The sequence below is a fragment of the Nannobrachium achirus genome (genome assembly GCF_963921795.1).
Source record: "Nannobrachium achirus genome assembly, chromosome: 23".
In the NCBI taxonomy this organism is placed as follows: domain Eukaryota; kingdom Metazoa; phylum Chordata; class Actinopteri; order Myctophiformes; family Myctophidae; genus Nannobrachium; species Nannobrachium achirus.
In genome coordinates this window covers 30,215,661-30,287,749 of record NC_137830.1, presented here as the reverse complement: position 1 = coordinate 30,287,749, position 72,089 = coordinate 30,215,661, and the positions used below count along the sequence as shown (strand labels likewise).

Sequence of the window (72,089 nt, the reverse complement as noted above, 5' to 3'; positions counted from 1 at the left end):
AGCTTCAGGAGAAGCTGCTAGGAACATTGGGGTAAAAATGCGCGATTTTTGTGCAAAAGGTGGAGTCTTTAGATGCAGTGTAAATGTGATTCTATCGCGGAGTTGCCTAAAAATAATCGAAAAATAATCGCTGTCAATTAGTTGTAGGGATGAGAAAGAAAACCTTGCACTGCTTCTCTCAGGGACTGCACACTCCAATGAATATGGACAGATCTTTATGCTTAATTATTATTATTTTTTTCTGCACAACACTGTGTACCCCAGTACCACTTATTGAGATCATGAAAAGCTTGATGGACTTTGTTTATTTGTAGATGCATTGTAGATGTAGATAGAATCGCTTGACCTTAAACCTCTCTGTCCAGTTAAAGTACCGGTAGTTAATGTATTCAGTGTGGTTATTGTGCAGGTTTCAGTCTCTCTGCCAGCTTCTTTGGGGTGGCAAAGTCATCTACATGGATGAAAGAGTCTCCTGGGACATGATCATCATAATTTCATCTTGAAGTGCCCAGAACTACGGGTACTGTCCCCATTTGCATAGGATTGTATAATTTCTCTGTGATGTAGTCTTTGTAAATAGTGTCTACAAAGGACAGGTAGAATTTGCAGCTAAATATTACTGTAGACACTCTTCACCATTCAAATCACTTCACACACAAATCACACACAAAGGCTTTCCCGTAAGCTTCTATCTTGATGTACCTTTTCAGCTCAGTATATTTTGGGTTCCAGTTACTCACAACCCAATCTGGCTAACCATTGTCAAATAAAAGGGAAAGCCCACTCTGTTTTGTTCCTTTTCATTTTCATCTTGATGCTATCAGTGTTTGTTCTCGAGAGATTACTCACAACCCAGCAGACCAGTGTGTCCTTCACTGGCAGTTTGAAATTCTCATCCTCATGTGCTGGAGCTAGGCATCCATAAGGCACTGGGACATTTTAATCTAGGCGATAGGGTTTATCATACCTGCCATGCTGGTTGACTTGGTTTCTTATAATTTTTATTTTTTACTTAATTGCATCCAGCATTATTAGTAGGCTACTTTATGCCCTAAGTGCGTCTTACTGGTTAATTTTGTATTCTTTTGTTGTTATATACAACATGTTTGCACCAGTATGAGTAGCCTAAGTGACAAATAAACTCTTGTTGATTCATGGCTGAGAATGTAATCATGTTTACTCAGCTGACAAAACTTGAACAATGGTAGGGTTAACATACCAGATACCACAGGTTTGAAAAAAGAAAATAGCCTCACAAGCTCACAAAGAGCTTGTAGATCTGCTATTTTCACTAGTTTGGGTCCTGGGCAAATGTTCTCTTTTGGGTCTTGAGCTAAAACAAGTTTGGGAATATAAAAAAAAGGACCAAAAAGGACAGTAAAAGAGGAAGGAACGTTGAAAAGGCCCATTTTTGGATGTTGTTGAATTTAACCCAATAAGTGATTTCTTTCATGAATTCTTCCCCACAGTCACATTTTCAGTTCAGCTCTTTGCAGTAGTAGGTTTTTTAGCAGGAACAGACGAAAGCAGGGTTTTGGAGAAACATACATCCAGCTGTTTAATTGCCATGCCTTGTTGGGTATACTGTAAACTCACAAAGTAGTTAATGTATCGCCAAACAAAACTTCTAATTCAGATGGAACGAGTAAGCAATTTACCCCGAGTGAGAGGACATTATGCTCTGATAATGTCCTGTGTGAGGGGGTGATCGGACGAGGCGAAGCCGAGTCCGATAACACCCTCACACAGGACATTATCAGAGCATAATGTCCGACCCCGAGTGGTAAATAGCTTTTCTACCACTTTTTTCCGTATACATGAAAGAAAACACATAGTTGTAACTTGCAAGGATATTAAGTTACAATCATTATTGCCTATAAAACTTCCGCGACGACAGCAAATAGTTCCACAAACAACATCTTCTACTCACCACCAGATGACGCCAACTCCATGCAGAGAAAGATGTCTAGCATACAGCTAAGCTAACGTCAGTTAGAAGGACCGTTCCGGCCGTAAATAGAGGCTGTTCGCTTCCAGAAAGGCATAGGTTCAGAGAAAAGGGGCTTTAAAGTTGGCGGATTGCATTGGATCCAAATAAATCGGCGACGTCGTACGCACGTTAGTAAACATAGGACCGCTACGACCGTCATATGTTGGTTGGGGGAAAGGTGTTCCGACTACCTCCTGAAGTCCCCGGATGTACACTGAGGCGCATTGATCTCGTCCTCACACAACTGCGGCGGTTGTTCTGCCATAACCTCCGGAATTTAGCCAATCAGAATCCAGTATTTGAACATGTGACTAGAAAAAGTGGTAGAAGTTGTCATGACTGAGTCTGATACTCTCCTTGAGTTGGTGTGGGTATGGCTGATTTATCCTGCGTGCAGTCACACACATCCCGAAGCTCATCATTGCCAGTTTCATTACCATCTCTTGAATAGACCATAACTGAATCTAACTGTAAATGTTTACAGTTATCGGTCAATATTGGTATCTGCAAATAAAGCTGACATTAACCAATGGCCAATTTGTTTCCCTGGACGAAAAGGGGAAATAATAACACCAAAAACCAAATAAACTAATATTGGTATCAGTATTGTTATTTTAAACATCAGTATCGGTATCGGCCAAGAATTTCCATATCAGTGCATCCCTACTGTAAATACAATAAAGGGGGTACGGGGCTACAGGGAGTTTCAGTAGGCAGGACAACAGTCAGACCCTGCCCATAATCTCATTAGTTAGACTAGGTGTGACTGCTTGCAGCCACCACCACTTATTTGTTGTTAGGATTTGAGAATCAAGTTTGAATGTTTACAGTATGTGCTATTCTCGAATAAAGAACATTTTATTCCGGGAGACTGATAATTCTTTGCTGCTGTTTTCAACAACCCAGGTGAAGTGTCTTTTTAATTAAATTTATGATTTCACATTCCTTACTTTGCTGAATTGAAATGTCGTTTCATAGTAAACAAGTGTGTGACTGTTGGATTCGATGTCAGCATTATTCCCTTGCAGCACAATTATCAATTAATTAGTCAGTAACTATAGCAGGTCTTGATAATGATTTGGGACTAATAAAAAGCCTTGTGGTGAATATATATTTTCATGCTGTGGAAAGTAATGAATTTTATTAAAATTATTGAATGGGCAGGCGTTCTGCAAACATGTACATACAGTAAGTCAAAGCTAATCCCTGGATGATATATATATATATTTTATGTTTTAACATTGTTTCAAAAAATCACCATTGCCTCAATAAATGGGTCCCAAATGGGCTGTTCAGATCAGCTTCATTTGATGTTGGAGCCTGGCTCCTTCCTACATATTTTGACTATCAGACATTTTATAAATTGAATGTTTACTATTTAAATCGCTCTTACTCTAGAGCGATTTACAATAAGCAAGGACAGCACAAGATAATACATCAAATGCATTTTAATCTAAAATCGTAGGTAAACCAAGAACCTATCATCTGGGGGAAAAGAAAGAAAACTAGAAGAAGTGCTCTTCCGAGCACAGGTCTCCACCAGCCACGCGTCCTGGTGGTGGTATAATAGGCCAATGTAAAAAGGGTGGCATGTGTTCTTCACCAATCTTAGGCCTTTCATGGCGCCACCATGAGGCTGATTTGAACATTTTGTAGTGTAATTTCTTCCTTGGCCTTTTGCGAATGAGCGTGCACAATTTCATTACAATTGCACGCTGTGTTTGATTTGAGGCATTTTGTTTGAAACGGATCAATCCTGCAAAGTTAGGAGGCCAATCTTAGCCAATCAGGATGGAATATTTAATACAGGACAGATCCGTCTTGATCATATGACTGTAGAGATACTGTGTACTGATTTGTGTTCATTTTGGGTAAAATCTGAAGGAGTAATATCCAAAAATGTGTCTTACATAAGTCGGCCTCCAGGTGGCGCTATAAAAGGCTGATGTGAAAAATGCAAGGAAAGGGTTTTTCCTTGGCCTAATATGGCCTATAGGGAGTGCACTTACCAAGTTTGAAACTGATCGGTGGAGTTATAGGTAACACCACGAATTGGCCTGTTATAGCATTTGAAGTGGCATTTCTTCCTCATCCTAGTGGGAACGTTTGTGCGCGATTTCATGTTAATTGCACTCTGCGTTTGTGATTTGAGGCATTTTGTCCAAAACGGACCAATCTTACAAACTTTGAAAGCCAATCTCAGCCAATCAGGATGGAATATGGACAATCAGACAGAACCGTGTGAATCACATGACTGTAGAGATGCTGTCTACCGATTTGTGCGATTTTTGGACAAAATCTGTAGGAGTAGTGTACAGAAATGTGTTATGCAAACATCGGCCTCATGGTGGCGCTAGAACAGGGCCATTTGAAAAATGTGGGGCAGAGGTTCTGAATTGGCATCCAGGGAGTGTGTGTGCTCTTTTTGGCAGCGTCCGGGCCAACGGCGCCGGAGATTAGCTGGTAACAAACTCGGAGGACGGACGGACGGACGGACGCACGGACAGGGGCGAAAACATACTCTCCCCCTGCCTTCGGCTGGAGACAAAAAAGAAAATCTATAATCTGTCTGTACATTGAAGCTATACACATGCCAACATCAGCAATGACCTGGTATCAGTCTAGCCTCAGTCCACCCCTTCCAGAAATCACATTTGCATTTAACCTTCTGAAATCAAATGCAAATGCCATTTCCGGAAGGGGGGTGGTTTACAACACAGTCTACATAACTAAATTATATCTACGGTAAATTACATTTTTGCCTTTATATTAGCCTGAAAGGTCGTCAAGGCTAGGGCAAGTGCTACGGTAAGGTGGTTTAGACAGCATTGTACTTTTGGATCACTAGATTATACTGCCTGAATCTGACAGCAACTTTGTCATGAGTCAGACGATTGAATGAATCTCTCTCTGTTCTCTCTCAAAGGGTTGCAATTGACCATGATGAGTTCTTCATCCTGCCAGTGCACTCGACAACGCTTTATCATCAGCAGCCTGGTGCTTCTGTGTTCACTAGGATCTTTTCTCATGTACTACAAACCAGACATCAACTCTACCTTGATTAGCATTTACAACAAGGTCTCTCAAAAAGAAGATGCCTATCATAACATTCTGAGTATGGATGGAAATATTTCCCAGGTCCTAAATCCAAACGGGACCTCAGAGAAGCAGATCAGTCCACATTCCAATCACACCACGGCCATCCAACTTAAGGATGGAGATACAGAGGATGATGTACTAATGTTGATCTGGTTCTGGCCATTTGGCTCCAAATTTGACCTCAGTTGCAGTGAATTCAACATCAAAGGATGTCACCTGACAGACGACAGGAGTCTTTACAACAAAGCACATGCTGTCCTGTTCCATCACAGGGACATCAACTGGGAACTGAACAACATGCCGCAACAACCCCGTCCCTGGTTTCAGAAGTGGGTGTGGTTTAACATGGAGTCGCCTGCAAATTCACCTCAGATTTCAAAACTCAATGACTTGTTCAATTTGACAAGCAGTTATCGCCTAGATTCAAATGTCCCAGTGCCTTATGGGTACCTAGCTCCAGTGACACATGAGGATGAGAGTTTCAAACTGCCAGTGAAGGACAAACTGGTCTGCTGGGTTGTGAGTAACTGGAACCCAGAATATATAAGAGTTCAGTTCTACAATGAGCTGAAAAAGTACATAGAAATAGAGGCTTATGGGAAAGCCTTTAGTCGTGATTTGAATGGTGAAGAGCTTTCTACAGTAATATCTAGCTGCAAATTCTACCTGTCTTTTGAAAATACTATTTACAAAGACTACATCACAGAGAAATTATACAATCCTATGCAAATGGGGACAGTACCCATAGTTCTGGGCACTTCAAGAAGAAATTATGAGGATCATGTCCCAGGAGACTCTTTCATCCATGTGGATGACTTTCCCACCCCAAAGGAGCTGGCAGAGAGACTGATTTACCTGCACAATAACCACACTGAATACATGAACTACTTTAATTGGACAGAAAGGTTTAAGGTCAAGCAACTGAAGCCAGGCCAATTTGGCCATGATAATGCTTGCAGATCATGTATTCATCTACAAATGAACAAAGGCTATCAATCTTTTCATGATCTCAATAAATGGTACTGGGATTAGTTTTAAATGCATTTTAAAATGTGCTTGGACCAACATACAAAGTTGGTCACCTTTGATGCTGTTCTTTTATTTTATAAATGTACATATTTTTTCTGCATTATCTGTATCGCTTTGATACTAATATCATTGCTGCAAAAGAGTTGGGGGAAGGAAAGGTTACTATTAGGTACATGTATGTAAGATGTAACAATAAAAACCTTGAACCTAAGAGGTGTACCGTAATTGTCACTGTTTTATTTTGATGATTGTTGATTTAATTAATAATATTTGTCACTAAAGTCTAATTACATCAAAGTTTAGGGGTTGGAGTAGAGACTTGGACTTTTTTCTGTTGCCCTGCTTTGCATACTGTGATACCGTTTGTGTTTTTCTCCTGTGCTATTGCAAGGCAAACACATTTCTCTCCTGCATGGGTTCATAACGTATCTATTCTTTATTGAAGGCTGTCTGTGTCTATCTGATCATTATGTTCAATGTTCCCTCATTGTACATTTAAATTTCCTCTCAGATCTAATGGACAAACTGTTCTATTCCCCAATACATGAGGGCCCAATTCTTCCCCCCAAATAGTGTTGTGTTCTCCCCAGAAAATGGTTAAATAACTTCCTTATTTATTGATTATTGCAATATGTAGTATGTGTGCCATTTCTGTACTTTTTTATATACAGTAGCAGAACTAGTTGTATGTTCTGCAAGTCGAATTTTCTGGGGATAATAAAGGATATCACATTAAAGGGCCTACACCATGCTTTTAAAACTATATTTTTTGTATAAATATATGCTCAAAATTGAGTCTTGACAGGTTTTAACCCTCAACAAACACTCTGACCATTCTTTTTGTTTGTTCTAGCTCTACTATAATGAGGCTCTCCAGCTGCAATACCAAAACGGCCTCTGTTTGCTCAGGGGCGCATCTAGTGGGGTTTTTCCACCCCTCCCCCCTCCCCTCCTCTTCACTCCTCCCCGGACCCCACGTTGACAACAAATAATGTTAATATTGGGCCAATACAAAAATAGGATAATGTTGCAGCTCTGATTATAGCCTACTGTAGGCCTATGTTGTATGTTATAGGCCTACTGTCAAATGACACAGAGCGACCGTTGCTAGACCAGACATTACAGAAAGTTAATCTACATTAGACAATCAACCCCACCTGCATTGTATTTATGTATTAAAAAAAAGTAAAAAAAAAAAAAAATGTTTTGAAAAAAATGTTTGAGAAAAAAAAGTTTTTTGAAAAAAAAAAAGTTTTTTGAAAAAAAAAAAAAGTTTTTGAAAAAAAAACTTTTGAAAAAAAGTTTTTGAAAAAAAGTTTTTTGAAAAAAAAAAGTTTTTGAAAAAAAAGATTTTTGAAAAAAACAAGTTTTTGAAAAAAAAAGTTTTGAAAAAAAAAAGTTTGAAAAAATGTTTTTTTGAAAAAAAAAATTTTAGAAAAAAAAAAAAACGGGAATCCGTGTGACGTCACACGGATCAACTCTCAGAACAGCACTGTTCTGAGAACCCGTGAAAAGCTTTTCATCTCTGTCTTCCCAAAACCAGAGAAAGACACAATGGTCAGAAATAGGACTTTGTGAGGATAGAAGGTGCCAGTGGGACCCCAAAAAAAGGTTTTAAAATAGAAAAAGTGAAAATTCATGGTGTAGGTCTAGGCTATATATAGGCTATATGTTCAACGTCTTGCTGAGATTGAACAGCTTTCTCTCTGACAATCTGTTTGCGCATTTAATTAAACTAGAAGCTGGGCCGCCCTTCGGGCGGCCCAGCGTCTAGTCGGCGACCTGGCCAACTCGGAACAATGTAAATAGGGAATGAATGCCCCGCCCTTTAATGCAAACCCCATTATACCTGTTTTCATAGGACCCGTTTTGACCATTTGTCTGCCTGTGTCCATTTTTGCCCATATATGGAGATATCTGTATCTGTCTGTCGGTGTCCATTTTATGTCCATATATGGAGATCACTGCAGTTATAGTTCTGGGTCCATTTTATGCCCATATATGCCCATATATGGAGATATCTGTCTATCTGCATCCATTTTATGCCCATATATGGAGATCTCTGTATCTGTCTGTCTGTGTCCCTTTTATGCCCGTATATGGAGATCTTTGTGATTCTGCATCCATTGTATGCCCATATATGCCATATATGGAGATATCTGTTTATCTGCGTCCATTTTATGCCCATATATGAGATTTCTGTCGCTTTTTCAAACAATCGTGGGTCGGGTCGGGTTGAGGCCGAGCACTGCACTACCTGCTGCGGTGGGGAACGCACGTGCCGAATTTGAAATAGGGAATGAATGCCCCACCCTTTAATGCAAACCCCATGAATGCCCCACCCTTTAATGCAAACCCCAATATACCTGTTGTCATAGGACCCGTTTTGACCATCTGTTTGTCTTTGTCCACTTATGCCCATATATGAAGATCTCTGCACACACAGTACCGGTTGCGGAAAACTCTGATGTCAGACTTTATGCCCATATCTGGAGAACGCGCGTGCCGGTGGGAAGAAGGGTTCTCGAGATACGCGGATTACATACATACATACACATTCACAGAGATTTTGTGTTGACTCATGTGGCGTACGTGATGTCAGAGCCTTTTATGAAGTGATGTCACAATGACTCAGCGCTTGCGCCGATTTCCTCCGGAACAGCCTGATGTCAACAATCAGCTCCGCATAAGGAGATTCCGAACGTTTCGCGCCGGTTTCGGAAAACCGCGAGTCGGGTCGGGTCGAGGCCTGGCACTGCACTCCGTGCGGCGGCGGGGAACGCGCGTGCCGAATCTGAAGCCGGTGGGACGAACGGTTCTCGAGATACGCGGATTACAAACAAACAAACAAACAGACAGAGATTTGTCGCATTTATAGATAGACTAGAAGCTGGGCCGCCCTTCGGGCGGCCCAGCGTCTAGTCGGCGACCTGGCCAACTCGGAACAACGTAAATAGGGAATGAATGCCCCGCCCTTTAATGCAAACCCCATTATACCTGTTGTCATAGGACCCGTTTTGACCATCTGTTTGCCTGTGTCCATTTATGCCCATATATGGAGATATCTGTTATCTGTCTGTCTGTCAGCGTCCATTTTATGTCCATATATGGAGATCACTGCAGATATAGTTCTGGGTCCATTTTATGCCCATATATGCCCATATATGGAGATATCTGTCTATTTGCGTCCATTTCACGCCCATATATGGAGATCTCTGAATCTGTCTGTCTGTGTCCCTTTATGCCCGTATGATACATAATTATGTTATTGGTGTATGAGAACTGAACGTACAGTATATAAGAGACCACATTTTGGGTCGCATACTGTAGGTTCAGGCAAACTGATTAAAGGTCATAATAACTTTGAATGCCCTGAATATAATCATGTTTTGATACTATGATATAAGTCACGAGTGGTGGAAAATAACCAGCACAAGTCACGAGTGGTGGAAAATAACCAGCACTACGTGGCACTTTCTTCCTCTTATTTCCTTGTTATGATATAGGAACAAATCAATGAGTTCCTACTACTTCCTTGTTTTGATTTAGGAACAAATGAATGAGTTCCACGCTTCTTACTGTCATAAACTGTATGTCTTTATATACTGAATGTAACTTCCATTTTGGGAGAGAGAGAATCCTCTGTCCTGCCGTTAGGGTGGAAAGAGATTATCGAGCATACCACTAGGATGATATGCCCACTGCTTTGTCTCTTTGTCTGTCTCTCCTCAATACAGCAATATAAGATATACGTCCTTTGGTCTCTTTGTCTTATTTTAACTATGGATTTAGAGATCCATATTTATCTTTAATAATTTATCTAATAATAATGGTCCTAATCGAGCGAGGATACTGTTTGTAACATTGGCCGACTGAGGGACGGATAAGTGTTCAGGCTGTTAGCCATTTAAGGTTCACTTTCTCTCCCCCGGTGGAACAATGTTGCAACACGTATCTGGAACCAGCCAGGAAATCCTACATTTCTGTATTATCAGACAAAGGAATTTTATTTGACAACAGTGTTATGAGTTTTCGATTAATGTGGAACCGCGTGGACCCCCAGGAGCAGCGGACCGTGTTGGACCGTCTTCCTTGAGGTTGGATACTCCCCCGGTCCTGGGCTGCATCTGGGATTTCCACGCTCGGCAAATTCCTAGATGATTAAGATAAGTACATATTTACTTAATCCCTGTAACGTGTCGTGTCTTTGAATTTTGAATTAACGATGTTAATGTTATGATAATTGATATGATTTGAGAATGATGTTCTCCCTCCGTCTGGAGGAGTCCGATAGCTCCTAATAACGTTTTGGTTTGACACGCGTCGTAAATTAACCCTTATCTGCTATAGATACTGAATGGTCGTAACTCGTAAATCTCTTTGTTTCTTCTTACAAAGTTTAAGGGTGGTACGTAACTCCCTACTCTATTTTTATCTATTTCTCATGGTTTGGTCTCCCTCTCTCGTCGTGATGAGGAGACAATACTGATTTTCAAACTTTAACTTTTTTCGGTACAGTCGTTTTTGTCCACAAGTTGTTGATCAACTTGTTGTTTTGTCAGTTTGTTTGGACCCTATGAATGGTCATTATTTGTTTGGCTTATAACCTAGGGCAAGTACTTCTAGTCGGCCTGAATTTAACGAGTACTTCTAGTCAGTTGCGGTTATAGCTTTTTACTGTCTGGACCCTATGAAGGGTCAGTATTTGTCAGTTTGTTACTGTTATGTTCACTGTACCGATAATACTGTGTTTATTTAGGTCTCTCACTTTCATGGCTTGGCCCAGCCATTGGAAATTGAGAAACAAATATTTTATCTTTGACTATGTTACTGACCAGTTCTGTTTTCTGTAATATTAAGTACTTTTAAGACGTTTTAAAATGTCTCTGAGAAATTAAAGTTAAGATTTAAGACTAAGAATAACTAACTCAAATTAATGATGTCTAAATTAATATAATATGTTGTAACGTTAAGTTTTAAAAACCTCCAGAGGCTTCTGGCTGTGTATTATACTATAATTTCATTTATGTGATGAATGGATTCTGTGAGAATGAATTTACCGTACTGTATGTGTGTGCGAGCAGAAGATTTGCGTGTGGGTGCTGCTTCAGTAAACCCCCCCCTCTCTGACTCCCATCTCTGTGAGCATGAGTGCGTGTGCGTGCGTGCGTGCACTTGTGTGCCGTCCCAATAATGTATGTGTGAGTGCGGGCAAGCGCCTGTGTGTGCGTAAATGTCGCTCTGACCCATATCTCTTTCACTCCCTGAGTGCGTGCGTGAGCGTGCGTGTGACTGTGATTCATGCCTTTTGAGGTGTGTGCGTATGTGTGCCTGTCTGAGAAACCACCTGGAGCCTTCAAGGTCAGATGGTCTGTGTGTGAGAGAATTGTTTTGGGAACATGTCTTGTTTAGACTTTCCTTTCTCCTATTTTTCGTAAACGTTCTGATTGTTTACTGTCTATGGTATTTTGTTTAATTGTCCTGTTCTCTTACTGTTAAGACTTCATTACCCATAAAGCTCTGTTGGGAACGTCATGTCCCTGGTTACCATAACAACCAAATTAAACCCATTGCTGAGAAGGACACAAGGTCGCTTCTCGCCCTTCAGGCGTATTACTTATCACTAGACACAGTGTCTAGCAACTCTCCCCATTCCTGACTGGTACTGTATAGTGCCCTTTTCATTGATTTAAATAATTTAAATTATTTTATTTAACTTTTACAACTTGTTGTAAAAAAGGGGGGAGTCTATAGTCTAAGGTTTAATATATTTTAATTTTGATTTGATTTTAATTTATTTAATTTGGTTTTTCATTGATTTAAGATTTATTTGAAACTTAATTTGAAATGTTTCTGTTACATGGGCTGACGGTGACGGAGAGAGGACCGCAGTGTGGGGAAGGAGGAATCGGGTCAACTGAAGACAACCACGACTGAGATGGGGCAGACGAACCACAACCTGAGGCCAGGCCAGGCCAGCAGTGCATGCCAAATCAACCGCAGCGGCACGATGTAAAAATCGTGCCTTGTCGGTGAGAATTCTGTTGCACTGTTGTTGATGCCATGTGTAGTACAAACACTATCATGATGAACTAAATTGTTGAAACAGTAAACTGGCCAAGTCCTTCGTCCCCCCTAGGAATCACCTGAGAAGACGACCGAGACCCAGAAGAGCCGGCCCCACATCAACTGCATCCTGCGTCCTCCTCCCTCACGTCTCTACAATGCCCCAACGTCAACGTCAACATCACCACGTCATCATCATCACCCTCATCATCATCATCGTCATCATCGTCATCCGATCAATGGTCATCCGATCAACTCATATTTTCTTTTTTCATTTTTCATTCTTTATTCTTTATTTTTATCTGTTTATTCAAGTTTAATTCTGTCTTCATTCATCTGTAAGAAACGATGAATGATGTGTCACATTTCTTTAAACTTTAAGGATTTATTCCAGTTCCCTTTTAAAAAAAATATATATTACAGTCCTTTTCGTCTTCATAATATTATTATTATTATTACCCTGATAAAATGTTTAATATGGAGGTCATATGAACCTCATACAAATATGAAAAGGATAGATTGATACATAATTATGTTATTGGTGTATGAGTCTCATATGACCATATAAAGGCATAATATGAACTGAACGTACAGTATATAAGAGACCACATTTTGGGTCGCATACTGTAGGTTCAGGCAAACTGATTAAAGGTCATAATAACTTTGAATGCCCTGAATATAATCATGTTTTGATACTATGATATAAGTCACGAGTGGTGGAAAATAACCAGCACTACGTGGCACTTTCTTCCTCTTATTTCCTTGTTATGATATAGGAACAAATCAATGAGTTCCTACTACTTCCTTGTTTTGATTTAGGAACAAATGAATGAGTTCCACGCTTCTTACTGTCATAAACTGTATGTCTTTATATACTGAATGTAACTTCCATTTTGGGAGAGAGAATCCTCTGTCCTGCCGTTATGGTGGGAAGAGATTTATCAGGCTGCCACCAGGATGGCAGCCCACTGCTTTGTCTTCCTTGTCTGTCTCTCTTCAATACAGCAATCTATGGACTGTCCTTTGGCTCGTGTCTCTTATTTTGGTTATGGATTTTATCCATAATCCATATTTATTTAACATTAATAATTTACATTTCACCGTATATGGAGATCTTTGTGATTCTGCGTAAATTGTATGCCCATATATGCCATTTGCGTCCATTTTATGCCCATTTATGGAGATCTCTGTATCCGTCTGTCTGTGTGTCTGTCTGTGTCCCTTTATGCCGTATGAGATCTCTGAATCTGTCTGTCTGTGTCCCTTTATCCATTTTATGCCCATATATGGGGGCATTCATTTTATGCCCATATATGGAGAACGCGCGTGCCCGTGGGACGAACGGTTCTCATATGGGGGCATTCATTTTATGCCCATATATGGAGAACGCGCGTGCCCGTGGGACGAACGGTTCTCGAGATACGCGGATTACCTACATACATACACACTCACAGAGATTTTTTGTTGACTCATGTGGCGTACGTCTGCCCATATATGCCCATATATGGAGATATCTGTCTATTTGCGTCCATTTCACGCCCATATATGGAGATCTCTGAATCTGTCTGTCTGTGTCCCTTTATCCATTTTATGCCCATATATGGGGGCATTCATTTTATGCCCATATATGGAGAACGCGCGTGCCCGTGGGACGGAACGCGCGTGCCCGTGGGACGAACGGTTCTCGGAGATCTCTGAATCTGTCTGTCTGTGTCCCTTTATCCATTTTATGCCCATATATGGGGGCATTCATTTTATGCCCATATATGGAGAACGCGCGTGCCCGTGGGACGGAACGCGCGTGCCCGTGGGACGAACGGTTCTCATATGGGGGCATTCATTTTATGCCCATATGGAGAACGCGCGTGCCCGTGGGACGAACGGTTCTCGAGATACGTGGATTACCTACATACATACACACTCACAGAGATTTTTTGTTGACTCATGTGGCGTACGTGATGTCAGAGCCTTTTATGAAGTGATGTCACAATGAGTCAGAGCTTTCGCCGATTTCCTCAGAAACAGCCTGATGTCAACAATCAACCCCGCATAAGGAGATTCCGAACGTTTCGCGCCGGTTTGGGAAAACCGCGCGTCGGGTCGGGTCGAGACCCGGCACTGCACTCCGTGCCGTGGCCATATATGGGGGCATTCATTTTATGCCCATATATGGAGAACGCGCGTGCCCGTGGGACGGAACGCGCGTGCCCGTGGGACGAACGGTTCTCGGAGATCTCTGAATCTGTCTGTCTGTGTCCCTTTATCCATTTTATGCCCATATATGGGGGCATTCATTTTATGCCCATATATGGAGAACGCGCGTGCCCGTGGGACGGAACGCGCGTGCCCGTGGGACGAACGGTTCTCATATGGGGGCATTCATTTTATGCCCATATGGAGAACGCGCGTGCCCGTGGGACGAACGGTTCTCGAGATACGTGGATTACCTACATACATACACACTCACAGAGATTTTTTGTTGACTCATGTGGCGTACGTGATGTCAGAGCCTTTTATGAAGTGATGTCACAATGAGTCAGAGCTTTCGCCGATTTCCTCAGAAACAGCCTGATGTCAACAATCAACCCCGCATAAGGAGATTCCGAACGTTTCGCGCCGGTTTGGGAAAACCGCGCGTCGGGTCGGGTCGAGACCCGGCACTGCACTCCGTGCCGCGGCGGGGAACGCGCGTGCCGAATCTGAAGCCGGTGGGACGAACGGTTCTCGAGATACGCGGATTACAAACACACACACACACACGCAGAGACTTCTCGCATTTATAGATAGATGACACTGATTTATCTGTAACAAATTCACACAACTTGACTGATGATCCATATTGGTAGCAGTGGCTCAGGGGTAGAGTGGACGATTTTTTATTTTCATTTTCAATGTGTCAGAGTTAATTTGTCGGTCAATAGCTTTCTGTTTTAAGTTTTAAGGATGACAGTATACCCATTTCAACCCAAGACTTTAAGCTTCTCTAATGTCGGAATGACATTAAATGTGATTTTTAGTTTGGTGCTTTCATAGTTTACAGTAAATATGTTGTAAATAAAATAATTTGTTATTTTGAATACTTTGCAATTATAGGCTACAATTTTAATATAAAACCACATTATTTTACAATAAAGTAGAGATTGATTAATCTCTATTGTGTGCGTGTGTGCGTATGTGCTTGCGTTCATTCACATATGAATGTGTAATTTGATTGTTGCACAAGGAATGTTTTGGGGCCACAAACAAAATCTTGTTTAGGGCCACCAAAATCCTGGCCCGGCCCTAGATGTGGTAGGTCTAGATAACATGACGTGATCAGAAGATATGAGACCAGGACAAGAACAGGATGAGTAGGAACAAAACATTCATCTCTTATCATTGTGCACAGGTGTCAGTCTATCTGATAAAGTAGTTGATGCAGGTCATGGTATGAAGGGTATATATATTATGCTTACGATGAGAGTGATTCAACACATGTATGCACTGGGGTCAAGCAGATAAAGGTCATAATTCAGTGACCAGTGGTTCTAAATATTTTATTTAATTTCAAGGACCCCATAACAACCCTCATATAAACCAATTCATCTGATAATAAACATGTCATTCTTTAGTGGGGGGAGTGTAGTTAATCTGATATTTTGGACAGGTTATTATTGACACAAACGTCATATAACATATTTTTTTTATTATGTTTTTAGACAAAGCCCAGGGGTGAGTACACGCATCTTAATATTGAATATATCACAAAGATATAAAAAGGAGAGAAAAAAAGCATGACATGATAATCAGAGCAGACAAAATAAACATTTTATGTTTTGTTGCAGTTTACTTTACTGGTACTGTTACTGTCAGAGCAAAAGTAAGCCACACTATGTTCGTGAGTTGAAGTAGAATGTCATAAACGGACCCCAGCATGTCTTATGGAATTTATTCTAAGAGCCAACAATTGAGAACCACAACATCTCCAAATCTTGTGGATATCTTTGGCCTACAGTTGGAGGAAAGAGCATGGGAATACCAAAACCAGTATAGTCTTATAGGTTCCCCCAGGAATCAGCCATTAATTACTGACATTGCAGAATGTACTAACCTTAAATGCAAGGATAGTAAGATTTAGTTGAGCGGCTACAAGGTGGTGACTGAGAGTGTAAATCCTTCAAAGTCGGCCATCTCACCCATGACCCAAAATTGCATTTATAAAACAAAATGCCAGACACCAGAGGATTTTAATGAAGCTGTCTGTTTAGTCTGTTTGTTTGTGTCACTGTCCACTAGAGGGATCTGCAGCTCAACAATACACAAAAGATGAGAATCAGGTTGATCTAAGACCAGCTTCATTGACAGTTTTTAGATCAGATGATGTGAAGAGGAAACATGTCACTACTCTAAGGCAACAGAGTATAAGACAATAGAGGAATAAAGATAATTCATGCTGGACAATTTATTGTCATTATAGAGGAGTGTTTGGATGCTTATGCACATTTTACTACCAAAGAACATTGTCATCAGTCAAACTGACAGATAAGTCTTTGATGCCATTTTCAACAGCTTTCATGCAAGGTGAGAAGATATTTCAAGTTCATTACACGCTTGCTTAACTACCATTGCTGAATTTTAATGTATTAGTTTTATAGTAGATTTATTTTGTTAAAGTAGATGAAAAGCATTCATATTGTTCTTATTCCGGTTACACATTAATTATGCTAAGCAGAGTCATGAGGAACTGTCATAATGAAAGTCTTTTAAACGATTTGGTATAAGTAAAAAAAAAATTGCAGTATATAGGCTACATTTGTGTTGTTAAATTTGTGTTTGAGAACCACTGGTGTAAATTTGGGACCTGTTAATGGGCTAATTTGGGCCAATTTTAGCAAAAGGCACCTGAGGCATTGAACCTTCAGGTCGCGGCCAAATCCAATTTGGTTGCCAATTCAAAAAGCTTTTGGATATAGCTTTTGAAAAAGATGAGCTACAAATGCAAACTTGGTATCATTTTTTCCCCCCTTTTTTTAACCATATAGAACATGTTGGAATGCTTATCTTTATGATTGGGTGTATCTGTGCATTATACCGTAAGCTTTGATACAAATAAAATGTTTATGTATATATTTATTTGAGCATTAGAAACACATTGGAATGCTCAGATTTAGATTTAGATCAGGTTGGATCTATTTTAGAGCATTCTAATTATCTTATTACAATATGGCCACTGGCCAGTGTCCCTAAAAAATAACATTCATAATCACCCATATTGAGTGTGGGGTGGAGTGATGGATATGGGTTCAGGTCAAACTGGTGAAACAAACAACCTTTGTATCTTAGATTTTATTGAAACAATAGAGGAACCATCTTCAGTTTTTTTCCTGGTGAAGGTACAAGACATTGACTAAAGTAGGCTATTTCTTTTTTTTTTCTTTTTTGCAAGTTCCAGACAGTGACAGACCACCCGTTTCGAATGATATCAATGCACTGAAACCCTCGGCGGATTGGAATCTGTGCTCCGCCTCCACTACGAACAGTATCCCATATACAACGCATTATATCACGCACACAACAATGAATGTCAGATATCGAGTATCTGATATACGGATACTTTCAGCATTGAAACGTCTGAAAACACGTGAAAATTGTGCATTCAGTGCATTGATATCATTCGAAACGGGTGCACCGACACACTTTTTTGAACATTTGGACATGCCTTTTTGACATTAGACACACCTTTGAGGTGTGCATCAGCCTTCTTTTAAAGACTTAAACAATAGAACAATGTGCATTGTGCAACAATGCTCTGTGATCAGAAGATACTGTATGAGACCAGGACAAGAACAGATCTCTTATCATTGTGCACAGGTGTCAGTCTATCTGATAAAGTAGTTGATGCAGGTCATGGTATGAAGGGTATCAGTATATGCTTACGATGAGAGTGATTCAACACATGTATGCACTGGGGTCAAGCAGATAAAGGTCATAATTCAGTGACCAGTGGTTCTAAATATTTTATTTAATTTCAAGGACCCCATAACAACCCTCATATAAACCAATTCATCTGATAAAAATGGACAGGTTATTATTGACACAAAAGTCAAATAACTTATTTTTCTTTTCTATTCAAAATCTTTTTATTATGTTTTTAGACAAAGCCCAGGGGTGAGTACACGCATCTTAATATTGAATATATCACAAAGATATAAAAAGGAGAGAAAAAAAGCATGACATGATAATCAGAGCAGACAAAATAAACATTTTAAGGTTTGTTGCAGTTTAATACTTTACTGGTACTGTTACTGTCAGAGCAAAAGTAAGCCACACTATGTTCGTGAGTTGAAGTAGAATGTCATAAACGGATCCCAGCATGTCTTATGGAATTTATTCTCAGAGCCAACAATTGAGAACTACAACATCTCCAAATCTTGTGGATATCTTTGACCTACAGTTGTATCTGTGCATTATACCTTAAGCTTTGATACTAATAAAATGTCTATGTATATATTTGCATTTGTGTTTGTACAAATCAGAAAAGTTTATTACTAGGCAACAAATCTCTCCAAATGGTTGCGAGCATTTTGGGGCTTTTTTAACCGACACATCCTGACACGCACACACGCACACGCACACGCACACACACACACACACACACACACACACACACACACACACACACACACACACACAATTCAATTCAATTTCAATTCAATTCAATTCAATTCAATTCAATTCAAGGGGCTTTATTGGCATGAGAAAACATACGTTTACATTGCCAAAGCAGAAGTGTACACAATACAATACAATACAATACAATCAGAACAGAATATATACAGGTGAAAACAGTTTTCATGCGTCACGGTAACGTGCAGGCAGAGCAGTGATATATACAATGGTTTTTAAGGTGGTTGGGTTCCATTTGATATCCTTCTCTTATCACAGCAGCTCACGAATCTTGCTGCTGTGTTTGCACATTGTTTTACTTCCCCCAGCAGGTATGGTTTTACTTCCCCCAGCAGGTATGGGAGTAATTATGGACATCCTTAATGTTTATAAAGTATTTTGACAGGTACTTGGGTATCATAGTGGTGTAGTGTATCTTGTACACCAGGCCCATTGCAAGTTGCTGTACTCTGTCAACTACTCTGAGCCACCCCACTCTTAACTGGTGAGTAGCGGTGAGGTGAGTCTGATAGGGAAGTCTAAGCAGGACCCTAATTAGTTTATTTTGGGCTGTTTGTAGTTTAGTTTTCAGGGCTTGTGGGGCGTCACAATACCATACGTGGACTCCGTAGTCAAAGAGGGGCTGGATTATTGCACCAGCTATGGTCTTCACTACATCTGGGATCCAAATATTGTACTTTTACTTCGCTACATTTTTTGAAAACCTTAGCTACTAGTTACTTTGCAGATATACATTATAATATAAAAAAACATATATTATCCACTTTAGCCTTATTTTATCCCTTGGCTATTTGAAAATAGCCGATCTACAAGCTCACAACGCGTCGCGATGCGACGCGTTGTGAGCTTGTAGATCTGCTATTTTCAAACATTTTGTACTTTTACTTTTGGCACTTTAAGTACATCTTGATGCAAATACTTTCATACTTTTACTCAATTACATTTTGAATTCAGGACTTACTTGTAATGGAGTAGTTCTATATTGCTGTATTGATACTTTTACTTAAGTATAAAATGTGAGTACTTTTTACAACACTGCTGGTAATCAATTAATATATCTGTAACCACTATTTTAATGGCAAGTATTTCACACAGCTTCATGTCAAAAATAGGTGAACTATCACTTTAAGTACTGTACTTAAGTACACTTGAGTTATTTGTACTTTATTTCTGATTTCCCAATCAGACTCACCTCACCGCTACTCACCAGTTAAGAGTGGGGTGGCTCAGAGTAGATGACAGAGTACAGCAACTTGCAATGGGCCTGGTGTACAAGATACACTACACCACTATGATACCCAAGTACCTGTCAAAATACTTTATAAACGTTAAGGATGTCCATAATTACAACACCAGAGGCAGTGCCACAGATCACGTTCAACCCAGAGTCAACTCAAAGAAAGGGTCGAACTCGTTCTTCTGCTACACCACAAAAATGTGGAATGCCTTACCGAAGGCCATAAAGGAGTGTGGATCACTAGCATCCTTTAAAATTGCCCTAAAAAACCACTTACAGGCAGCAGCCGTTCACAACTGGTAAAAACCTAGCCCAACCCTACCCTCCCTGCGGCTTCCTACACACACACACACACACACATCAAAGAAGCACATAATACAGTATATGCAACGCATTATGAGATACAGTATTTTTGGCTAAGAGATTTGGTTTGGTTGATTGATTAAATACTTTATTAGAAGTTTGATAGGAATAGTACAGGACAGTAGAGTTGATACAAGGTCTACTAAAATAATTTAGACCACAAGAAACACAATGGCTTGTTTGCATTGCTCAATTCATGAAAAATGTAGACGGAAAAAGTAGTCAAAGTGCAGTTAAGTTCAGTTCTCTATTCTGTGGTTTAAGTGGTTGAGTAGCCTATTCACTTCTGTAGACAACCACATTTTGTGTGGATTGTTTTGTGTTAATGTGGGGTTTTGTATACTTGTTTATTTGTCTTATATTATGTATCAGTTATTGCTGTTCGGTTCTGTTGTCGCTGTTGGTTATATAAACGTATTGATCAAAGTCTAAACACCTTTAACCAGAAGCATTTCAATTTCATTGTTGAGCATTGTTAGCTGTATCAGTAGGAATGGGTTTCACTCATTCTATTTTTTCAATACAATTACATCTGTAATATTGTTTGTTTCACCAGTTTGAGCTTAACTAATTCCTACACCTCTGTTATTTAATGTATTTTTATTAGCACATACAGATACAAAAACAGAAGAAAAAATGCACCATTTGGCAACCAGAAAACGAAAGTACAAATTACTTTCAAAAGTGCAGCAGGAATCTATGGCCGAATATCTACTCAATATAAATATACTGTCTCTGAAATAAAATAAACTAAATTTAAACAAAAATGGTGCATGCTTGCTGTTTCACCTGAAACAAAAGGGAACAAGTTTTTTAAATGAAAATTGGTCCAAAAGTGTTGGTTGGTGGGAAAATAAAAGTCTGTTAATATCTGGTTTACATAATGAGAACAGACCACATCCGACTGTCTGCAAACTGCTAGCAGACTAAAGCAGAGGGATGTGGGCTTTAGCCTCGTAAACCAGTCTCTCTTCCTGCCTTCATTCGAATGCGATCTGCAGATCTGCAGATTCGAACTGAAGATGGGAGGAGTCAGTTTACTAGGCTATGTGGGCTTTGGTTTCCAGTTCCCTTGTGAAGCAGACAAAAAATAGGGATGTCCCGATACCACTTTTTTGCTGACCGAGTACTTCAATTTGAGTACTCGCCGATACCGAGTACCGATACGAGTACAATTAATATACAAAATGTCTTTAAATTACGTTTTCTTTTTCTTTTTTTATCAGATGTTCCTCACGTTCTGGCTGTATATAACACATTAAATTGCATTGCTTTCCCAGAACATGGCACAACTGCCACACATTTCACTTTTTTTTTCAGGTTTAGCCCATGGAAATTCCTGTACTGTGCATGATCTTCTAGATCTGCTATGCTCAAACATTTTGTATTTTTACTTTTGATACTTTAAGAGAGAGAGAGAAAGGCGAAGTGGCGGAACACACAGGGTACTCGGGCGCTTTGTGAGCAGTATCGGACGAGTACCGATACCGCAAAATAGGCCGGTATCGGGGCGAGTACCGATACCACAAGTACCAATACCGCATCCCTACAAATGTCTGTCACAAAAGAATCAAAAGTAGCAGATCCACAAGCTCGAAGTAACAGTTTTGGACAAATGAGGTTTCCACCAGACAGAAACGATATACACATTATTATGAAACAATTCTGTGTCCATGTGCATGTACTGTAGAATAATGCCTAGGGTCCTGGGACCACCAGGGTTCATTGAGGGCGTTGCGGAAAATTTTAACTCCATCAGTTGACCCACTTTAATCATATACATCAGCGGAATGAAGATAGCTGTACAGTACAAGCTAATAACACATTGTGAAGAAAAGCATACAGTATTTTCATACGAGCGAACCACGGCTGTAGAAATGCTACCTGCTATCTTTCTCTTTCGCAAAAGCATACAAATTGCTAGCTAACCAAAACCATGCCTAGTCTGTTAACACTTTGTTCACCAAAATCAAATAGCATTAGGCCTAGTTGTGCAGTGAACTAAAAATATTTAGACTTTCTGTTTGATCGCATAAAGTACTACCAGAAACAGTCAGCACCTTTGTTGAGTCAGACAAACTGTGACATTAATCTCTCTCTGTTCTCTCTCAAAGGGTCGACCATGATGAGTTCTTCATCCAGCCAGTGCACTCGACGACACTTTATCATCAGCAGCCTGGTGCTTCTGTGTTCACTAGGATTGTTTCTCATGTACTACAAACCAGACATCAACTCTACTTTGTTTAGCATTTACAACAAGGTCTCTCAAAAAGAAGATGCCTATCATAATATTCTGAGTATGGAAGGAAAAATTTCCCAGGTCCTAAACCCAAACAGAACCTCAGAGAAGCAGATCAGTCCACATTCCAATCACACCATGGCCATCCAACTTAAGGATGGAGATGTACTAATGTTGATCTGGTTCTGGCCATTTGGCTCCAAATTTGTTCTCAGTTGCAGTGAATTCAACATCAAAGGATGTCACCTGACAGATGACAGGAGTCTTTACAACAAAGCACATGCTGTCCTGTTCCATCACAGGGAAATCAACCGGGAACTGAACAACATGCCGCAACAACCCCGTCCCTGGTTTCAGAAGTGGGTGTGGTTTAACATGGAGTCGCCTGCAAATTCACCTCAGATCCCTAAACTCAATGACTTGTTCAATTTGACAAGCAGTTATCGCCTAGATTCAAATGTCCCAGTGCCTTATGGGTACCTAGCTCCAGTGACACATGAGGATGAGAGTTTCAAACTGCCAATGAAGGACAAACTGGTCTGCTGGGTTGTGAGTAACTGGAACCCAGTATATAAAAGAGTTCAGTTCTACAATGAGCTGAAAAAACACATCAAGATAGAGGCTTACGGGAGAGCCTTTAGTCGTAATTTGAATCGTGAAGACTTTGCAAGAGTAATATCTAGCTGCACATTCTACCTGTCCTTTGAAAACACTATTTACAAAGACTACATCACAGAGAAATTATACAATCCTATGCAAATGGGGACAGTACCCATAGTTCTGGGCACTTCAAGAAGAAATTATGAGGATCATGTCCCAGGAGACTCTTTCATCCATGTAGATGACTTTGCCACCCCAAAGGAGCTGGCAGAGAGACTGATTTACCTGCACAATAACCACACTGAATACATGAACTACTTTAACTGGAGAGAGAGGTTTAAGGTCAAGCGATTCTATCTTGGCCATGCTCATGCTTGCAGATTGTGTATTAATCTACAAATGAACAAAGGCTATCAATCTTTTCATGGTCTCAATACATGGTACTGGGGTTAATGTTTACATTCTTAAAAACAATCCACAAGTCATGTGACATACAATAGAAAGAATAACATTACATTTGCTATATTCACTATTCACCAAACACTATGGAGTGGAGTCTGGGGCCCTATTTTCGTCCATACCTTACCCCTTATCCCTAAACTTCTTTGCCTTTTTTTTTTACTATTTTGAAAAACATTTTTAAACAGTTCAAATAGCTTATCTACAAGCTCACAACGTGTGGATGTAACGGCGATGAGCGATGGTTTATTTCACTGTTTTTTTTGTTTGACTGTTGTTATTTTAACATAAATGATGGCCATGAACATATCTGTCATTTAATGTCCTGTCCTCTTCTCATCACCAATGCTTTAATTGCCCTGTCACCTTCAAGGAAGAGGAAGACAGTTAGACTGAGTTCCTAATTGCGACCGTCAGATCGCAAGTTGCTAGGAAAACCTCCACTGGCTGTCTGTCAGTCTGTCACATCACACTTTTGGCCCTACTCTTATCTCCGGCACCACCACGAGGTTGCTTTTTGCAGAGAAATACATGCGACCTGACGGTCGCTGTTAAGATAAAATGTTCCTGTTATTATGATTAATACGGTATAGATATCATTTTCAGTGTTAAACGTCAATGCCATCAGAATGTTGGGACAAATAACTAATATACGATGAGATCTGTCCACTGCAGGTCATAATGACCAGGACACAGGATAACAAAATGCCAAACATACTATCTGGCCTTGCGACTGGGGCCAACAACATGAAAACATCTGATATCTATTGTTATGTTCTACATTGTTATTTTCTATTGGCCAATGAAAGTCTTCTATGCTGTGTACACTCAACTATATATGTGAAATTATTATGCTTTGTACTCGGAGAACCAACGATGGGTGTACTGTACTTGCTACAATTTGAACCCTGAACTATACTTTCAATATAACTTATCAAAAAACCCATATTCCCCGGTGTGGTCTCCCTTTATTGTGTCTTCAAATCAATATGGGATATTCATTGACTCTGACAAACTGTGGTTTTACTCTGTGGGTGGAAACGTCTTCTGGAAAAGGAATTACAAATATGGGAATTAAACCAAAATCCCATCAGTCGCTTATCTCCCGATTAGGGAGTCTTACTGATAGTAGTGTATAGTAAGTGAATGGGCCCAAACTTTTACCCCCTATAAAATAAATTGCTCAATGCCGACAGGTGGTCACTGGTCAGCAGGTGGATTCATGACTGTATGTATAGACAATATTTTAGGCCAACTAGAAAGATAATGTTCCTTCGAAACAATTGTGGGCTCGCTTCAAGCCAGAAAACAATGGCTATAAAAGTACAAAATGTCAAGATCGCAGGCAGTGCTCTCTTTGACGTTACTGACGTCAAAGATTGGTCCATTTTGTTCCAAAAATGTGTTGTGCAAAAGTTGACCTGCTGGTGGCGCTATAACAGGCCAATGTAAGAAGGGTGGTATCTGTTCCTTGACCTATTGGGAATGTGCTTGCAAGATTTCACTCACATTGCAGGCTGTGTTCATGATTTGAGGTGTTTTTGGCTTTGGCCACTTTATCGCTGCTTGCAGCTATATTCATTATTATTATTTTTTTTGTGTGTGTGCACTTCATAGGCATATTAGATAAAGGTCCTTAGATTGTGTGTAGAATGTTTCATGCAAATTGCAAAAAAAAAATCCTAACGGGTTTAAGCGTTTCACAAACTGCTCAAAATGATATAGCGCCCCCCTTTGGCCAATTGGGGTAAGATTGGTTTTAGTGATATTTGGACTAACACTCTACATCTTTGCCAAATGCCATGAACATGTTACTTTGCATGTATGATTTAGAGGCAGAAGAATAATTTGCATAAAACTGCAATATTCATTGAATTTATTTAAAAAAGCATGTTTTAATTTTAAAGAAATCCGATCTGACAGATCTTTAGATATCGGTCCAAAGTTCACGTAAAAAAAGTTTTGTGCACGTGGAGCGAAAATTCCAGAATAAAAGCGGGTTTACGCGTTTTACAAACTGCTCAAAATGGCGGAAAATCGAAGGGCGGAGCTTACTTAACAACGACACAGATGTCTTCCGCTTGAGTCAAAGCACGCGTGTAACAAGTTGCATGTCTTCAAACGAAACGAGTCATGACTTATGCCCGTTTGAAGTTTGAATTTTCAAACGCTTCGTGTAGCGCCCCCCTTTGGCCGATTGGAATAAAATTGGTTTCAGTGATACTTTGACTAACCCTCCACATCTTTGCCAAATGCCATGAACGTGTAACTTTGCATGTATGATTTAGAGGCCGAAGAATAATTTGCATAAAACCGCAATATTGATTGAATTATTAAAAAATCATTATTTAACGTACAAACTTCTCACCACATAGCCTGTGTAGATATAGGTTCAAATTTCATGTGAAAAAAGTTTTGTACGCTTAACGCAAAAATTCCAGGAGGAGATAGATTTTTACTGTTTATCATATAATTCCAAATTGTGGGAGATCTAAAGGTCAGAGGTCAAAAGTTAGAGGCTAAAAGTTGTTCGGCATGAGGAGACGCATACGTGTATACAGGTTTCCTGCCTGTACCTCAAACACAGCATGAGCTATTCATTCATTTTCTCACTAAGTATGTAGGAGTAGAAAGGAACCGAAGTTCCCGTCTACTGACCGCCTGCCTGATAGATAAATAAACCAGTACAATATCTAAAGTGTGCTTGCCTTATAGGCGAGCCCACAATAAATAAAATAAAAACGATATACCGGTACCAAATTTCATACCCCACCTCAGGGGCAGCCAGACTATGATTCAACAAGCTATTTTCTCAATGCTTTCAGCCTTTTAGCCTGATCTACTCTGTGGTAGTCTGGGAATATCCGATTCCTACATAATAAAAAAAAAAGAAGAAGAAGAAAATACAGTGAAATACCTCAAAAGATATGCTTTCTGTGTCACGGTGACATGAGAATGGCAGTTGACTTTCCTGCACACGGCACACAATGGCCCAATGGCCCTAAAATGGGCCATTGTGTGCCGTGCGCGGGCTTCTCTGCACGGGCTTCCTGTTTCTCTGTTCTGTTGCTAGACCTGGTAAGCAAGGAGAGGGAAGCAGTAGCACGCACATCTCCATCTCCAAAAATGTTTCAGGTGCGGTGATAAAGGGAATTTTTAGTTTAATCATTTGTATGTTTCAAGTGTTTACATTTGTCTTGTCATTAAACATAGCTCATTATATTATTTGAGTTCCAATAGCGAAAACCTGAAACTGTGTTCATCAACTTGAGATGAGAACGTATTATTGCTGCCTTGTGCTACCCTAGCTGGTGCCTGGTACAGAAAGATACACAGGACCCTTTTCTTTGATGTCGAGGGGAGTGTCTAACTCCTGTATAAATGAATAAACCAACGTACTCCCGTTTTCTCTTACTCATATTTGGCTTCGCGTCTTTTACTTTTCAAAAGTAACTCTGACTATCAGAGAATTATAAGGTTAAAAGGTCCTAAATCTACTTATCAAGCGGGATTGGCTCTCTCACTAATAATATCTCTACTTTTGTAGATCATCTGTTGAAGTACTATCAGATGTGAGGACATATGCAATCCTGTAGCAGCCCATTTCAAGAAAATGGGACGCAGCATCACCTCTCACGCTACTGGGGAATAGGGTGTGCCAAATGTTGTTCTAAGGAGCGGCAATTTCTTGGGTAAACACAGCCTTACACAGGTGTTCTGATTAGACTATAGCATTAGTTCTATGCAATCAAACAATTGAAACACCTGTGTTTTACCTAAGAAATGGCCGCTAAGGACTACAATGACGTAGGCGCTGGCACACACTATAGAGAAGGTAGACAGGCCTCCTAGAGGTGGAGATCAGAACCGTTTACTGTTACTTGAGTCTTTTTACATTTATGCGCTGAATACCATGGCCCCTCATGGGCTAAATGAAGAATTTGATGTTAAACCCTTAAGTTCTTATAACTTTTATTCTTTATTTTCTATAATTGTTGCCTCTCTGAGAACTTGTTTTTAATTTAAACATGTCTCTTTGTAATATATACTTGTTTTGTTGTTTGTTTGTTTTTGCCTTACCTTATAGGCTATACTTCATTTTGTAGGCTACTGCATATCTGTAGCCATTATAATTTTTTTGTATCTACTGTAGTGAACCTGCAGATGAGAGATGACGTAAGCAATGACAAGTGTCACTCACAGACTGATGGCACACACCGGACTTGAATGAGAGACGGAGCGCTGATCAGTCACGGCTGGACGTGATTACTTGGGTGAAGGGACAATACAAAATGGTTTGCTCAGTTCGACAGAGTCGTGTCTGGAGAGCGGAGCTCAGTCCACGTTAAAGAGGCTGTTTAGCCTGCTGAGCTATCTACCAAGTGAACGTGCACTCACTACGGGGGGTGGGTGCCGCTCGCACGCCGTTTAGGGCTGCCGGCGGTGAAGATAGTCAGTGGGTTTAGGGCCAGGCAAGAGTTAGGCAAGGCAAGAAGTTTGTAGCGGGGCTAATATAGGAGTGCTTTAAATCCGCTCTCCAGTTGGTGCGAGTGGTTTCCTATTGTCGACGGAGACTCTGACTGCTCATATGGCGTTGGACGGCACTGACGCTGACTCCTAGCCATAAATTATAACTTCCAGCAGAGGGTACTAATATTCGGACGTTGAGACACAACGTCCGAATATTAGCACCCTCTGCTGGAAGTTATAATTTATGGCTAGCTGACTCCCACAACACTGGTCTAAAGCGGCCGTCCCACGCCAAGCTCAGACCCTGTGGGGGGTCTCTGACCATGGGAAAGTTAAGTAGGCCTATACTGACTTGAGTGGCTTCGCTTGTCAATGACTGAATAGGCTTATGAATTATGCGGCTGATGATGAATTGTAATGTGGATGAATTAATGGGGTTGAATTAATGCTGATGAAATGTTGTTTAGGCTCGTTATGAATTAGACTGTGATATGATTATGAATTCATGCTTTTAGAATATAGGACTATCTGCTGGCAGCTCTGGTAATGGGGTGGGAAATGAATTGGGCTAATGAATGAACTGTTGTATTCTAGTTAACTAGTTTTATTGTTGTGTATGCTCTACTGACTTATAGGAATAAATAAATTAGTGTCTTGATAATTGTGACAGTTGACTTATGCCTCCATCATTATAATGTCCCGGGCGGGCTCTTTACATCTCTCATACCTGAGACAAGGTTTATTACACTACTTTTATATTGGTCCTGTATCTAGGCTTCTGATGAGGTGTTTTTTTAGGAGTATAGATTTATATATATCTCTTTACTCCTAGTGTGTTCGGATCCCAATACCCTTGATTATTCCGAATTTCTTTGGCTTTGCCTCTTAAAACTGTTTATCTTGTAAGTTACTACTTGAAAATATTTTCATACTACCAACAAAGTACAACTTTTCCCCTGTAGAGGGGGTGGGTGTGTCATTGATCCTTAGGAAACACAGCTGTGAATAATTTGTTTGACTCATATCTATGTATTTAACCTACCTATCATTCACTGTGAGACCAGACCAGGGACATGCTGGGCCCCTGATTCAGCCTGGGAAAAAGAGTTTGTAGAGGCCCTCATTGTGCGCTATCCACGAGTTTCCAACGCCCCATAGCATCGAGGTTCCGCCGCCGATTTACAAGCTCACAACGGGTTGCATCTGCGACGCGACGTGAGCTTGTATGTCTGCTGTTAAACCCGGAAGTTTGGTCCTGATAGTCTCCAGTAAACCCCCGGGGAAACTTGTGGATAGAGAGAGATCTCTCTCTATAGCGCTGCTGCTACTCAAAGATTTGCCATTTCAGATCATGGCAAGTGACAAGCCAGTGGGCCAATTACATGAGTTATATTTCGTCGTTGTCGGGTGGAAACCTTGTATGTCCAAAACTGTTTGTTTTGTATTTATGATTTAAAAAATGATTTCAAACTAGTGAAAACAGCCCATCTACAAGCACACAACACCTCGCACCGCGAGGCGTTGTGTGCTTGTAGATCTGCTGTTTTTCTACTTTTGTGCTCAGAACGTGTATGATGAAGCAGGGCTTTACTTTGGGAAAAATGTACAAATTTGAAACTTGGAGATACGAGGTTTCTGCCCGACAGTGACGATTTACTTTGTTGGCCGCCCAGCCCCCAAAATGGAACGAAGGCCGACATTTTATTTTTACATTTTTCCTAATGGCCGGCCTGGACCGACTGGGTAATGAACCGGCCGTTCGGGAGTTGTCCCGCTATTCCCAATGGCCAGCACGTCCCTGGACCAGACCTGATGAAGACCCATATGGGTCGAAACGTTGTTTCCCTTTGAAATAAAACTGTCGCTGGAGCTGCTGAACAGTGTGCAGACTTCTCTTCTTCCTATAGACCTGGTAACTCACAGCAACTATTTGCAGAACAGATAATAATAATTTAGTCAGACTCAGGAACAATGATAGAACATACTTGTTTCGTGTTTTGACATCTGAATGGGCCAATTGGGCCCTGAGGTTAGGGGGCCCACCGAGAAAATTGGGCCAAGTGAGACCCACAGTTCCAGATCTGACCCTGAATTTCAGAAGCTGCAACTGGACCAAAAAGGCCCCATATTTTACGAACAGGTAAAGCACCTACCTGGGGTCCCCGATGGCTAATTCAAGATGGTCACACTGAGCCCCCCCCAAACAGTCTCAAGAGAAGGCTTTGCTCACAAAATGCTAAATATTTAGAGCCCACAGCCACTGGCCCCTGGACCTTCTCTGCATAGGCTAGTTCTAGATCAGGGGTGGCTAAGTAACCATGATAACTATTTAAAGGGAACTTTAGGTATAACGAACATCGACCATAGAGTTGACATAGAGCTAACCCTAACCCACTTGTTGTGGGTGCTGCATGGGCTAAAGAGGCTTCAGTTCAAAAAGTCTGAAGAATATCCACAACGGATTGAAAAGTTGTCAGCGAATAAAGAAGTGCTTTTTACCTGCTTTGGCATAGGTATCTATTTAGTCATTTTTTAAGACTGTCTGGTCTGGGTCACAAAACTGGGTCATTTTGTCAGCATGTTGCTGGTCTGACGAGAAAAAGGGTCCACAATTTAAACAGCTCAAAAGCTTTCTTGTAGTGTTTATCCTTTTAGTAGACCTTTTACCAGTGAACTGTACGGTCCCGTACCTTTTCCTATGCAAACTTCTAATAAAGTATTCAATCACCCCTGAAAAACCACTTACAGGCAGCAGCCGTTCGCAATGGTAAAAAAATTAACCTAGCCCAACCCTACCCTCCCCTGCCCCTTTGTATACTGTTTGTTTAGACTTACTGTTTTCTTTTTTGTTTTTCTTTACATATCTATCTACTGCATAGTACTGTGTTCTATTTGTCTGTCATTCAATGTTATATGAGATACTTCAATGGTTTCCAGTGGAAATAAGCTTAGTCTTTTCATGGATCTCCTTTTAGTAGACCTTGTACCAGTGAACTGTACCGTCATGAAACTGTACCTTTTCCTATGCAAACTTCTAATAAAGTCTTCAATCAATCAAACCAACCAATCAATCAATGTGGGCTACCTGCCTCTCTCCTTCCTACCAGCAGATGGCAGTAAGTAACACACAATATGTGGGTCCTAAAATGTCTCTCTCTCTCTCTCTCTCTCTCTCTCTCTCTCTCTCCTTCATTTGTAAGTGATTCTGTTATTGAAGCAATAATAAGTCTCTCTCTCTCTCTCTCTCTCTCTCTGTACTTCATTTGTAAGTGATTCTGTTATTGAAGCAATAATAAGCCACAATATGGCAACATGAAAAATCATAGACATGTAGGCTACCAATAAAATATAAAACTGTTCACTAATAATTCACTACAAGGTCTGCAAGAAAGTAGTTCCCAGCTTTTTTGGTGTGGATAGTCTGATATACCACAGCAATTAAAGGGAAACCAGCCAGAATCAAGGAATGGAACTAGCCGTTTTAGAAAATGTATTAACTTCCTCTACAGATTGGACAAAATAACATTTTATTCACAGACAAACGTACACAAAGTACACAAAAGGTGCGTTAGGTGGCGACAATGAACCCTCGTCCCTCACCGAAAGACCCCATAGAAGAAGAACCGCATACATCATGTGACGTCATATCCTCCCCCATGTCGTGATGATGATGGCGGTGGATTTGACTCCTCGCTTCAGAAGGCTGAACAGTCAAACTCGGGGTTTTGGTGAAAATGCTCCTCCTGGTACGTACAGCACAGCGTAGAACGTGTCAGATTTTATCCAAACGTATTTAAAACAATTAAATGCATGCTACAGCTTCTTATTTGACCAGTGTAGTCAGAGGCTGTGTCCGAAATCCACCCTATTCACTAATGTAGTGTACTAAAATGGGGCTCCGCCATTTTGAACTAGTGTCCGAATGTATAGTGAGCATTTTTGTACCCTAATATAGTGTACTGAAGTATCCCACAATGCATTTGGATTTGTAGTGAGGATTCGATGGTCACTATTCAAGCGCTATTCAAGCCCTGCCGCCCCACAATGCACTGCGCTACGGCCGCTGTCTCGCGCTTTGAGCACGCACATGCGGTGTGCACGCGCACACGCACACTGCAGGTTCGTCTCTGCGTCTCTGCATGGCAGGAGGCGTAGCCACCTGTTGCTGAGCAAACGCAACAGAAGCGCTCGTAGCAGAACCACCGGCTAAAGAAAACAACTGTCCACAGCATTGTCACCAGAGAACAAAATTTGCTTTTCATCATTTAATGATGAAAACAGCTCTAAAGTTGTTTATGAAGAGAACATACGAGAATAGACGCTGGAGGCTTTTGTTTTTCGATCTTTTCTTCCCAACCTTCCACAGCTGATAATAATCATGATAAAATAATGTTATTTAAATTAGCAAGAATAACCTATTTTATCACAAACATGGGTGTATGTCTGCATGTGAGACAAATGAATGTGGCATAAACATTATTCATTCATTGATTCACCAATGAATGAATACAATTTAAAAAATATATATAGGCCTATACATTTTTTAACATTATTTTATTGAATTGTGATGAATAAAAACATAATTATATTTGGCCTATTTCTCATAATAACAACGCAACATGTTGGTATGTTATTTCCAATCCACATTGGGGAGTTGATGTACAAGCTCACAACGTGTCGCTTCGCCCCCTGTTGAGAGCTTGTAGATCGGCTATTAGGTGGGTTTAGGAATCACGCATTATTTATTGCTCCAAAAGCCAGCGCTAGAGTGTTTTAACTGTGCGACAGCGATGACGCAACCAGATGGCGACGGGGTAGTGTCCGAAATGCGCTGATTTGTTCACTACTGTAGTACACTACATCTGGATCCCTCATTTAGGGTTAGGGAGTAGGGAACGTGTTCCGCATTTCGGACACAGCCAGAGAGTGTAGTGGCGTCGCTAACCAGCAGTGTCAGTGTGTGTCACACATTGACACTGCTGGTTAGCGACATGAAGAACCATGACTTTCACTTCACACACTGTGTGAAGTGAAAGTCATGGTTCTTCATGTAACGTCAGCTTATTTAATAGTGGTGGAAAAAGTTGAATACTGCCATATAGAAATACTCTCAATATTGTGAGTTTGTAGATAGGCTATTTTCAAAATGTATATGGGACTGGGGTTACTGGATGTTTTGTAATAATCAAAATATACAAAGTAACTAACTAAAGTTTTCAAATAAATGCAGTGGAGGAAAAAGTACAATATTTGTATCCAAGATGTAGTGGAGTAGAAGTAAAAGTACTGGAAATTGGAAATACTCAGGTAAAGTACAAATATGAAAGTGTACTATAGTTACTCTCCACCACTGTTATTAATACACATATTATGAATTGTAAAAAACAGTTCACCTCTACATTAAAATTAAATTAACGACAAACCCATCGAAACAGGGCAGGCAGGGAAACATGCAAGATAAGGTTAATTGTTTGTTGTCACTGTTGTGCCAAGGTACGTCAAAATGTAACTATTTATGTAACCTGTATTTTAAGTTACTTATACTACTAGCCAAGACAAGTTATTGAAAAGGCTAAAGAAATGCAGTTAATATAGTTCATTTATATAGTCCATGCACATCACATTCACAATGCCATATTGGCTATGGCATTAACTTAACCAGCTCCCAGCTTCTTTCAAATTAAATAAATGTATGACCAAAACCAAATGCTCCGAAATGTAGTTTATAGTTGGTTACATTTATCTATTAGATTTGGAGTCTTGATGACCATGGAAACCATAGTCATAGGCTGCGTCAAACGTATGTTAGTCACATGATCAAACTTGTACCTAATAATCAGATGTTCCTAACTAGTACTGTATTTACCAACAGGTGGTATCCTTCTAATTGAGACAGAGGGAGCCATTGATTTGGGACAATGCCTTGCATGTCTCAAAGTCTGTCAAAATAGATGATCTACAAGCTCAAAGGCTTGATTTGGAGCTTGTAGATCTGCTATTTCCACAATTTTTATCTGGTGTAAACCAGATCTTTAAAGAGATGAGTTTGTGGCGAGACATTCAGGCGACATTCAGGCGACCTATTTGCCGATTGGCTGTCCATGTCACATGGTAACCGAGCTAGTTTCATGATTGGGAGCGGCCCTCCAGACGATGGGGGGGGGGGACATAACTGCATTAGGGCCAATAGCAGGGGTGTTTACTGCTCCTCCAGACGATGGAATCCTGGACTGGTGTAAGGAAATATTTTGTCCAGCAGGGAGCACCATTCCTTCACACTGAGGCGGTGCCTGGCTTATACAGAGAGAATCATACACCTTCATTGAAACAGCAGACCTGCAGCTGGCTAGCCCGCTTGTGATAAATTAAACAGAACAACGTGAAGCCATGTGACTTTTCTTTTTTTTTAACTTGTAACCGTATTTCTCTATTGCAGTATTGATACTTGTAGTGGCCAGCCTGCTTGTGATAAATGAAACAGAAGAAAAGAGAGGCCTATACCATTAACATAACATTAAATGTTAACAGTACCATATACACATTAAGCAACATTATCTGTGCATAGAACGAATGCATTTGCGGCTCTCATTCTTTGTGTTATGCAACCAAATGTTTATTATACATCCATGCATTCATACAACTGCGAGTCTGCCGCTGCGTGCTTGATTTGGCTGTACACGCTGACTTGTTCATCAGGAAACATGCTCCCTCGTCGATTGGATTTTACAAAACAGACCCGCGTCGTCACATTGAATCCTGTTTAAGAAGAGCTTAAAACACAACTTTCTAATGTTACATTGATGACGTGAGGAACGCTAAAGTCGTCTTGGTTACATAGTAGCGAAAATAACAAAGCTCAGAGTCGCAAATTCAATGATCGCTGCATCAGCACACACAAAACACGGGCGTGAGAGAAGTAAATGAATGAAATGGACATCACGTTTAGCCGATTCAACGATTCCAAAAGTCATACGATTGGAAGTTATTGCTACATGCGGCTACATGCGTCTCATGCTGGTTTTGTTAGGCAACAGCCAGGGTCCAGGGAGTGCACATAATTTTAGAGAGGCATGGGCTGACATTTCTAAAAGGGCCTTTTCATACGGATAAAGGTTAAGGGCTCAAGCCCCTTTTGCTGTATGTGCGCACGTGCCTGGCGACCAGCGCATCACATTACAGACTTATCATTTCAATCCGTTTCTTTGCAAAAACACATTTCTTTTAGAAAACATTTGTATTCTTGTTTCTCCGAGTGTTATGGTTTTTAATGTGTAAATATAGCACTTTATTATGGGGAAAAACGTGTGTAGGCCTATTTTCCTTTTTTAAATCGCTAAAATAGCGCATTTTTGAACACATTTCCTTAACGGTTAACGGTTAATTAACTGATAAGGCCTGACGGTTATCGGTTAAGAAAAAATCTCCATTTGGCCATCCCTAGACATAATAGCCTACAGTAAGTTAGAATATTATGAAATATACATGAGAAAGAACACCAACACTAACTTCAACACACCAATACACCAGATTTTAAATTGACTGTGTGTCGATTCTTGTTTTTTAAATATATGAACATTTCTGTTGATTATGCAAAGAATTATCGCAATTATCTAAAATAATAGCGATTAGGCGATGTTGTAATAATTGTGTGACAGCAGGCCCACATGTGTCCTGTCAAGGATTTTCCGGTCCCTTCCGTGCGACCCAGCTGTGGCAGAACATCATCCAGGCCCTCCAGAGCCAGGTGGAGGTGCGGCGTCGCAGGAGACACCTGCGGCTTCACGCGGAGTGCTTCGCGGGCTCGGACGCGGTGGACGCCATCCTCAGCCACCTGATGCAGAGCGTGGTGTTCTGCACCAGCGAGGTGTCTCGCCTCAAGGCCACTCGGCTGTGCCATGCGCTGATGGAGGCCAAGGTGTTTGAGCCGGTCGGCACCAAGCTGTTCCGCCGAGACAAAGAGGTGGCCTTCGAGGACAGCAGCTCCAGCCTCTACCGTTTTGTGGACTGCAATGCGTTGCCTGGCTCTGCCACCAGTGCCTGTGGCGCTAGCAGTGGCACTGAAAACATGGCGCCCGAGGGACTGGAGAGAAGGAAGAACAAGAGAGTGTCCAGGTAGGTCAAATGTAACAAGTAGGGATGCGGTATCGGCACTCGTGGTATCGGTACTCGCCCCGATACTGGCCTATTTTGCGGTATCGGTACTCGTCCGATACTGCTCACAAAGCGCCCGAGTACCCTGTGTGTTCCGCCACTTCGCCTTTCTCTCTCTCTCTTAAAGTATCAAAAGTAAAAATACAAAATGTTTGACCATAGCAGATCTAGAAGATCATGCACAGTACAGGAATTTCCATGGGCTAAACCTGAAAAAAAAAAAAGTGAAATGTGTGGCAGTTGTGCCATGTTCTGGGAAAGCAATGCAATTTAATGTGTTGTATACAGCCAGAAAGTGAGGAACATCTGATAAAAAAAATAAAAAAATGAAGTACTCGTACTTGTACTCGGTCAGCAAAAAAGTGGTATCGGGACATCCTGCCAGATCGATATATCAGGCATTACTTGACTTATTTCAAGACATTGTTATGGGCATTCATGCAGCCGATGTGTCCCGACTTTTAACGGTACTAACTGTAGTGCATCGATCGCGGGTATTGTCCTGCCAGTTCTTGCGGCAAAGTGGTGTGTTTGATGGCAAACATACACAGTCATACACACATACGAATGTAAAATCCTGCCACAAAAAGTTCGGAAATCTAACTTTGGTCGATTATATCTCCCCTTTAATAAACCCAAATGGTATTGTGTTTTATATCATTTTTATTGTTGATTTGTCACCTTTACAACAAGGTACAGCTTGTAAGCATTGGGCATTCGAGGCATGAGCTACACAGCCAAACGTGTGGGTAGCGCCGACCCAAAATTTGCCAACATTCGGTCCATTATATCCCCCCTTTAATTGTGCCAAATGGTATTGTGTTTGATATCATTGTTATCGTTGATTTGTCACCTTTACAATGAGGTACAGCTTGTAAGAATCGGCATTCGTGGAATGAGCAACACAGCCAAACGTGTGGGTAGCGCCCCTCCAAAAATGGCCTGGCAGGCCTGCAATACTGTTCTTTTGGTGTTCCTAACCCTTTGTTACTTGGGGCATTGAATGATTGCACTCTCTCACAGTAATAAGGAAAAGAAAAAACAACACATATTGGCAATTTTTACACTTTGTTAATGTTAAGCTCGGTGTCAGGGAAGCCCAAAACGAGAGTAAATGCCAGCAGAACAGTATATTGCAAGCCATTTTGGCATAATTCTGGTCGGCGCTACCCACACGTTTGGCTGTGTAGCTCATGCCTCGAATGCCCGATGCTTACAAGCTGTACATCATTGTCAAGGTGACAAATCAACGATAAAAATGATATAAAAATACAGTACCATTTGGGTTTATTAAAGGGGAGATATAATCGACCAAAGTTAGATTTCCGAACTTTTTTCTTTTATATATATATATATTTATTTTTAAAGATTATTTTTTTTTGGCTTTTTATGCCTTTATTGATAGGATAGTAGACTGACAGGAAATGGGGAGAGAGATGGGGAATGACATGTGGCAAAGGTCGTCCAGATCGGGAATCAAACCTGCGACGCCAGCAGGCATCATAGCCTAGTATGTGGTATGCGCCTTGACCACTAGGCCAGCGGGCGCCCCCGGATTTCCAAACTTTTTGTGGCAAGTTTATATTAATGTGCAATATATTACTTGCCTGCTTCCACGTTCTGTGCCTAGGTTAAATGAGCTGCGGACCATATCTAATCCCCTTGCAGTCGGGCCTTCAGACAGGAGGGTCGAGAGGCTCCTAAAGACGATTAATCTGCATCCCTCCCTGCCCCCACGTCTCAACTCGGCCTCTTCCTCCTCCACCTTCATCTCTAAAGCTGGTAAGATTCATCCAGCCTCGGAGACTTGTGCCAGTGATACGTTTTTACATTGTATGCACTGTAAACTCAATGTGCTTCACATTAAAAGCCTTATTAAAACAAATGGCAGATCCACAAGTTCACAATGCATTTTTCATTAAGACATGTGAGCTTATATATCTGCTAATTTTATTTTATTTTTTACGTGTCCACCCAAAAATGACGGATTCCAGGTTGGAAGTGGATAAATGACAACAAAGGAAAAACTAGACTGCACTTTGTCGAGGTGCCAACTTGCTTCTTGGGCATTCGTGGCCATGTATGGCCTACATGTACGCCAGCAGAGCGCGCCTTGCTATTTATATTTCAGGTCGCACTTGTTGTTGGTGACGTCACCAAGAATGCTGGTCCCTCATTGGCTGTTGAGGGTGACGTCACCAAGAATGCTGGTCTCTGATTGGCTACGGGCGTAAACACAAACGGATACGCGACAGATACTCCACCGAATGCAGCACTTGCGCACTCTGTTTGCACAAGTAATAAACGTATACAGAGATCTAACTGCACCACCCACCCACTACACACATTATATTATATATATAAACCTCATCCATCCATCGACACCTCTTTTCACATTCCTGTCTCTCCATAGTGGTGGATGCAGTTTGGAGACAGCAGACTCTGCTCCAGTTGCTGCAGATAGTGGAGCTTCCAGTGCTGGACTGCATCCTGACCTCCCCAGCCAGAGCCCAGGCCTGCGGTGGCCCCCTGGGGTCCATCCATCCAGACCTGGTCATCTCTAACACCTGTCTGGACAGAGAGCTGCCCCAGAGCCTCAGTTTGCCCCAGTCAGTGCTCCAGTTGACTCATGTCTTTGATCGGTGTTGTGAAATGAAAATGAAAAACGTTGAGTTGCAGACAGAAATCTATGGTACAAAGGCGTCCAGGTGGCAGGGTCCGATTTCTTCCCAGTGGTGCCTCTGGTTTGGGAAGACCGCAGGGGAGTACGTTCTCTGTAGTTGCACTACCGACTACTACAGTATAAATTGGTCACAGCGCCTGTTCTGCTGGGAGCAGGACTGGGAGGGATAGCATTTTTCTCCACATGCGTTACGCCCTCCCGGGGGGAATCCTGAAAAGTTGTGGCGGGTGACTTTATGTGTATCGGAGGATATGTGGATAACTACACCCTCCCCGATTCCAACAGCAGGGGTTGGCAGTGACCTGGAGTATGCACAGCACACATGGGGAGAATTGGCATAACTCCCAACCCCCTGCCCCCACAAACACAGAGCATTGGCACATGCATAATTGTCAGTGTCACAGTTTTCACCATCATTCGGAAACCATTATTGTTTTCTCCGTGATATATAATAATTCCAACTATATTTTTGAATGATGGTTGCTTTTAAAAAGGTCAAGCTGATTAATGATTATTTTTGAGCTGTCTCATCCAAGGTTGCAATTTTGATAGCTTAGTTTGTTTTCCTCAGGCTAGATGGGTGGCTGTCGGCGGCTGCCGACTGCCTGGAGCTTTTCCCAGATCAACTGATTGTAGTGGCAGGAGAGCAGCTCCGCCAGCAGGGCGGCGCCACCAGCACCTCAGAGGGAGGCCAAGAGGTGACCTGCAGACACAAGAGGCTGCTGTTTGACACCATGGCCAAGCACTACGGTGGACAGGACAAGTCACCGCTGCTCTCCGGACGCTATCTGGACGTGCACGTTGCCATACTGGATTTGTTGAGTAAGATATGGAAAGGGTTTTGATTACAGTTTGACTTTTGTTTTTTGACAATGACAATCGGAGATACTATCACTCGTTCTTGGTGGTGTGCTTTGGAGCAGGTTGTGTGACCAGTGTCTTCTACAGTGTCTTCTAATGTTGTACAGTTCATGACGGTCAAGTAAAGAAAAAAACGTGCTACAAAGTACTGTAACAACTAGGCTACCAGGTAAACGTCAAACCTGGAATGTGTCTAAAAAACAACATGCTATGTAAATATAGATAACATATACTTTATTTGAACGAAATAGCCATCTGCATAATATACTGTAACTAATATCTATAGAAATTGACAACAAAAATTATACAAAGAAAGAGAAATGCTAGGCGGTGACTCCGGTGAGATAGCATTTGAAGACGGCTTGGGAGCCAGGAGGGAGAAGAGTCTAGGAAGAAGTGATCTTGTCTTCGAGGTATGGGTGTATCATTCATGCCATTGATTCCTTGCTGCTTGCTTCTTTACAGATGGGGAGAAGATGGGGGAAGCAATCAAGGCATCTCAGCTGTGTCTGCGACTGCTAGATGTCAGTAACAGAGATGAGCTGCGTAGACTCCTCATCTTCATGGCCACAGCAGCTCAGCCAGAGGCCTGTCGTCTGCATAAACAGGTAACCCGCACACCAGCCTCTCATCTGTAAATACAGCCTTATGTGCCTTCTGATGCAGGCTGACACTATATACAGCAACACAGTATTTCTACATTGTAGTAGACTATGGAAAGACAATGCTTTGCACATGCAACCACTGATATTTCATATTTCTTGTTTTTCTACATCTTGAAAACGCACATGCTACAGACACATTATATTGTTGCTGTTATAACCTTGTGTTGCATGTCTAAAATAGTTACTTTTCAGGAAATGGGATGAAATAACTGGTGTTAACGCGCACGCGGCGGCCCCCGTTCGCGGACGTTAAGTCTTGTCTTTCACACGGAGAAGAAAGAATGCAGCCACGATGATTTGTGTGTATCGTAAATTGAAAACGGGTGGCCCAAATAATCCATATGGGAAAAGAAGCAGAGATAAATCCATGTTTGTGCAGGAGCTTGTATACAAAGCAATGAGGAAAAGGAAGTGAGCATCATGAGAAATTAATACAAATTTAAAAATAGCCAATCTTCAAGCTCTTAGACTCGTAGGTTATTTTTGCAACTTTCGTGTTCAAAGTTCAGATTAATTTATGAAAAAAACTAAAGGTCTTCCCAACAGTGTGGTTGTTTGCTGTGATTTCTTTTTTTTTCCCCAGACGGATCAAAGATCAACGGATGTTCCAGCAAACTTCCAACATTTCAAAGTGTTTAAGTTTGTAACCTGTGGTGTAAAATATTTATTTTCTACGTTTTCTTTATTTTGGTATTGTCTATTGACTCGCTGTTAGATGGACAACAGGGCTTTGGTCATCCGTACTTTCCAGAAGGCCATTGTTCAGAACAACGAGCTGACCCGAGCCCAGGGCGAAACCCTGGTGGTCTTTCTCATGGACAACCACACACAGCTCTTCAAGGTCTGTTCTACTCCTTTTAAAATCAGTTAACTGCAGACAAGACACATTTAAAGTCCAGTAGGGTCAATCTAACTATTAATTTACGGAATGTCTGTCCGCGTGCTGACATCACTGATACTAAACATTGTCACCGCCATGTTAACAGATGCATGTTGAACCAATGCCCGACATCACTGACTGACATCATGGAACACATATATAGGCATAAACGGGTGAAACGGTCTGCATGCTGACATCACTGATATTAAACCAGTGTTGCCACCATGGTAACAGCCGCATGCTGAAACAATGCCCAAATAATGTCTGTCTGACATGATGAAACAAGTGACCAGATTTGGAGATGACTGACATCACTGACCGACATCACTACAGTGCCCAAATTTGGAGATGACTTCACAGACTGGCCTGGACACCGGTATGGGCATAAAAGAGAGCCAGACAGACAGAGATAAGAGATCTCCATATAATGTATGGGCATGAAAGGGACACAGACAGACAGACAGACAGACAGACAGACGGATACAATGGTTATTGCACAACTGGACGTCAATGCTGACTATTCTGCCCGACGGGCAACGGTCTGGGTTCTCCAACATTACTTCTGTGACTCCTCAGTGACATTCAATCCTTCATATACTGTGCACACCCCCGGGCACAGGACTAGTAGACTATTAAAAAAAAGAGGACATCCAATCCAAGCACAAAAAATGTGGAGGAGAGGAGTTAAAAGTTTAAAACAAATTTCATTCTGTAATGTATTCTATAATTCTATAATAATTACTGTATAAAATAACATTTGTTCTAAACCTTAGCTCCTCTCCTTCACATTTTTGAATGCTCAGATCTCCCGGTTGGCCTCTGTTTTTTTCTCATCTATAGACTATTATCTAATTATTCTGTGCTTTATAACGGTGATTAAAAATGTCAGCCTTTTCACAGCATGGCTCCTATAGGGCAAGCAGTCTAGAAGAGGGTTTGTCTCTGTGTTATCTGGCTAGGCTAATCTCACAAACCACTGGACCGACGAATGCTAAATTTGTTGTGCACACTACCAGTAGGCCAAGGAAATAACGAGCCAAATAGTCTTTCCAGTTTTCAGATGGTGGCATACATACCCGTTTCCAGATTTTCCTGCAGTAGATTTTAATGAGAAACACGCATAAAGGTGTCATTTGTGTTGCTGCTGCCAGGCAGGCCAATTTAAACAAACTAGTCCTTACCCGTCTGTAACAGGGCCAGTCACCCCCCCCTCCCCCGCCCCCCCGCCTGCACGCGCGCGCGCACACACACACACACACACACACACACACACACACACACACACACACACACACACACACACACAGATGGTTAAACATGTTGCCTCATGCTAGATGCAGAATAGATAAGCCTCATGCTAGATGCAGAATAGATAGTAGATACACCATAAAAATGCTAATATACAGCAAACGATTTGTGAAAGTGACAAACGGGCTTCACAGTTATGTTAGGTGTGTTCATATGCTAATGGTGATGCGATTTCAGATCAATTGCTCCAGCCACTGAGGAGAAACGCTGTTTCAGACAGACAGATTTTTGGAAAAATGCTAATATACAGCAAACGATTTGTGAAAGTGACAATCGGGCTTCACAGTTATGTTAGGTGTGTTCATATGCTAATGGTGATGCGATTTCAGATCAATTGCTCCAGCCACTGAGGAGAAACGCTGTTTCAGACAGACAGATTTTTGGAAAATTATATGTTTGATGAAGGACACTGTACAGGAAACCGGTATGCCACCTTCTGGAGACCTGCTGGGACCAAAAGAAACTATAATCTACAGTAAAACCTCACAATGCGTCACATTATTTAATTGATTTGCTGACTGACCATGTACACTGCAGTTCCTGCTTTAACCAGAGCACACACTCCTGGTTTCTTGTGTGAAAGCTATATCTGTATCTGCTGTACATACAGTAACACCAGATGTTGTTATTGTGTCCCATCTCCAAATTATTGTTTGTGGAGTTGAATGTTGTGATATCACTTTTGTCCTCCTCACCCTTTGGCACAAACCTTTTTACCTTATTTATTATTTTCACTTTCACTCTCTATTTGCAATGGCTGCAGACTCCTACATGCCTGATTGAATCAGTGAGGAAGACCTTACAGACAATGCAACAAGGGAGAGACCGCGATTCCTTTGCCAGTAAGTCACAAGACTTGACAGACTTGAATTCTCATGCATTTTTCTCTTCAGTGGCGTTGGTATATCACACATTTAAATTGTTTAACGTTTTTGTGACGAGCTAGGGGATCTGTATTTCCAGCTTCGAAAATGGCAAAAAAGAAAATGGCATATCTAATATAGTAGATCTGCTGTTTTTTTCGAACTTTCTGCCCATGTTGAATCTCGCCCCCCGACCACCCCCATATTACAATAAGAAAAGAAAAAAAGAAAACTAAAAGGATAGCCATTTGCCTTTTGCACGAATTCATGCATAGGAACTCATGGAGCTCAGCTCCCAGGGTCTGCATTTAAAAAGACAGAAAATACAGACAAGACATAAAGAACAGACATCCTACAATACTACACAGTTTATCCTACAATACTCTTAAAAAAGATGAAGTAAAATTAAGGAGTACTTCATATTGTTTCTTTCATTTTGTTTCTAAAAGGTAATTCAGTACTTCATATTCTAACTAAAACCAGTGATGTGCAATCATCTAAAAGTGCAATCATAACATTTTTAAAACGACTGAAAGCAAGCCTTCAAAAAAAAAAAGTAAAGAGGAACTCAACTAGCAAAACTAAACTGGAATTGAAAACAATTAAATTGAAATTAAATTAAAAACGAATGAAACATGCTAAGCTATAATAACCTTAGTTTCACCCTTGTGTCGCAGCGTTCACCTTCTGCCAGCAGGTGACAGCCCAGCAGTACGAGGACCAGCGTGAGGCCACCACCCTGGAGAATCTCAAGCAGCTTCTCCGTGACATCACCCTGAATGACAGCATGGCTGTCAAGGAGAAGAAGAGGCTGGTCAAAGAGTTCCAGAAACACCACCCTGTGGTTTTCCTGCAGCACTTCTCCAGCACCTTCTAAATCTATGGGAGCGGGGTGCTATTACGACGTTTGATAGTTCGACATGACATTTGTCAGACGCTGGTGAATGCTAACCTGGTGAATGCTACTAGGCCTAACCTTAACCCTTACTCTTGTAACCTCAGTAAAACTATGCCTAAACCTAACCCTTAGTCGAACTAATGGGATGTCGAAATATCTAGATTTTAACTAAATCTATACCATAGCACAGAGGGCTCGCCACAGAGACCATTCTGCTCCCCCAATATGCAGTCAAAACCTCTGTCAATTTATCTGCGAGTGTAAAGATGGATCCTTATTATACAGTTGTGTCCTGAACAACCTATTGGTTGGAGTACTGATGGTAGAATAAGTGACTTGGTGAGAGATCGCTTAAGACAAATTAAAATTTAGCTTTACAGTATTCCTTACAATCCCACATATTTTAACCACTTAAACCCTAAAATCTAGATACTTAGTCGACTGGGATCCCATATCTCTTCCCCTGAAAATAGCTGATGTGAGCTCATAGATCTATTTTTGCAGAATGTTTGCCCCAGAATAGAGGCTAGGATTCAAGTGGTTAAAGTATAGTATAGTTTTGTACTTTTTCTGGTTTTCATATGTCTAGGAGGTTGACAGTACTTCATAAATAAGACCCCCCGGTGTGGTTGTTATGAGCAATTATGTATTCCCTTTTTATTTGGGGTTTCTTCCTGGAGGCTGACACCTTGTGGGTCAAAAGTCATCCAAAAACAGTGATTAAATGACATCATATAATCATCCCCTACCCCTTTTACCATTCACCCAACACTGTGGGTGTGGCTAACTTCAGGTGGGTCACCACCCACCTGAACAACCAGGCATTTGTATCAGGTTAGCTTTTTGGTCAATCGTTGGATTAAAGTCATTAAGTAATTTTTTGACAATGCTTGAAGAGGTGAAGGTTGTCTTTGTTACATCTTGTGTACAGGTACATAAGAGCCAAAATACTTTTCTTCTGCTTCCTGGTGACATTGCTGTTCCTGCTCACCTGACTTGGGAACGGTGGTCACCAAGTGCTTGACTTTATAGAAAGGTTAGACAAAAATGTGTTAGAAGTCTGATTCTTTGTTTATGTGAGGAGAAGGCATGTTTGTCTTCTGAGATGAATATTTGAAATTGAAAGGTGTGAGTAAAATTGTTTAATTGCACAGTTTGGTTGTGCTAAGTATTTATGTTGTCTACTGGACAACTGAATTTCCCCCTTGGGATAATAAAGGTATCTATCTATCTATATTCTAGCAGAAGTTTACTCAAGAAGAATAAATAGTAGACATTATGTACTTTCAAAAGAAATAGGAACTGAGGATATGGGTAAATGTAATGTGATTCTTATGAGTCAACTACTTTATCTGGGTTTTGTACAGTACATGGCAAATTCTGAGGCAATGTAGCTTTTTTCAAGAAATGTTTCAAATTCAATGCATATCAAATGGAATTCATTAACGTTTGAGCAATTTTATTTTGTTCTAATTATAGCGTTTGCTTACTTAGGGGAAATACTGTTCTATGTAGGTAGCACTACATGTATAGGTGAATGCTGGATACTTAATTTATTTCTGTCTGAGGTGAAGTAAGACATTTTATCAAGAGATGTTTACAGTGAATACAGCAATGTGTTTGTAAACACAGCTGAGTTGGAATTATGTAATTTCTCTTGAATTTACGGGTTTGTAATTTCTGTTTTGTTTTATTGATTCCTAATATTAGTTCTGGACTGAGGAATTTGATTAACCTATACTTGAAAATAGGTTAATGCATTGAAAGGGCTTCAACTGTTTTTGTAACATACCTTCAGGCTACACAGTAATGTTTTAGTTCAAACTATTCATTAAAAAAATGTTTTGCTTGTCAGATATCACTTCACTAATCATGGTCTTTAATTAGGATGCACTTTATCATGTTGAAACATGCCTTACTTGCTTTGAAATAAAAGTAAATTTGATGTTCATAAGTTTCAAACTCAAAGACTCAATTATTGAAATGAATTAAATTAGGAAGACAAATAGAGAAAATAGCAGATCTACAAGCTCACAACACTTCACGTTGTGAGCTTTTGGCTTGGATTTGACACTGGTTTATTTTGCTACTTTTGTGAATCAATTGGAAAAATGTCATGCCCAAGACAGGGATCTCAGGCTTATCATGGTTTAAATTGATAAATAAAAGAACATTGATGAAACTGACAATCTCGCGAAGCCTAGACCATAACGAGATTTGACAATTTCTCGGAAGTGTAGCCTGGCTGGTTTGTCAAGCTTCAAGCTTGCATGCTAAGCTAACAGGTATCGGCTCGCTGTAAGAAGAGAAGAGATGGAGTCTGTGTTCCACAGCTCCCACTGACAGCTGTAACACTTGGGGAGACAAGCCAACAACACCGAGCTTTTCTTGGACATCAGGGTAAGCATGGCGGACTCGTTGGATTGGACATTTTGATGGATACATACACACAGACGATCCTGTAACCAATACGTTTTAGCAGCTGTGTCGTTAGCTCGTTTAGCTAAAGAGAACCGCTAGCTTTATATTGCCACTTGCCAGCCAGGCAAGTGTGGTGTTGTGTTTATAAAAACGGTGTTTTGGTTTGACAGTAGTAACATGGTGAGTGACATTCTCAAGCTGCCACGAGAGTTTCAAAGACACGATCGTCATTCTCTCTGTTGTTTATTTAATGTTGTTTCTTCTTGTGTTTATGCTGGTGCGTACATAACACAATAAACATTGGACTCAACCAGACATGACAAACACGCACACAGGGCAGTATGGACAATTTCAAACATTTTTGACTGGATACTTATATCGATATTGTGATGAGATTGTGCGGATGGCTATTAGGGCTTTCACACATTTTGTATAAATAATCATTGGCTAATTCAACTAATTGGTAAACTACACCTAAATGGAACAGCTTGAATGGTCAGGTAAGTACTTCACTTCACTGTTATTAGCCTTTAAACCCAGGGAAAGGCAACACCTTATGCCATATTCTGATCAGATATTCAAACCCCCAGATTATATCAGTCTCGATCACCACCATCCCCAGTCCCATGATACATACACATGGTTCATATTCATTGTTTATGGTCTCTAATGGTCTCTATGCTCACTTAGAAAATCTAAGTGAGAATGACATTTTGTGTGATTTTGAGATGTTTCATTTATGTTTTGAGAGGCATCATGCATCAGACTTCAATAACAATCCTGACATGTCAATGATTTAACTGTGAGGAGCGACAGTGGATGTCAAAAAGTATTGTATGTATGTTCCTTGAACATAACCTCACACACTAATAGTCTTCTGCTGACCAATAGGAAATAGTGCTAACGCACCAACAACTAATGTCCACTGAATTCACATCATTTAAAAAAAAAAAAGGCACATGAATCAATTTGATATTTAGTAGGGTGTCACTGATATAACTTTGTTTACATGTATGTTCATAGCTGTTGTCAATTTAAATTTTTTTAAAAAACTGTCCCCTGTGCATTAGTACAACCCAGGTAGAGAACTGGATTTGTGAGACATTCTGCCAATTTGAAAGTAACATTAGGCAGTGAAGGTGTGTTTTGACTAATTCTGCAAACGATCCCAAGCCAGCCCAACAAATGTTTGATGCGCATTAAGAGGAACAATGTCAGTACTGTAGTGCAAGGCAGTTGCATTCTTTGAGGCTTATTTCTCAATAACACCATTTCACAATCTTTAAATCTTGCATCGTCTCCTTGAGCCCAGGGAGGATGTAGACAGAATGATGATGATGAAAGGTGGTCATTGAGCTGACAGCCTTTGCTAAATTCGTTCTTGGTTATCTCGATCGCTTTCCTCTCTCCTCCTCCTCTGTTTAAGGTCTCCCACACATTTCTTTATAGCTGTTGTGCTTAAAGGGCCACTTCACCTCTGGGACAACCCCATCTTATTTTATTGTTGTTTGGGACACGATCAACACAATCCTGAGGTATTTTTTGTGTTCAATCTGTGTTTTTAGATATTTTAGTATGTCAGCATGACTAGTGATGCATTTCGCATCATCAGTGATGCGTTTTGCATCATATGATGCAAAAGGCATTACTAGTACATGCTGAAATACTAAAATATCTAAAAAAACAGATTGAACACAAAAAATAACTCAGGATTGTGTTGATCGTGTCCCAAACAACAATAAAATAAGATGGGGTTGTCCCAGAGGTGAAGTGGCCCTTTAATAGTTGGCGGGAGGGGCGGCAGTGGTTCAAGAGGTAGAGATGGCCGTTTAAGGTTCCCTGTTCAATCCCTGGCTCCCCTAGCCTGGGGCTCCCCCAGAGTTACTGTCTAAGTGTCCTTGAGCAAGACACTGAATCCCTAATTGCTCCCGATGTGGTGCTGGTTGGTGCCTTGCACATGGTTTCCTCCGCCATCGGTGTATGAATGTGTGTGTGAATGGGTGAGTGAATGTAATGCACAGTCTACGTAAAGCGCCTTGGATAAAGGCCCCCCAAGTTACCCGATTGAAGATGTAAAGATTAAAGAAGGGAGTGTCGAGTATTGTCTTTCCTGGCCTCTAATGAAGTACCATGTTGAACAAAGGATTGTTTGTATATGAGACTACTGTACATTTGCAGTGATATTACTAGGTTTTCAATGTAATGGGTCCCGGGACCCACAGGTGGTCATTCAAATGGGTCCCAGAAAAGTTTTATGAGTCCTCAATATAAAGTTTACGCGCGCACAATGGCGTCGGACGTCAGTGGAATCAAAACATTGACGTTTCTATCGCCTGTTTAAGACTTTCTACGTGGATTTTATTTGTGTTAACGTAGGGTAAAGTAGGATGCTTTCACCCATGAACAATGGTGGTGTCTGTGGACATTCTTTTTTTCTTTTACCGCAACGCGGTAAATTATTTTAACATGGACTCCAATGGAGGCGCATCCCTGGGACCCCAGGACTATGACATGAATGAGTCCCTGGGTGACTTGAATTAGTTTTTGATGCGGGATGTGCACGTTTGCTTCAGTGTGGATGCATTACCAGTCTGTCCCTGCACAGGTGTTGCTCAAGACATCATAAAGAGTGTTAACTCATCCACTGCAAGAGTAAATCAAAGGGAAAAAAAGTAGTCACAGAATATTTATTTCCAGTAGGATCGATCCCCCGATCGTTGGTAAAGACAGAGATTATTTTACTTCCAATTGGCCCCTCGGTCAACTCGGGGCAAGTGCATTTGACTGAGGAAGCAACGGTCCTAGTTCGCTATGAACAAACACAAGATATGTGGCTCTCTCATGTCTCATCTACTACCTCAGTATTCATTTTGCAGCTGGATCAGGCTGAGTAAGGACACGTTTTCAAGCATGCAAGTAGAAAGTAAAAAATAAGTGTTAAAATGAAAGGTAATTAAAAATGTACCTACAATTTTATAATGGTCGATTATCTTTTCGGGCAAGTTGGCATGAACTTTGGTCAAGAAGAACATGACCTGTACTTAATACCCGATGGGCAAGTGCCTCTGAGACCTTATTGTGGTAACCCCTGCAGTATTGTAGAAAATTGCAGGGTTGGCTCCTGGCCTCTCTGTGTCTTTATCAGAAATTATGTGTAGATGTAGTTGGCCTGGGCAATATGTCTGAAATCAATATCACAATAATCATGGATATTTTTAGATACTGAGGCAATATCACAATGTGGCTCATGTTTTCAAAATCACAGTAGGCTACACAATGAAATTGATATTCACTGCAGTGGATTGCATATTGATGTGTTTTGTGACAAAACCTAATACACAATTTCCTGTCCATATTTTCTCTGCCCCCTCCTCTCCACCTCAGCTGCCAGGTCAGGCTCAAACATGGAGTCCATGCTGAACAAACTGAAGAGCACCGTCACCAAGGTGACAGCTGACGTCACCAGCGCTGTCATGGGGAACCCTGTGACGCGAGAGTTTGAGGTGGGCCGCCACATCGCCAGCGGGGGGCCCGGGATGTGCTGGAGGATATACAACGGCAGTAAGAAATCCACCAAACAGGTGTGTGTGTGTGTTTGGTTCGTAGTCCAAGGTGTTGTTTATGTTCACATACTCAGTCATGCAACACAGTTTGTCAGCATTGTAGGCAGTGAATTTATTGTACTTAATTGTGCACTCAACTGAGTAATTGTGCATAACAACGGGAGTATTATCTATCTATAAATGCGAGAAGTCTCTGCGTGTGTGTGTGTGTGTTTGTAATCCGCGTATCTCGAGAACCGTTCGTCCCACCGGCTTCAGATTCGGCACGCGCGTTCCCCGCCGCGGCACGGAGTGCAGTGCCGGGTCTCGACCCGACCCGACGCGCGGTTTTCCCAAACCGGCGCGAAACGTTCGGAATCTCCTTATGCGGGGTTGATTGTTGACATCAGGCTGTTTCTGAGGAAATCGGCGAAAGCTCTGACTCATTGTGACATCACTTCATAAAAGGCTCTGACATCACGTACGCCACATGAGTCAACAAAAAATCTCTGTGAGTGTGTATGTATGTAGGTAATCCACGTATCTCGAGAACCGTTCGTCCCACGGGCACGCGCGTTCTCCATATGGGCATAAAATGAATGCCCCCATATGAGAACCGTTCGTCCCACGGGCACGCGCGCTCCGTCCCACGGGCACGCGCGTTCTCCATATATGGGCATAAAATGAATGCCCCCATATATGGGCATAAAATGGATAAAGGGACACAGACAGACAGATTCAGAGATCTCCGAGAACCGTTCGTCCCACGGGCACGCGCGTTCCGTCCCACGGGCACGCGCGTTCTCCATATATGGGCATAAAATGAATGCCCCCATATATGGCCACGGCACGGAGTGCAGTGCCGGGTCTCGACCCGACCCGACGCACGGTTTTCCCAAACCGGCGCGAAACGTTCGGAATCTCCTTATGCGGGGTTGATTGTTGACATCAGGCTGTTTCTGAGGAAATCGGCGAAAGCTCTGACTCATTGTGACATCACTTCATAAAAGGCTCTGACATCACGTACGCCACATGAGTCAACAAAAAATCTCTGTGAGTGTGTATGTATGTAGGTAATCCACGTATCTCGAGAACCGTTCGTCCCACGGGCACGCGCGTTCTCCATATGGGCATAAAATGAATGCCCCCATATGAGAACCGTTCGTCCCACGGGCACGCGCGTTCCGTCCCACGGGCACGCGCGTTCTCCATATATGGGCATAAAATGAATGCCCCCATATATGGGCATAAAATGGATAAAGGGACACAGACAGACAGATTCAGAGATCTCCGAGAACCGTTCGTCCCACGGGCACGCGCGTTCCGTCCCACGGGCACGCGCGTTCTCCATATATGGGCATAAAATGAATGCCCCCATATATGGGCATAAAATGGATAAAGGGACACAGACAGACAGATTCAGAGATCTCCATATATGGGCGTGAAATGGACGCAAATAGACAGATATCTCCATATATGGGCATATATGGGCAGACGTACGCCACATGAGTCAACAAAAAATCTCTGTGAGTGTGTATGTATGTAGGTAATCCGCGTATCTCGAGAACCGTTCGTCCCACGGGCACGCGCGTTCTCCATATATGGGCATAAAATGAATGCCCCCATATGAGAACCGTTCGTCCCACGGGCACGCGCGTTCTCCATATATGGGCATAAAATGAATGCCCCCATATATGGGCATAAAATGGATAAAGGGACACAGACAGACAGATTCAGAGATCTCATACGGCATAAAGGGACACAGACAGACACACAGACAGACGGATACAGAGATCTCCATAAATGGGCATAAAATGGACGCAAATGGCATATATGGGCATAACATTTACGCAGAATCACAAAGATCTCCATATACGGGCATAAAGGGACACAGACAGACAGATTCAGAGATCTCCATATATGGGCGTGAAATGGACGCAAATAGACAGATATCTCCATATATGGGCATAAAATGGACCCAGAACTATATCTGCAGTGATCTCCATATATGGACATAAAATGGACGCTGACAGACAGACAGATAACAGATATCTCCATATATGGGCATAAATGGACACAGGCAAACAGATGGTCAAAACGGGTCCTATGACAACAGGTATAATGGGGTTTGCATTAAAGGGCAGGGCATTCATTCCCTATTTACGTTGTTCCGAGTTGGCCAGGTCGCCGACTAGACGCTGGGCCGCCCGAAGGGCGGCCCAGCTTCTAGTCTATCTATAAATGCGACAAATCTCTGTCTGTCTGTCTGTTTGTTTGTAATCCGCGTATCTCGAGAACCGTTCGTCCCACCGGCTTCAGATTCGGCACGCGCGTTCCCCGCCGCCGCGCGGAGTGCAGTGCCGGGCCTCGACCCGACCCGACTCGCGGTTTTCCGAAACCGGCGCGAAACGTTCGGAATCTCCTTATGCGGAGCTGATTGTTGACATCAGGCTGTTCCGGAGGAAATCGGCGCAAGCGCTGAGTCATTGTGATATCACTTCATAAAAGGCTCTGACATCACGTACGCCACATGAGTCAACACAAAATCTCTGTGAATGTGTATGTATGTATGTAATCCGCGTATCTCGAGAACCCTTCTTCCCACCGGCACGCGCGTTCTCCAGATATGGGCATAAAGTCTGACATCAGAGTTTTCTGCAACCGGTACTGTGTGTGCAGAGATCTTCATATATGGGCATAAGTGGACAAAGACAAACAGATGGTCAAAACGGGTCCTATGACAGGTATATTGGGGTTTGCATTAAAGGGTGGGGCATTCATGGGGTTTGCATTAAAGGGTGGGGCATTCATTCCCTATTTCAAATTCGGCACGTGCGTTCCCCACCGCAGCAGGTAGTGCAGTGCTCGGCCTCGACCCGACCCGACCCGATACACGATTTTCTGGAACCAGCACGAAAGGTTCGGATTCTGATGTCTGACATCAGGATTTTCCGGAACTGGCACTGTGTCTGCATAGATCTCCATATATGGGCATAAAATGGATGCAGACAGACAAATACAGATATCTCCATATATGGGCATAAATGGACACAGGCAAACAGATGGTCAAAGATCTCCATATATGGGCATAAAGTGGACGCAGACAGACAGATACAGATATCTCCATATATGGGCATAAATGGACACAGGCAAACAGATGGTCAAAACGGGTCCTATGACAACAGGTATAATGGGGTTTGCATTAAGTTTGTCTCCTCCTCCATCTGTTTGTCTGTGTCCCTTTATTCCCATTATGGAGATCTCTGTATCTGTCTGTGCCACCGACTGTGTTGCAGACACAGTGCCGGTTCCCCCTTTAATGCAAACCCCATTATACCTGTTGTCATAGGACCCGTTTTGACCATCTGTTTGAAAAAGCGACAGAAATCTCATATATGGGCATAAAATGGACGCAGATAAACAGATATCTCCATATATGGCATATATGGGCATACAATGGATGCAGAATCACAAAGATCTCCATATACGGGCATAAAAGGGACACAGACAGACAGATACAGAGATCTCCATATATGGGCATAAAATGGACGCAGATAGACAGATATCTCCATATATGGGCATATATGGGCATAAAATGGACCCAGAACTATAACTGCAGTGATCTCCATATATGGACATAAAATGGACACCGACAGACAGACAGATACAGATATCTCCATATATGGGCATAAATGGACACAGGCAGACAAATGGTCAAAACGGGTCCTATGAAAACAGGTATAATGGGGTTTGCATTAAAGGGCGGGGCATTCATTCCCTATTTACATTGTTCCGAGTTGGCCAGGTCGCCGACTAGACGCTGGGCCGCCCGAAGGGCGGCCCAGCTTCTAGTACTAAATAAATGGAGAAAGGAACACATGCGGTCTTGGAAAAGGTTGTTTGACCATTTCTCTGTTTTGCTATTGTCTCTCAAGGAAGTGGCAGTGTTTGTTTTTGATAAGAAGATGATAGATAAGTACCAGAAGTTTGACAAGGACCAGATCATTGATTCGCTGAAAAAAGGGGTGCAACAGCTAACCAGATTGAGACATCCCCGACTGCTCACAGTTCAGCATCCTCTGGAAGAGTCGCGGTGAGTACGCACACTTGCACGCACACAGGCTTAATTTGAAAAAAAGTGGCATGACCTTTCTATCTGTGTGTGAGACAAATATTATGTGCATGTGTCCGTGCATGTTTGTACAGAACTGATCAAAAGACTGCAGCCTGGCCAGTGGCCACTGAATAATACATGGTTCCTGTAAGCAAAATAAGGCTCAGACTGACTCTCTCCTACTCTCTTTCTCTCATCATGTCTTACTCTTAAGCTCACATTAGATTCTAACTTTAAATATACGTATGTAGGTCAGGGCTGAAATGAACCAAAACCTTGAGGAAAAAGAAAGGGCTGTGCATCATGGCTACAAGCTGTGCAACCTCCTCTTTTAAACAGGGATGAAATGGGGGGGGGGGTCGCCATAACTAGTAATAAAAAGCACGATATCTGTGTCAAATTGTGGTTTTGATGTTGCCATTTCCATTCGCCATTAAGTATTTCGGAATTCTGACTTGCTTAGTTCTAATTTTAGTCAACAAAATTGTGGATCACAATTCACAATATTTTAGAATCATTGCGATTAATAATAATTAATATGTATCTTCCTGTTCAGATCTGGCTTGAATGGATTCTTTGGAACAAGGATGACTCAATTAGATAAAACTGATGCATTATTTCTCTGCTGTCACCTCAGGGACTGCCTGGCATTCTGCACAGAGCCTGTGTTTGCCAGTCTGTCCAACGTACTGGGCCAGTGGGACAACCTGCCCAGCCCCATTCCCACCGACATCAAGGAATACAAACTCTACGATGTGGAGACCAAATACGGCCTACTGCAGGTGAGAGTATACAGATAGACAGAGAGACGGACAGATAGTCGGCAATTGTGTTAACAGATAGACAAATAGATAGACAGACAATCAATAGATAGACAAATAGATAGACAGGCAACCAATCAGGTAGACGGACAGTTGTGGTGTTGTAGAACTAAACGCATGATTCCCAGTTGCTCCAGGGAATGTGGGCAGTGGTTAACAAAAGAAGACTGGTTGTACTGGTCAGCCTCTGAGTATGTTTGTTAGAAACTCCTAAAACACTTAAGGGGGCACACCCATGGGTGAATGTTTAGTGTGTGCCGACCATATGGGTGCAACATCTCCAGTTCGATTCCTTTCTGAGCCATTGGTGTAGAAAATAAAGCAATTGCATATACTGTACTGTATTTAATTAAACCCTAATACACACACTTTAATCATGGCAGTAGCCTCATTCTGGGCCTTTGGGTTTCAGAGCTACATAGGTAACGTGGAGGTATTAATTTACATACCATGCACGTCCAAAGCCAGTTGAGCCTGCCCAACTCCAGGCCCCACCTTCTGTGTCTGTGTTGAGATGTGAATTCCTGACAAAGCTCTTCTGGTGTGATGTTTTATCTGCTGTGTGAATGCACTTAACTGTGTCTAACTGTCTATATGATCGGCTATCACAACAGGATAGCTTTTTTCCGATTGAGGATGTACTTTTTCCTTGATGCTAACATCATAGAACTAATTGCGTGTCCCCCAAGCTTTATAATGTGTTTCAAAAAGGCTGGTGCAAGCATTTAGTCGTCACTTTGTTGTAGGGATTAGGCATTCTTTAGATCCTTTGATTCCTCCAAACTATTTATTTTCTCTCCACCTGGCCAGATGACCAAAGGCTGGAGTCTATGTTTTCGTCCATCTGTCCGTCCATGTGTTTATTTCAGACTTTGAACAGCTAATCTCCAGCACTGTTCGACTGAACAGACAGACACACACACACACACACACACACACACACACACACACACACACACACACACACACACACACCACAAAACAACAGCCCCATGTTCTCAGGCAACGCTTACTTATGGTGATTAGAGACTTGTAGAACATGTACTGGAGCACAAAGATGTTATGGAGTGGAATAAAGTCACAGATTGCCCAGAGCATCTGTGGGCCACTCTGAACAGGATGAGGTGTTTTTATGAATTGAATCTCAATCTCATCTCATGCCTCAGCTCAAACATATTATAAAGAAACACAAATAGGCCTATATATCTCAATAACAGAAAGATGTATAAACAGACAAAGATATAAAAAAAAGGAATAAAATCATATATCAAAGTAGGTTGACAAAGGAGCCACATGTTAAACGGTGTGGTATGGTCCTTCTTTTTCTTTTGTGTGGCTAGCATATTCCTGTATTACTTGTTTGATTGACATCCTCTTCCTCCCCACCTCAGATCTCGGAGGGCCTTTCGTTCCTCCACAGTGGGGTGAAGATGGTCCATGGGAACCTTTGTCCGGAGAACGTCATCCTCAACAAGACTGGGTCCTGGAAGATCATGGGCTTCGACTTCTGTATCTCCTCCATCAACCCCTCAGATGCCGAGGTGTGTGTTATGGGTGGGGAAAAGAGCATTAAACGTACATTTTGGAATTGTGTTTTCACCACCAGACCGAAGCCAGTGCGGATCAAAAAGATGATTTTGTAAAGAGAGGCTTTTTTTTAGTGTGGCCATTAAAACAGTGGTAGAAGTGCAATGCTAGCACAACTCCAACTTATTAAAATAGTGCACAGTCTAGAAAAACTATAGAAATATATTGCCTTCATCAGCATTGGGCTATCACTAATGAGGGCGTAGTGTGGAAATGTGTACATTCTGTAGTTGAGTATGATGCCCATGCCTTATTACAAGTGACTGGTGGACAGTCCATGAGCAGTTATATTCATTAACACAGAGATCTGGGACTTATTCTAATGAATACAAAAATATTCTAACCAATCTGTGGTAGACTATATAAATACTCTCAGGCTGGAGGTGGTCCCCTACTCTTCCATTGACACATTTAGACCCTGGTGTCAGGTACAGTAGGATACACACCTATTGTACTGGTTCACAATGAAAAATGTATTTGACCCAGTGCTCTCATCTGATAGGACACGAGCTGCCACCATCTTTGTTGAAGTTAAGACATTACCTCTATCCAACATGAGAGGCTGGCTGATAGGAGCTTTAACTCATGGTGAAATGTTTTTTTTGTTTTTTGTTGTTGTTGTATAAATTACCGGCACAAACCTTAAAACACTTTTCAGAAAATGATTGGCTTCACCATGTTAGAAAATGCCTGTTATTTGAGAACAGCCATTTATCGCACATTTTGTGGAACATTTTGTTTCATCAGCATGCATGTATCTTCTTGACCTGTGGGCTGTATTAAGCCTGATATAGTCTTGTTTGCCCGCCGGTCCCACACACCGAAAAAAGCCTCACAACATTCTGAACTTGTAGATCGTCTGGAGTTACTCAGGCTTTATGGCGCCACTACCCCCACAGCAGTGGCTCAGCAGATAGAGTGGCCGCTTGGGAACCGGAAGATTCTCAGTTCGATCCCAGGTTCCCCCAGAGTTACTGTTGAAGTGTGCTTGAGCAAGACTCTGAACCCCTAATTGCTCCCGATGAGCAGTTTGGTGCCGCCTTGTATGGTTTCCTCTGCCATCGGTGTGTGGGTGAATGTAATGCACAATCACTGTAAAGCGCCTTAGATCAGCGGTCTTCAACAGGGAGTCTGGGTCCCCAGAGTTACTACAGGGGGTCCTCCAAATCTTTGTGTGATAGAAACCTTTTTTTCCTGCGAACTTTTGCCAAAAATAGCAGATCTACAAGCTCACAACGCCTCGCGCTGCGAGGCATTGTGACCTTGTAGATCGTCTATTTTAGGCAAAGGGGTTTGGTGTAGAGGGGAAAAAGAGGAGGGGGAAAAAGAGCAGGCTAAGTACAGAGTGAAAGGTCAAGTTTAGTATTGACGGTTCAAGTGGTGAGATATCTGAAAACACAAATTGACATGAATCCAAAATTCACTGATGATTGTGATGCCAAACGATGAAACTATATGGAATCTATGAACAGGTTGTGGGGGTCCCTGCTTCATTTCTCTGTCAGCTAAGGGGTCATTGGCCTGAAAACGTTGAAGCCCCCTGCCTTAGATAAAAGCGGTATATACATGAACCATTTGAAAACCTGTCTCTCCTCCCCCTCCTTCAGCCCAAGTACACGTGCAAGGAGTGGGAACCTAACCTCCCCCCGCTGTGCCTGCCCAACCCTGAGTACCTGGCTCCCGAGTACATCCTGTCCGTCAGCTGTGACAACGCCTCCGACATGTACTCACTCGGCGTGATCATGCACGCCGTCTTCAACGAGGGCAAGCCCGTCATCCAGGTCAACAAGCATGACATCTTCAAGAGCTTCAGTAGACAGCTGGACCAGGTAAGAGAGGGACGAAGGGATGTATAGAAAGAACAAAAGGTACGGGTGTTGACATGGTGTTGGAAAAGTATTAGGACTTAGTTCACCACGTGGCTGCCAGGGGGCCAAGCTATCTACAAGAGGGTCTATCTTTGTGTCCATGGCTAATCTTGCAAACTGGACCGATCAGTGCCAGATTTCAAAATCAATGTCCAATAATCAAACTAAATAATGTACTAGTCCTTATTGGCCAAAACAGGCCATATACTGTACTTAATAATATTGTATAGTTTCAGAAATAGCCAATCTACAACCTCATAACGCATTGCGTTTTTCTATTTTTCAACATATATTTATTTGAACAGTTTATGCAAAATAATGACTATTATTGTGATCGGCCGATAATGTAATAATTGTAACAGGCCTACCTGCAAGTGGATGATAGCCAGACTGTTGCCTCTCACTTCGTTTTATCTTCACATTCGCGCAAATTTACCCTAATATAAATCAAAATCATCTAAGCATGTATAGCTTGCTGCTTAGCAGAAATTTAAATTAGATACTCGGATTTCGGGGATGTGTACTTGTGTAGTAGTTCCAGACTCTATATAGCATTCAGAGATTATAAAATAGTTGTCTGGCTACACAAGACTACTCATTTCCTAACAGACAGGAAGTGATGTTGCATGTCTGCTTGTAATTATTATTATTTTTTTTTAAGATTTGTTTTTGGGCTTTTATGCCTTTATTTGACAGGATAGTAGGCTGACAGGAAATGGGGAGAGAGATGGGGAATGACATGTGGCAAAGGTCGTCCGGATCGGGAATCGAACCGGCGACGCCAGCAGGCATCATAGCCTAGTATATGGTACGCGCCTTGACCACCAGGCCAGCGGGCGCCCCTGCTTGTAATTATTTGACACCTCTGGTAAAGGGGATCTGGACCACTTCCTCGTTCCACTTGAACAGTTTTTGCCATGAGGCAGTGAGGTTCATAAACACACTCACACAAATGTGTACTGTCGCTGTCAGGCAGAAACCTCTTATCTCCATGTTCTAACTTTTGTGTGTTTTTTTTCGTAAATGAATGCCCTACTTGATCACACTACAGCGTCACACAAAAGCATGAAAAGTAGCAGATCTACAACTTGAAACGTGGCGTGAAGCGACGTGCTTTGAGCTTGTACTAGATCCGCTACCTTTGCTGAATCCTGAAGCAGTTCTCCACCCTACAGAGATAATACTTTTCTTTATCTGCCATGCTGTTATACCAGTCTCTTGTCTAGTGTGTATTCCATATCATATATTTACCTTCTAGTTTCTGTCTTTAACTATTTTGAGAAGATATTTGTAAATCATTTGTGAATGTGATTATTCACTGTCTGTAATGAACAAACCACTCTGAGACAAAGTTATGTTTCTCCCTGTCTGTCTCAATCTACAGTTGAGTAATATGAATCCAGCCATGCTGAAAAAGCTTCCAGAGGAGGTGCGAGAACACGCTAAGATGCTGCTTAGTGTCACGCCCACAGTCCGCCCTGACGCTGATCAAATGACCAAGGTACAGACGCGTGCACACACACACACACACACACACACACACACACACACACACACACACACACACACACACACACACACACACACACACTTCAGTCATTTGAATTCCAAAGAAGTCAGCATGTCTTACATGTCTTCTTACATTGTGTCGTTCTGTGACACATTGTAAGCTTGTAGAAAACCACAACGAACCTAGATATTTCATAAAAGCAAAGGTGCTTCAGTCTCTACTTACTTCAACTGGATGACTATATCCATAATTCATAACATCATAATTCTACATATAGTATATAGTGCTAATTGTTTATGACACACAGCACTAGTGTGTGAGGGCTCCTTTCACACTGTTTCACAAATTGTGGCTTATGTTTCAGTTGTTAGATTTTATTTAGCTTTAATCCATGTATTGTTTGAATCCTTTTGCTCGTTGTAATGCAGATCCCCTTCTTCGACGACGTGGGCGCTGTGACCTTGCAGTACTTTGACTCCCTGTTCCAGAGGGACAACTTGCAGAAGTCTCAGTTCTACAAAGGCCTGCCCAAAATCCTGCCTAAACTCCCCAAGGTAGCCACAACTTGAGGACAGCTGTGCCCTGTAAGGGCATTCGAGACATTTCCAACCCATTTAGACCTGGAATGCCAATACTTTACTATACCGTTCAATCCGGGAACCCCTCTTGGGGTAGCTGTTGCTGTAGAAATTTAAGATTTTACAGAGAACTTCGACCTCAGGTCTAAATGGGTTAAAATGTTTGGCTCAACAGTTCGACTGTCAATCACAGAAACATTGATTTGTTTCTGTGGTTGACAGATTGAAACGTTGATTATTTGAATTCACCCTCTCGTTTTTCCCATAATTTGGAATATATATAACATTTGTCAAAACATTGGCTACAAGGTTCTTAGAAAATGAAAAAGGTCAGGCAATAAAAGATGAGGAGTATATAAAAAGGAATACGAATAATGAAGGGTCCTGAAGCAATGTGTTTTTCTCTCCAGAGAGTGGTGGTGTATCGTATCTTGCCGGCGTTGACCTCGGAGTTTGTCAACCCAGACATGGTTCCCTTTGTCTTGCCCAACGTGTTGCTGATCGCAGAGCAGTGCACCAAAGACGAGTATGTCCGCCTCATCATGCCGGACCTCACACCGGTTTTCAAACAGCAGGAACCTGTCCAGGTACACACACACACATACGCGCATTCATATGCGGGTGCACACACACTCAGGTTAGTGTTGGACTAGAACCCCCTTGTGATGTTGGAAGAGTTTTGTCTCTGAGCTCGTCTACAGATGTTTATCAAAGTAGCTGGGTTCATTTGCTTTCGTGTATGTACATTTTGAGATTAGTGTAATCAAATGAGATGTGCGTTTAAGAAAACGGAGGAAAAAGGAGAGAGTCAGACGCACAAGTGAATTAGGCTTCATTGCTGAGAGGATAGGCAGTGCGAGTGAATGTCGATGGAAAGAACAAGTAGCGTAGTGATGGTGAAATATACCTGATTGTTATCACTGATCCAGTGTCCATAGCTCTGTTCTGCTTTTTATCCATTTCCAAATTTATGAAATATTGAACTTGTATTCAAGTGTGTGTGTGTGTTTGTGTGTTCTTTTGCATGATATTATTTGTCCTTGTGGCATGTGGTTGTGGTGTGTTTGACATCATTAGTCTTTTTATAGGCTAACCCAGAAGTTAATAGCGCCATGGTTTCTCACTGCAAATGTAAAAAGCCCCCTTGTTTAGCCCCCCTTGGTGAAGGACTAGCCCCCCTCCCCACAAACACAATTGTGATGAAAATTATTTATGGAATAAATAAATGAAATGTATATCAATATGTGAAAGACAACTGACTGAGTTTTGTGTAAACCATACCATACATGGACAGTTTGTTCTTAATGTCACTATGCTGGAAAGCATCTTCTGCCTCGTAAAAACCCTATCCGATCACCTACAGTCCACAGACTTGGAGCTGGCATCTGTCAATGATCTGGTCTGTTAAGTTATAAGCGAGAGAATCACGTTTGTCGTATTAGTATTATTCATTATTGTTTGTTGCCTAAATTCATTAGCCCCCACTCTAAAAAAGCCACCTCCCCCATACCCCCCCCAGTCACAATTCTCTGGAGCCGTCGCTGTTAACAGGTGTAATATTTATGTTGTAGAATAAACGGTACACAACTCTCTTGCTGTATGTTGACCACAGACTTTATTTTCCGGATACATTTAAATCCCTTCAAGTAAATCTGACGAGGTGAACCCATGCCTCACTTATTTCTGGGTTTTCGTGCTACAAACTAACACTATTCACAGTATTCCATCACACAGGCGGATCTTGGTGGTCCATGGCCAATGAGCTGAGGCCTTGCACCATATTGTAAAACAAAACATGCCATGAGAATACTATGAATTGCATGGCTCATTGTAAACCTACTACTGTATGCAGCATGCTATATGTGGTTACTGTATGTCAACCGTTGTCTTTCTCTCTACCTTTCTCTTCATGCCCTCTCAGGCTAGCAATATGGTGAGTGGTCTCTGCTTGGAGTATTGTCCAGTAGCATGTATTATGTATACATAACAACTAGGAATTAGTTACTAAAACCACTTAAATTGTTCTTTCAACACTAATTTACTCGCCATAAGAATATTTAACTTGTGTGTCATTCACCTTCACCTCTCATTGTTCTTTTAATTCCACTCATTACTGTGCTCCAACCACGCTCTTCCAGATCCTGCTGATCTTCCTGCAGAAGATGGACTTATTGCTGACCAAAACACCACCAGAAGAGATCAAGAACAGTGTCCTGCCTATGGTCTACAGAGCTCTGGAAGCTCCCTCCATACAGATTCAGGTAGAGGCAGGAAGTGGCTGAATTAGGGTTCTTCAATCCTAACGATGATCTTAAGCCTCTGTCAGAGTCCAGGGTGAAGAGCTATTCACTGCAAATTTTAGGCGATAAGCTATCCACCTAAAGTGAGAAAACAAGTGGAGGCCATCATAGTCACGGTGAAGTCCTATCACTGTGACTGACTGGTCTAGATCGACCAATCAGTGAACGGGGTGATGGGCCGATCTCTCTCGGTCGTCCTCAGACATATGTCTGATAGTAAAAACAGAGAGATGTGTCGGGGTTCGCGGTGGATAGTAAGTAATGACGTAATGTTGTAGTTTTATGACTTAAAAAGACTACACCGCGGTGGATAGCTTATCACTGCGGTGCCTACTATGATAGGGGCTTAAGACACTGGCATTCCATCCTCTGGGGTTTTATGTCATCACGATACATCATGATACATTTTAGGACATTTGATGTGGTTTCAAAAAATAAAATAAAAAAAATATATATACACACGTTGCTGTTAAAGTAGTAGTCTTGTTGCTGTGGGTGTAGTATGTTGACCTCTAACATCATACTTGAGGGGCGTAAAAGCCAAATGGTCAATTTTGAAAATAATCAATTAAATTAATATCTCGAGAATTATAGTACGCAGCTAACTCAGTGTATTGTCTGTGTATTTTGAGTCTGTGTGTAAAAATGTGTAAAAAAAAAAAAAAAAACGATGCTACAATTTGAAACCACCCGAAGTTGATATGTTTTGTGTGCCACAGTGATGTCATATGCATCATTTGCTGTGCCCTGCCAGGAGCTGTGTCTGAACATCATCCCGACGTTTGCCAACCTGATCGAGTATCCCTCCATGAAGAACGCCCTCATCCCGCGCATCAAATCAGCCTGCCTGCAGACCACCTCGCTAGCAGTCAGTGCCTCTTTCTATCCATCCAGCTTCAGTTTATTCTTTCATCCCTTCTTTCTCTGCTCTTCTCCAGCCGGGGGTCGGAGGTTAGTCAAACACCTCTGCCCCAACAGGAAGTACTGTGTGTGCCGTCACACGAGCGTTAAGCTACGTAGGTCCCCATTGCTCTCACTGGCTACGCTGTCCTCTCTTTGGCTGGGTGCAGCCAGTCTGTTTACAACAAGTACAATGTGCAATTTGGAAAACGTTTGATAACCTATTTGAAAAGTTGCACCTATAATTCAAGTTCTCGTTTTAAAGATTTCGGATGCAGAGGAAGTACTTTTTGTCTGTGTGACGTAGACCTTTGTTCCTCTCTACCCACCTTTCTCTTAGTCCTTCTTCCCTCTCTAAATGGTACAAAAACTAAAATAAATGTTGCATTTATTCAGCACCTTTCCCCTAAGTGCTTTACAACAATGTGAATTACATTCACTCTCACACACACACACACACACACACACACACACACACACACACACACACACACACACACACACACACAGGGTGGAACAGACCATGCAGACCACCAGCTTAGGATCCTACCGATTCCAAGACCTCCTGACCCACACTGCCGCCCCCTCTTTATACTCACCTGATCGTTTGTTTCCATGTGAACCATAATATGCCACTGTTTGACTGACTCTCTCACTGAAAATGTTTTGGTGCAGCTGTAAACTGTAGACATTAGATAGATAGATAGATAGATACCTTTATTATCCCACGGGGGAAATTCAGTTACCCAGAAGGTACAGCAGTTAAAGGTTACAGGACAGTAAGAAAAAAGAAAAGGACTGTTATGTACAGCCGAGCGACAAAAACAAACAAACAATTCTCACTATGTGTGCGTGTACAGGTGCGGGTGAACTCCCTGGTGTGTCTGGGGAAGATTCTGGAGTATCTAGACAAGTGGTATGTCATCGATGAGATCCTGCCCTTCTTACAACAGATCCCCTCTAGAGAACCAGCTGTCCTCATGGGCGTCCTAGGTAAGACAAGAACTGGCTGTGCTAACTGATATAGTTTACTGATGTGTTATCTTTCCTTCTTTAAAAAATAATGTTTTTGCAGAATGCACAATGCTTTTGTGCAGTTTTTGTGTTTAATGTATTTATTGTACAGCTGCTCCCCTTGTTAACTAAGTATTGTTCTTATTGAACTTTTAACCTGTTATTTAATGACCTGTTCCGTGTTCCATGTTCCTATGATATTGTTCTATTTTTTCATAACGATGTGCTAATAAACTAAACTATTTACCTGAATTCTAACTTCCTGTTGTGAGGACATGTTGAGCATCTGACATGATACTCACTGAAGACAAACTTGAGATTTTCACAAGGCACAGAACTTAACAGAGAAGTGTTATGTCAGATGTTTCAACACATCTTCCACACAATGGAATGACAGGATTGAAGGTGATAATTGCTAAAGCCAGAAATTACAGTACTTTTGTTTTTCCTTTTACTGACCTCAGTGATTGAGATGGATGAATTAATGATCTATTACTTTGGTGTTTGGTTGATTAAATGTACCCAGGGATCTACAAGTGCACGTTCACCCACAAGAAACTGGGCATACCCAAAGAAAACCTAGCCTCTAAAACCCTGCCGCACCTCGTCTCTCTGAGTATAGACAACAATCTCAACCTTAATCAGGTAAACACACACTCACACACACACACACACACACACACACACACACACACACACACACACACACGTACACGTCAGTCTAGGGCTGAGCAATATGTCAATATTTACCTTTCATTGTAATTCATTTTCTGTCTATTAATAAGACAAAATAATGATGTCTAATACTACTACTACTACTACTACTACTACTACTACTACTACTACTACTACTACTACTACTACTACTACTACTACTAATAATAATAATACATCAGACTTATTTTGTGCTTTTCATGGTACCCATAGTCGCTTTACTAAACAAATCAAAATAAACAACTTTATTAGGAGAGAAAAAAAGTTAAAAGGTTAAAAAGTGAACAAAGACTGAAACGATAAGCTAAAACTAAAAGCAGAAAGAGAGATTTGAATTGAGTTAGGCGGTGAATCTGAAATTCATCAGATTATCACCAGCTGAAAATAACAGTTATATTTTGAGTCCCTGTTAACTCATACGGAGCCGATCCCGAGAATACTCGTGAAAAATACTCGAGTATCATGGTGCCGATCCCGAGTATACTCGCGAAAAAGTAATATATTACTGTAACGGCGGTTATCCTACCGGGTACATGCGCGGAAGGTCCCGAGACGATCTCCCTCGCTGATTCATCATCATCACAGATCCACGAGCACAAAATAGTAATCCCATAACATTGAGGCAGACAGGGAATCTCATCTTTAATGTCCATTATCTCCAAACAACACTTTCAAAGCGAGGATGGCAGTAGATTCTCGCTTATATAACACATGTTGAAAAGCACCGATCGGCCATTACACAACACCATGTGGACGATGACCGCTTCCTGTGAATGACGCGATGACGTCAAACCGGAAGTGTTTACGCTATGGACTTCTGTCGGTCGTGGATGCAGCCTGCGGGAGGCACGCTGGACATTTTAATCCGTTAATTTCAGGAGCACAAAATGAGTTAATTTGGTGAACATCAACTAGACAATAAACATGATTTTCCCTGCCCTCTTGGTTCATTAAAATGTCCCATATCACCAACCGTCTTTATTTTGTCTAAACCATAGATTGATCAGTTGATGGATTGAAGTGATTGCTGGTTTGTTTCAGTTCAACGCGTTCATGGTGGTGATCAGGGACATGCTGAGTCGTATGGAGGCCGAACACAAGACCAAGCTGGAGCAGTTGCACGCCATGCAGGAACAGCAGAGGTTTGTGTGTTCATTCATAATATACAATATCAATAAAGTAGTACAATAAAATGTGCGCTCTAAAGGGCTCTTCAGATGAGCAGCGGGAGCCCCTGCGGCAACCGCGGTGAGACACAAACACACTCTCTCAGTGAGTAAACGCCACGCAGTATTTCACAAAGATGAACATAATCCATCTCTCGCCGCCTCTCATGCACGAACGAGCGGGAATTTCACGGGACTGCGCCCGCTCGCCTCGCCGCCTCTAAAATTCTCCATGCGGCCGAAATAGCCGCCCGCCTCTCATTGAAAATGAATTACTAGGAGGTGGTGACTGTGTACCGCTTGGAACCCCCTTAAGGCTTACCAAAGCTAAAGCCAGATCTCAGAGGCCAGCATTAAAGTCCACAAATAAACTAAAAAGGACATTGAGTATGAATGATGGAGAATAAGTTACGTAAAAAGAGACACAAAGCAGTGGACGTTTTAGTCCTCAGACCATCATCAACACTGTACAATATCCCCCTTATTATTACCTCCTGGTAATAGCTGACACATTTAATGGGCAGATAATGGTGTGGAAATGCATCTGTCAAACAAATTAATGTGTAATTGCTTGACGGCTATGTCACAATGATCTGTGTATAAATGGCTGCTCAGTGCTCACATACCACAGTTTAGATCCATTCGATAATATGGAGTTGCTTGTTCCCTTCCTCGATAGGAGCATGACCATCTCAAACCAAGGGAACCAGTCAGAGGAGAACAAGAGGACCCCCAGTCCAGGAAATCAGGTGAGAGGTCAATTCCTGCAGACACACAAATAGACTGACTGTTACTACCATAGATATAAAAAGCTAGATATCCCATTTGCCTGCTGCAGTTCATTGGAGCGACCTGTAAAAAAGGAAAGGCGGAAGTGTGGAAGGCACGCTGCCACTCAAAGTGACTAGTGCCAGTAAAGCTCCTTTAAATTGAATTTATTTGAAATTGACTACAGGCCAATCACATCGGTTCTTTTCCGGGACTTATTCATTCAATTCAAAGGAGCTTCATTGGCATGCTTACGTTGCCAAAGCAAGTGTCAATGTCAGACATGGAGTTATGGATCCAGGATTTTGTTACATCTAAAATGTTGCTCTGTTTGTACAGTCCCAAGGTGCACATGAACTGACAGACCATGTGTCTGGGAACTTGTTTAATTAAACTACAGTAAAAGACGATTTATTTCACAAATCTGAGTGTTTGGCAAGTTCCAGCTAATAGTTCCAGTTCATCCAGTCCATGATTCAGCTGTTTTTAAGAGCTACGTACGAAAAGACCCGGCCCACCTGCCTCTCTGGTCTACTGAACTTCTGTTTCTTCGACGCACACGGAAGCATGCTTCAGAATTCCCAGAAGCTTTCCTTAAAAAAATGCTGTGCCTTTTTTTTTATACAGACGCCCCAGAGCCGAAGGCGTCTACCTTTCTATGTCTACGGTTACAAATGTTAGTCACATGGCTGGCAGTGGCTAGAACGGTCGTGTGGGGATTGGAAGATCGACCCTGTTCGACCCTAGCTCATCCTCGAGTCCTTGAGCGTGTCTGAATGCGACGCATAAATCTTAACTTTTATGTTCCAATCAAAATCACAATTCAATCGTTAATCGCAATGAATTGAAGGACAATTAATCGTCAAGTCAAATTTCATGTGACAGTCCTAGATATAAAGGCAATACACTGTGCCACTGACAGCCTCTCTTTGCTTTCAGATTGATGACATCTTTGGCAGCACAGGAGTCAATGGGAAAGAGAATGGATCATCAGCACCAGCCTCCCAACCAAATAGAGTATGTACAAAACAATAATGTAAAGAAATTCAATTCTTGGAACCATTTGAACTAGTATGGTTTTCGGGAAAACATTCATCAAAAATAGACTACCTACAAGCTCACAATGTGTTGCGACATGTGAGCTTGTAGATCGGAAGAGATTTGATGTTGAGGGAAATTTTTTGATGTAGTATAGGGGTTTAAGTGGTTAAGAAAGAATGCATTCCAGAGGCCAAAAAAGGGGGGCCTTGCTAAACAGCTCTACCTAGTGGATTAATTGTGGAGATACATACAAGAAAAGAAAAAGGTAGATCAAAATAATAATAATGAAAATGGGAAATGAAATAAAAACATATAGTAAAAAAAGAAACGGGAACGTTAGTTCTCCACCTCTGGTGCTGCCAAAATATTAGGGCTGAAGACAAGACAACACGAATGAACTTGTTTGATGAGAAGGTTGAATTCATAGCATGCTTTGCTTTACATTGTGTGATTGACATTGCAACTGGGATTGTTCAGAAGCAAATAAAGCCATGTCAAAGGCATGTCATATTCTTGCAGGAAAGGAAGCAAAGCGTGCACAATGAGGTATATATATATATATTCTATATATATATTCTATATATAGAATCCAGCTTGTTCATTTTAACTTAAGTTTTTAATGGCTCTTCTTTTAAACATACAAGGTTTTTCTTGATCTGTCTGTCTTGCTGTGTGTTTTCTGCAGTGGTGTAAAGTACATTTACTCAAGTACTTGATTTGTGGTGTATTTCCAATTTTCAGTACTTTACTTCGACTCCACTACATCTCAGAGGCAAATATTGTACTTTTACAAAACCTCAGCCCTATATACATTTTGGCCATTTGAAAATAGCCGAACTACACAATGCGACGCATTGTGAGCTTGTAGATCCGCTATTTTCAAAAGATGTTTGAAAACTTGCAAAATGGGACATTCTGCATAAGGAGTACTTTCTACTTTTGGTACTTAAAGTACATTTTGATACCAATACTTTTGTACTTTTAAATTAAACTTTTAATTGTTACAGAGTGTTTCTACATTGCAGTATTGATACTTTAACTTAACAAAATGTGAGTACTTTTTCCACCACTGGTGTCTTCTGTCTGTCCAGATGTCTTTGACTCTGGAGGAGAAGCAGCGTCTGGCTAAGGAACAGGAGCAGGCAGCTAAACTGAGGAACCAGCAACCCTTGAACCCCCAGTCAGTCAAACCAGCAACCAGCACCACACAGGTAACACACACACACACACACACACACACACACACACACACACACACACACACACAGAGTATATCGTCGCTGTCGGGCAGAAACCTTTTTAGTTTTTTCGTAAATGAATGCCCTGCCTGATTATACTATAGCGTCACACAAAAGTAAAAAAGAAAATAGCAGATCCACAAGCTTGAAAAGCTCTTTTGATATAGTGCACCTGAAGCATGTGAGGTCTTGCTCGATATGAACACGTTTATCTCATGGCTAAATGCAGAGGAGAATTTCAAAATGTTAATCCTGACAGATATATGCATAATGCATCTATTTAGTAACTATAAGAAGTAAGTCCAGCCGAGTCCACCGTGTCACTGTCCGTGCTGCTGTAATGACTGTCTCGCTTCCTCTCTAACACACACTCTGCCACGGTCCTCTCTCATTCTGTTTCTGTTTTTTGTGTCCCAGTGGAAATATTACAGTACTAGATGTTAATATTGTGGGCTTATGTGGGACTAAATCACATAAAAAATTTAGTTGCGGTCAAGAGCGGCGTTCAGAAAATGCATGCCAACAGCAATTAAACAGGGTGGGAATGGTCAGAAATCCAGTTTATGGGAGTGGGACAAAGAAAACATTCCCGCGCCAGGGTTTGAGTATATACAGTACATCATGTCACCTGACTGTCCATGTTCCTTGTTTTGTGTGCCAGGCTAAGGATCTAACCAGCAGTCTTCTCAACAACATGACGTCTCTAAACAGCCTCTCGTTGGCTAACACACCTCGACCGCCGCCCGTCCAGGGCAGCACCTTCCCCAGCTCCGGCTCCATGGCCCCCCAGGTCTCTAATGGCTTCAACTCAACCATGGGCTTCCAGGCAGGGGCCATGGGAATGGGCATGCGCCCGGCGGGCCCCGGCCTCTACGGTGGCATGGCCACTACCACCAGCACCCCCAACTTCACTGCCCTCAGCCAGAACCAAGGGCCACCGGGACAGACAAACAGGGCCGCCGACATGTCGGCCTTGGACAATCTCTTCAGCGGCAACAAGCCCAAAGTCAGCCTCAACCAAATGGGCCCCAAGCCGGCCCCGGGAGCCGCCAGCCCTTGGCTCAATCAGTATGGATCGGCCCAGCCCAATCAGACTGCACAGTTAAACATGGGAGGGGCGCCCAGTGGGTTTGGGATGCAGGCCAATCCTTTTTTTAGTCCACAGAACTTTTCACAGCCCGCTCCGACCCCTGGTGTAAACCCAGGTGGGATTAAACAGAGCGCGTCTGTCAACAATGATCTCAAAGACTTATTTGGCTAAAAATAATATATACGAATTTTACTAAATCGACAGGATTCAACAGATATTCTTTTAACTACTGTAGACAGAAGAGCCTTGAATTCGTACACAAAAAGACAGAGTGAATGTGGTGAAAAATCGGAATCAATCCTCAATAGGCTGTTGCTGTATGTATTTTTGATCTTTTTTTATCTGATTCTCATTTTCAAAGCATTTGCACCCTGTTGGCCTGTTAACTCGCACTTGCAACTTTCCCCTAATACCCCCCCAACCCAAACTACTAAAAATGAGGGTTGATGATACTGTGTTCTATACGATGCTGGGCTTTCCTACTCTTTCTACTGTTACAGATCTATGAGAAACATTTGTGCTACATCAAGCGTTGAGGTTAATTCCAGTGACATTCTATCCGGGACATTCTCTAGGGCTATCCCCTCATAGTCCATTAATCGATTAATCAGTCTGTTTGGTCTTAGTTGACCAATACTTTGTTAGTTGCTTCCCCCCCCCCCCCCCCCCCCCCCCCATGCACATCTCTTGTAAACTCTAGATAACCCTTTAATTCTTCCAGTTTATAACTTGAAATAGCCAGCAACCATTCTGAAATCAACATTAGGAAGCGAATTGCTCAAAATCACCAAACTGCAAAGGCTGGTGACTGCATGATTGTATGTGGTAAACACAATTTTACAGATGTATTGATTAGATCAACGAATTCCCATTACTATCAGTCGACTAAT

At 41.7% G+C, this 72,089-nt stretch overlaps 4 protein-coding genes across 4 annotated transcripts; all 4 read left to right on the top strand.

Moving 5' to 3' along the window:
* Positions 1–5,107: 5,107 nt before the first annotated feature.
* Positions 5,108–6,635, top strand: LOC308308864 (4-galactosyl-N-acetylglucosaminide 3-alpha-L-fucosyltransferase 9-like; the record flags this gene model as incomplete). The annotated part of the gene is made up of 2 exons (XM_080754316.1): positions 5,108–6,001; positions 6,630–6,635. The coding sequence occupies 2 exons, from the start codon at positions 5,108–5,110 to the stop codon at positions 6,633–6,635; spliced, it is 900 nt and encodes a 299-aa protein (XP_080610442.1).
* A 16,192-nt stretch (positions 6,636–22,827) lies between these two features.
* LOC308308863 (4-galactosyl-N-acetylglucosaminide 3-alpha-L-fucosyltransferase 9-like) lies at positions 22,828–27,324 on the top strand (the record flags this gene model as incomplete). Its single annotated transcript, XM_080754315.1, has 3 exons — positions 22,828–23,636; positions 26,822–26,826; positions 27,296–27,324. 3 exons carry the CDS (start codon positions 22,828–22,830, stop codon positions 27,322–27,324), a joined length of 843 nt encoding a protein of 280 aa, XP_080610441.1.
* A 4,561-nt stretch (positions 27,325–31,885) lies between these two features.
* depdc4 (DEP domain containing 4) lies at positions 31,886–44,631 on the top strand (the record flags this gene model as incomplete). The annotated part of the gene is made up of 9 exons (XM_080754609.1): positions 31,886–31,964; positions 35,898–36,330; positions 38,000–38,151; positions 38,783–38,978; positions 39,624–39,874; positions 40,379–40,521; positions 41,294–41,419; positions 43,530–43,608; positions 44,307–44,631. The coding sequence occupies 9 exons, from the start codon at positions 31,886–31,888 to the stop codon at positions 44,504–44,506; spliced, it is 1,659 nt and encodes a 552-aa protein (XP_080610735.1). The 3' UTR covers positions 44,507–44,631.
* Positions 44,632–46,802: 2,171 nt separating this feature from the next.
* On the top strand, positions 46,803–71,844 carry scyl2 (SCY1 like pseudokinase 2). The gene is made up of 18 exons (XM_080754454.1): positions 46,803–46,927; positions 50,333–50,529; positions 54,426–54,583; positions 55,242–55,386; positions 56,817–56,966; positions 58,620–58,841; positions 60,265–60,381; positions 60,819–60,944; positions 61,379–61,555; positions 63,107–63,229; positions 64,023–64,136; positions 65,029–65,161; positions 65,709–65,827; positions 66,938–67,038; positions 67,742–67,811; positions 68,770–68,847; positions 69,963–70,082; positions 70,771–71,844. The coding sequence occupies exons 2-18, from the start codon at positions 50,353–50,355 to the stop codon at positions 71,368–71,370; spliced, it is 2,730 nt and encodes a 909-aa protein (XP_080610580.1). The 5' UTR covers positions 46,803–46,927; positions 50,333–50,352; the 3' UTR covers positions 71,371–71,844.
* The last annotated feature ends 245 nt before the right edge of the window (positions 71,845–72,089 follow it).

Bases quoted from the DNA above. Each gene is read 5' to 3' on its own strand.
- scyl2 (XM_080754454.1), top strand. From the start codon at position 50,353: ATGGAGTCCATGCTGAACAAACTGAAGAGCACCGTCACCAAGGTGACA. The intron at 50,530-54,425 runs GTGTGTGTGTGT...TTGTCTCTCAAG, and splicing joins GTAAGAAATCCACCAAACAG to GAAGTGGCAGTGTTTGTTTT. The intron at 61,556-63,106 runs GTACACACACAC...ACGCTCTTCCAG, and splicing joins AACAGCAGGAACCTGTCCAG to ATCCTGCTGATCTTCCTGCA.